This window comes from Erpetoichthys calabaricus, chromosome 6 (genome assembly GCF_900747795.2).
Source record: "Erpetoichthys calabaricus chromosome 6, fErpCal1.3, whole genome shotgun sequence".
NCBI classification, from domain to species: Eukaryota; Metazoa; Chordata; class Cladistia; order Polypteriformes; family Polypteridae; genus Erpetoichthys; species Erpetoichthys calabaricus.
The window spans coordinates 10764595-10836683 of NC_041399.2; the positions used below are offsets into that span (position 1 = coordinate 10764595).

A 72089-nucleotide genomic window follows, 5' to 3' on the forward strand; every position below is an offset into this window, starting at 1 on the left:
TGTATGTTGATCCTGTGTTAACCTATATATGACAAATAAAAGTAAACCTAAACCTAAACCTAACATTTATTTATATAGCACATTTTCATACAAAAAAGTAGCTCAAAGTGCTTTACATAATGAAGAAAAGAAAAATAAAAGACAAAATAAGAAATTAAAATAAGACAACATTAGTTAACATAGAAAAGGAGTAAGGTCCGATTGGCCAGGGTGGACAGAAAAAACAAAAAAAACTCCAGAAGGCTGGAGAAAAAAATAAAATCTGTAGGGGTTCCAGGCCACGAGACCACCCAGTCCCCTCTGGGCATTCTACCTAACATAAATGAAATAGTCCTCTTTGTAGTTCGGGTTTTTCACGGAGTCACTTGATGCCGATGGTCATAACAGACTTCTGGCTTTTAATCTATCCATCATTGTTGGAACATCACGGTGCTTTGAGTAGATGGTGGTGGCGCACGCCACTACCAACAGGACACCGGAAAAGGAAACAGAAGAGAGAGTAGGGGTTAGTACAGATTTTAGAGCCAACATGAATAGTTATTATAATGAATTAGATATACAGAGTATCAGGATTAAATTACAGTGAAGTTATGAGAAGGCCATGTTAAAGTAATGTGTTTTCAGTAGTTTTTTAAGGTGCTCCACTGTATTAGCCTGGCGAATTCCTACTGGCAGGCTATTCCAGATTTTAGGTGCATAACAGCAGAATGCCGCCTCACCACTTCTTATAAGTTTTGCTCTTGGAATTCTAAGGAGACACTCAGTTGAGGATCTGAGGTTGCGATTTGGAATATAAGACGTCAGACATTCCGATATATAAGATGGGGCGAGATTATTTAAGGCTTTATAAACCATAAGCAGAATTTTAAAGTCAATCCTGAATGACACAGGTAACCAGTGTAGTGACATCAAAACTGGAGAGATGTGCTCGGATTTTCTTTTCCGAGCCAGGGCCAGGGTTCCACAGGCATCGGGGTGCCCCCTGGTGGTGACCACGGGCCCCTATAGGGTTGAGCTTCTAAGTTCTGTTCCCGCGGTCACCCTCTCATGGTCTGGAGGAGGTTGTAAGCCTTCCTCCGGTCCTTGTGGGTGTCCCAGCTGGGTACCATCCTCCAGCCACTCGCCACACAGGACATGTAAATGTCTACGTCCTGCAGACAGCCATCCACCCCGGTCTCAACACAGGGTGCCTATTGCCCCTTCATCTACTGGCTTTTTACATTTATTATATTCCAAATTTTTTTTTGCCTAAAAGAGAAAGAAAACCACCCATTGTACAAAAAATGTTTCCCTCTGATACTAGCATCGCATTGACACACTACAGCGGCACAGTCGTAAACCCGCAAATCCCAATCTCTGCTGCGAAAGTGTTTGTGATGAACCGTTGAACAGTTACGTCTTTCCAAACTTTTAATATAATGACTGCCGTTTTGTGTAAACCTTAAGAAGATTTAAATGTCTGGAAGTAAAAAGTGCAAAAGAGAAAAAAGGACAGGAAGAAGAGAAGAAGCTGACCGGGCGGTACACAGTGAAGAATCGTCAATGTTGATTCCACGAAGTATGTCCATGAGTTGGTCTGGAAAATACGCAATTTGGAGGACAGCATTAGCATCCTGAGTGCGATTAGGAAAACCAGAAATAGTACTGACTCGTCAATTTGGCCATTTATGACTCGGATTTAGTCTATCCAAACCCACTGTAGTCAGTATGCGGGCAAAATCAGCAGCCACAGGGTGATTGGGTAACAGTGGGTTGGGGAGCTAAGAAGTCCAAATTCAGTCCGTAGGTCACCAGTCCAGACCCAGAATAGGGACTGCGCACTTCTGTTTACTTCTTATTTATTTCAATTTTGAAAAATTGTTTTATTAAATTATTTCTGTTTTTTTCGATTTTCTCTACAAATGTTTGATTTATTGTGTTGTTTCATTCATATAATCTGTTTTTTTCACAAACTTACAATACAATATAAAATAATTACAATATTTCTTCACCTTGTTGACCTCATCAATGTAGCATTTGCACTAAAATAATCAGAATAATTTATGCTGTGTTGGGACTTAGCGGGGACGGGCAAGTTGTAGGGTCCCATGGAAAATTTTTGTCTAACCCCTACAACCCCATCCTGAGTCCCTAGAATCGCCTTTACTAGCATCCCGTTAGTTTTCTGGATCACTCCTGTTTCATCTGTCTGGATGTAGATAGTGACGAGTCCTCTATGACCCGTAGGTCTTTCTCATGAGGGGAACTTTCACGTTTCAGACCTCCCATTGTGTACTTACAGTAAATCTCACTTGTTTGCTTCCTATGTGTAATACTTTACATTTATTTTAATGAATTTCCTCTGCCTCAGATCTGCCCAAGTCTGTATGCTGTCCAAGTCCCTCTGTAATGGTTTAATGGATTCCAGATTATCTGCTAATCCACTGATCTCGGTATCATCTGCAAAACTTAACCAGCTTATTATTCTTGTCTAGATCATTTATGTGTTGTGAGACTTGCCCGGACACCATCAGACAGAGACCACATCTTTATAAAACTGTCGTTTATTTTCTTCTCCGACACACAACTCAGTCCCACACAGCACACTGTGCTCCTTGCACCAATCACCGTTACTCCGGGCCTTTCTGTCACTGTCTGAGGGCCACCTGTCCTTTCTCCACAGGAGCTTCATCCTACTCCTGCTCCCGACGCCAGCTCACTGATTGGAGAGAGGCAGTCCCTTTTATCCTTACCCGGTTGAGCTCCAGGTGCTCTGCCTGACGACACTTCCTGGTGTGGCGGAAGTGACGGGAGAGCACCCGGAAGCACTCCGGGTGTCCCTGGAAGGATCGACGTCCATGAGTGTGGCAGAAGTAAATGTGTCCCAGGCTCCATGAGGCCTGGCGGTGGGCATGGGCCCCAATGGGCTTGAGCCTCCCTGCTCCCCTTCCGTGGCCCTCTTCCGATCCAGGGCAGTTGCCCCCTCATGGCCCAGAGGACAAATGCGCCACCTCTCGGTCCTTCCAGGCGTCCCGGCCAGGTCTGACCCCCAGCATCCTGCGACAGTGTATTTAAAAATAGTGGCGGCCCCAGCACTGCCCCCTGCTGGACACCACTCTTAACATCACGAGTTCTGATAAGGTTCCTCGCATCATCACCCTCTGCTTCCTTTAAATTTCATCGTCCACAAATCCACCCAAAACCCGTATGCTGGCCAACTCCCTCTATGACAATTCACCTGATTCTCCATTATCTGCCCTTCTACCAAGTTTGGTATCATCTGCAAACTGAACCAGCTTATGGATTCTATTCTTGCCCAGATCGTGTATGTATATTTAAAAAGAGCAGGGGGCTCAGCACTGACCCCTGCTGGACACCACTTTTAATATTACCTAATTCTAAAAAGGGTTTCCCTCACCCTAATTCTTTTTTTGCTGTGTTTGAGCCAATTTTACACCCACCTACAGACTGCACCCTGAATTCCAACTTGTTTTAGTTTCATCATCAGCCTCTCATGTGGTACCTTATCAGAAGCCTTCTGAAAAACAAGATAAATAACATCATATGCCCCTCTCTGGTCATCTCCTATTGTTGCTTTCCAATAGAAGTCCAACATAAGACTGAAACACGACCATCTTCTTCTGAACCCACGTTGACAGCTCACTATAATTCCCATTCTTGGCATGTCCTGCTTAATCTTTACCTTAATAATTCCGTCCATTAATTTACAAGTGATGCACGTTAAGGTTACTGGCCTATTGTTACTTACAAGTACAGCCGTGGCCCAAAGTTTTGAGAATGACACAAATATTAATTTTCAAAAAGTTTGCTTCCTCAGTTTTTATGATGTCAATTTGCATCGACTCCAGAATGTTCTGAAGTGTGATCAGATGAATTGCAATGGATTGTAACGTCCCTCTTTGCCATGAAAATGAACTTAATCCCCAAAAAACCACTGCATGTCATCAAAATGTTCACAAAAGAACCTGCTGACGTCACTTCAGTGATCCTCTAGTGTGTCAACGAGGACAAGGCTGAAGGTCACTCTGTCATGCTGATTGAGTTGCTTGAAATCCTCGCTCTTCCACTGTAAACCATGGTTACCTGCAAGGAAACACGTGCAGTCATCATTGCTTTGCACAAAAAGGGTTTCACAGGCAAGGATATTGCTGCTAGTAAGATTGTAACTAAATCAACCATTTATCGGATCATCAAGAACTTCAAGGAGAGAAGTTCAGTTGTTGTGAAGAAGGTCCAGCAAGCGCCAGGGCGGTCTCCTAAAGCTGATTCAGCTGCGGGCTCCACTAGTGCAGAGCTTGTTCAGGAATGGCAGCAGGCAGGTGTGAGTGAGGCAAAGACTTTTGGAGTATGGCCTGGTGGGTGTCAAGAACGGCTTCAAAGAAGCCAAGAGAAACATCAGGGACAGACTGATATTCTGCAAAAGGTACAGGGGTTGGAATGCTGTGGCCTGCTGGGGGGAAAGTCATTTTCTCTGATGAATTCTCTTTCCGATTGTTTGGGGTATCAGGATAAAAGAAAAGGTGAGCGGCGCTACCATCAGTTCTGTGTCATGCCAACAGTAAAGCATCCTGAGACCATCCATGTCACATGGAGTTGCTTCTCAGCCAAACATCTGACAAAAAGACCTAAAAATACTGAAGCAGCAAACTTTGTGAAAACCAACACTTGGGTCATTCTCAAAACTTTTCGCCACAGTCACCCTTTATTATACAGTGCAACCAGAAAGTATTCACAGCACATCACTTTTTCCACATTTTGTTATGTTACAGCCTTATTCCAAAATGGATTAAATTCATTTTTTTCCTCAGAATTCTACACACAACACCCCATAATGACAACGTGAATAAAGTTTATTTGAGATTTTTGCAAATTTATTAAAAATAAAAAAATTGAGAAAGCACATGTACATAAGTATTCACAGCTTTTGCCATGAAGCTCAAAATTGAGCTCAGGTGCATCCTGTTTCGCCTGATCATCCTTGAGATGTTTCTGCAGCTTCATTGGAGTCCACCTGTGGTAAATTCAGTTGGTTGGACCTGATTTGTAAAGGCACACACTTGTCTATAGAAGGTCCCAGAGTTGACAGTTCATGTCAGAGCACAAACCAAGCATGAAGTCAAAGGAATTGTCTGTAGACCTCCGAGACAGGATTGTCTCGAGGCACAAATCTGGGGAAGGTTACAGAAAAATTTCTGCTGCTTTGAAGGTCCCAATGAGCACAGTGGCCTCCATCATCCGTAAGTGGTAGAAGTTCGAAAACCACCAGGACTCTTCCTAGAGCTGGCTGGCCATCTAAACTGAGCGATCGGGGGAGAAGGGCCTTATTCAGGGAGGTGACCAAGAACCCGATGGTCACTCTGTCAGAGCTCCAGAGGTCCTCTGTGGAGAGAGAAGAACCTTCCAGAAGGACAATCATCTCTGCAGCAATCCACCAATCAGGCCTGTAAGGTAGAGTGGCCAGATGGAAGCCACTCCTTAGTAAAAGGCACATGGCAGCCCTCATGGAGTTTGCCAAAAGGCACCTGAAGGACTCTCAGACCATGAGAAAGAAAATTCTCTGGTCTGATGAGACAAAGATTGAATTCTTTTTGGTGTGAATGCCAGACGTCACGTTTGGAGGAAACCAGGCACCACTCATCACCAGGCCAATACCATCCCTACAGTGAAGCACGGTGGTGGCAGCATCATGCTGTGGGGACTGGGAGACTAGTCAGGATAAAGGGAAAGATGACTGCAGCAATGTACAGAGACATCCTGGATGAAAACCTGCTCCAGAGCGCTCTTGACCTCAGACTGGGGCGACGGTTCATCTTTCAGCAGGACAACGACCGTAAGCACACAGCCAAGATATCAAAGGAGTGGCTTCAGGACAACTCTGTGAATGTCCTTGAGTGGCCCAGCCAGAGCCCAGACTTGAATCTGATTGAACATCTCTGGAGAGATCTTAAAATGGCTGTGCACCGACGCTTCCCATCCAATCTGATGGAGCTTGAGAGGTGCTGCAAAGAGGAATGGGCGAAACTGGCCAAGGATAGGTGTGCCAAGCTTGTGGCATCATATTCAAAATGACTTGAGGCTGGAATTGCTGCCAAAGGTGCATCGACAAAGTATTGAGCAAAGGCTGTGAATACTTATGGACATGGGATTTCTCAGTTTTTTTATTTTTAATAAATTTACAAAAACCTCAAGTAAACTTTATTCACGTTGTCATTATGGGGTGTTGTGTGCAGAATTCTGAGGAAAAAAATGAATTTAATCCATTTTGGAATAAGGCTGTAACATAACAAAATGTGGAAAAAGTGATACGCTGTGAATACTTTCCGGATGCACTGTATTTGCTAGCCACCATTGTAGCGTCAACTGCAAGTCTTTAAAATGTGGGTGACATACAGTAGAGCCACTCCAGCACATGAAGGATGTGCAAGTTCTACAGGTTGGGCTGAGCCTCGTGGAGCCATGATGTGGCCGTGTTCACCATTGCACCGCCATACCGAGGACTTCTGAGCAGCTCGTCTCCTTCCTTTGTCGATACTTTGCATGTATTATAACACGGTTAAAATAAACTCATTTTATGTTTGCTCGTTTGCTTTTTCCAAGTAAATGGTGTTCACGCCTGTGATTGCGTGTTATTTCAGTCAATTACCAGCAGACTGATGTTATCCAAGCGCTCACAATTGTTAACTGCTGTAACCGTATTTCAATTTACGGTAGCTAATGTTCAACTTTGCAGACTTAAAAAAGTTGCCCAAACTGAAGCAGAATGCTGTAGACATTCTAACTTTGCTTAAAATGGAACCAGCAGAGAACTCTAATGCCCGAGTTTCCAAGGATCCGAACGGAGACGCCGTACATTTCAAGAAAAATATCGGATATTATGAAGGATTTAATTTTATCCTGGGAATTATCATCGGCTCGGGCATATTCATCTCTCCCACCGGGGTGATCCTTTACTCTCGTCACAACGTGGCCATGGCTCTCTCTGTCTGGGTGGCTTGTGGCTTGCTCTCCATGATGGCGGCCCTCTGTTACGCCGAACTGGGAGTCACTCTGCCTTCTTCAGGGGGCTCGTACTTTTATATCAAGAGAGCTCTTGGATCTGTTCCTGCGTTCATCCACGTGTGGACACTAACGTTTCTGATTCAGCCGGCATCACTGGCAGCTGGAGCCTTCACCTTCACTGAGTATGCCTTGCAGCCGTTCTACTCTGAATGTTCATCACCAGACGTGATCAAGAAAGCTCTTGCCATCACCGTCATGCTGCTGCTCTCTACTGTCAACTCTCTGAATGCCACATGGGCCGTAAGGCTGCAGAATGTTTTCACCACTCTGAAGCTCTTAGCCTTGACTTCCATTGTCATTGGTGGGGTGGTCCAGCTCGGCAAAGGCAGAACAGACATCCTAGAAAGTGGCTTCTCAGGACAGTTGGCCGGTGCATCTGAAATCGCAGAAGCCGTCTACCAAGGAATGTGGGCCTACTCAGGCTGGTCTGCCCTCAATACCATTGCAGGTAACCTTGTCCAGTAATTTATTAAATGAACTAAAATGATGAAAGCCTTAAATGCTGGTGGTTGTTGAAGATAGCCTATTGAATGAAACATTCATCCATCTACAAATCTTTATTTCTTGGCCCGTTTAAATGATTTGCTAGTGTGTGAGAGAATAGAGAAATTACTAGAAATGACCAGTGTATATGCTACTTTGGCCGGCCATTTCACGAAGTGGTGAGAACTCCCTGGCCAAAATTCGATGTACTGATGTAAGACTGTCCGCGGGTCTTATTCAGAAAGTGGACGCCAATTTGAGACGGCCTTTCCCTCACCCAAACACTAACCTTAAGGTCAATAAAATAGGTCCCTGATGTTAAGTCAGTATTTTAAGGCTAAAATGATAACATAAATGTGAAACCTACTTATATACCTAATGTTAATTATTGTTGAAACAGCCAAGTGGCATTCACTTTCTGAACAAGAGCCGCCTAGGCGACACTTGATGCTATTGCACTACTAAGTGCGCAACAAATTGTTGCTCATGCCTTTTTTCTTCCGACTTTGGCCGATCGCCCCATGCTATTGGCTGGATGGCAAAATCCCGAAATCAAGGAAACGATCGGACATTGGCTGGTCAATTTACAGCGACATTGGCCATTTAAACCATTTGGCCAGACACTTCCCGCTTTGGCTAATTTCGGGGTTTGGCCATAACATATATAATCATTCACTGGTGTCTTTGGGATAGTGATGAATTGTGTGCTCATATATAGTATTGAGTATTTGTCGGCCCTTGTGTGTGTATATATAGATTTATCCACTGTCAATATATCTGCACTTGATTTTACATTTTCTGTCTTGTCATCGTTAGGGGATAAAAGGACTGTTTGTAAGGAGTATGGCTTGTTATTAGCTTGAGAATCCTTAGGTTAGCCAAGGCAATAGTCTTGGTAGTGTAGTTGCCAGTCTGAGTAAAGGGGTCCGCCGTTACAAAATGGCATCATGCACTTTGAGTACTGGTTATATTTCATATCTCGTCATCATGCTTTACACATACATCGGTAAGGTACATATTTGGCTAAGAAAGAACGTTACATTTATGAGAGAGAGCAGAGAGAGCACACTCATTCAATACAAATGAAAGTATAGAGTGGTGTACAAATAAACGGAATTCAATTTTGACCTTAATTGAAATATTTAGTTGTTTTTAAAAGCTTTTAATTCTGATGCTTTAATCAATTTTAATACAGACTGTTCAACCAAAGTATAGCAAGAAAAACAAAAGAATATTTTATTTAAGTTCAAAATTTAGTTTTTAAATATTGGATTTTTTTTTTCTTAGTCTGATCCCATTTTTTTTGTAAAATTGAAAACCGTTTATGGTCTTACCTTTATTTGTAAAGGAAGTCCATGCGCCTATCCCTCCCCCCGAAAATCTCCGTCACTTTCCTGTAAAAGTCCTCCTTATTTTCCTTTAGTTTTAAAAATCTTAATCTTACATTTTGGTAGTCAGTCGGAACAAAAAATATAAATAAACGCACCGCTGCAGCGCACTTGACTTTCTGATGTTGCTAACTTATCGGCACCTCTGTGTAGAAGAACAGCAGCAACGAGCTCACATGCGCCCCCTTCAGGGTGGCACGGTACTGTCTGCCTCACTCATCTTGTGCGTTTTCATTGCGGGTTTATGTCTGATCAGCAAGACTAGATATGTCACACACATTCATTAAAGATATTAGCCAGACTTTGGAAAGTCTATATAATAAAAGTGTCTGCAAACATTATACTGGCGACATACAGAGAGACAGCAACGGGCAGGCGCAATTGCAGGCATCAACCCCGTGTGTGAGGGAGAGCGCAGTCCGAGGGGAGGTGAGGCTCGTCGCTGCCTCACTTCACGTTTCTCCCCTATATATGAACAAGAAATGCGCCAATTCAATGATTTTGACTGTAAAAATGATCAAAATTATTGGAATCATACAGAAAACAAATTTATAGCACAGACCAGCGGACAAATTTATTTTATGTTATCATTATTAATTTTTTTTACTTTTCATCATGACAGGTGAGGCTCTGCCTCCCCTGCCTACCCTGACCATACATCCATGTAAAAACAGTGTCATTTTGTTTGACTTCTCACTACATTCATAATGGCTACCAGGGTACAACACCCTAATACTACACTCATATTGCAATAACAGCACCTTACGTGAATGATGCTGCCTTTAATTACCATAAGCAGTTGCATTCCATTAACGCACAAGTCATCTGCAATTTTAACGGTGTGGCGCAGCACTTTAGAAGTGCCACACAGGTGTTATCGAGTTGTTTCCCTTGTCGATTGTGTGTCATTTTTTAGGGACACCTGATGCTTAATGGAGATCTCGCCACCCCATCGCCCCCCACATTGTCGATTTTGTTTCCCAGCAGCGCTCAATGCCTTGCAGGATCTCCCCCTCCTCATGTCATGTTTCGTTGCTTCACGATACTCTTAGCTACAAGCTGGACTCCTCCAACACCCAAATATCCCACTGAAAGAATAAATCCATTTTGAATCTGCACATATGTTATTCACGCCCACTGTTTGCCATTTCATGCTCAAATCCAAGTAACGTTTTATAGAAGAGACCCGTGGTGTGGAATTTTCCACTTATTGGTGGCATGTTGTGCTGCTCAAAAAGTTTTGGATTTTGGCATTTCACATAAGGGATACTACACCTGTACTGACATTTTCTTTAATATTTAAGTCCTTAACTCTTAATAGGCAAAGCAAAAAAGTGAGATTTTGTAACTCCCACCCTTAACTGCCCCTGACATTGCATTTAGAGATTCTAACAAGGGATTACAGGAAACATTACAACATTAGAAGAATCTGGACGAGCCCAACAAAGCCCACCAGACCTATTCACTTCATTCTCCTAAAATAACATCAAGTTGAGTTTTGCAAGTCCCTAATTTCCTCCTGTCCACCACACAGCTTTGTCACTTACTCCATGAGCCTGTGGTTCTCTGAGTGAAGAAAACCTTCCTAACGTTTGTGTGAAATTTCCTTTTAACAAGTTTCCAACTGTGTCCCCGTGTTCTTGTTAAACTCATGTTAAAGTCACAATCTCGATCCACTGGACTAATTCCCTTCATAATTTCAAACATGTCAGTCAGGTCTCCTCGTAATCTTCTTTGTCATCTGTCTGTGGCTCTCCATGTGAAGGTGTTTTGTGTGGTTGTGTAAATCTTTTAGCCTTCCTCTTACACATCAAAATGCTTCTTTAATGAATTATTTTTATGTAAAAACAGTAACATTGTTGGATAAAGAATAAAAACTTTTTAAATTTACAAATACATACAGTACCACACCATTTGCTAAGCTAACTCAGTCCTGATCTTCAGCTCACTCTGGATCGGTTCGCAGCTGAGTGTGAAGCGGCTGGGATGAGAATCAGCACCTCCAAATCTGAGACCATGGTCCTCAGCCAGAAAAGAGTGGAGTGCCCTCTCGGGGTTGGTAGCGAGATCCTGCCCCAAGTGGAGGAGTTCAAGTATCTCGGGGTCTTGTTCACGAGTGAGGGAAGAATGGAGCGTGAGATCGACAGGCGGATCGGTGCGGCGTCCGCAGTGATGCGGGCTCTGCATCAGTCTGTCGTGGTGAAAAAGGAGCTGAGCCGTAAGGCAAAGCTCTCAATTTACCAGTCGATCTATGTTCCTACCCTCACCTATGGTCATGAGCTATGAGTAGTGACTGAAAGAACGAGATCGCAAATACAAGCGGCTGAAATGAGTTTCCTCCGCAGGGTGTCTGGGCTCTCCCTTAAATTAGGGTGAGAAGCTCAGTCATCCGGGAGGAGCTCAGAGTAGAGCCGCTGCTCCTCCGCATCGAGAGGAGTCAGATGAGGTGGCTCGGGCATCTGATCAGGATGCCTCCTGGACGCCTCCCTGGTGAGGTGTTCCGGGCACATCTAACCGGGAGGAGGCCCCGGGGAAGAACCAGGACACGCTGGAGGGACTATGTCTCTCGGCTGGCCTGGGAACGCCTCGGGATTGTCCCAGAAGAGTTAGAAGTAGTAGCCAGGGAGAGGGAAGTCTGGGTATCTCTGCTCAAGCTGCTGCCCCCGTGACCCGACCTCGGATAAGCGGAAGAGGATGGATGGATGGATGGATGGATGGACTCAGTCCTGAGCAATGTCACGAGGGGATGACCCAGTCTAAACAACCATAGGGCACAAGGCAGGAACAAACCCTGAGCAGGGTGCCAGGCCAACGCAGCAGAGTTTACAAATACACATTTTTCTGGCCACTCCGCATTGTTGAGAGCTTAAACGACTCGGCACATCCACATAAGAACGACAAGGGTGAACTTTCTTGACGGCTTTTACTGGACATATAGCGTTGTAAACTAAAACATATACAAAGGAAACATATAGATATTTACAGGTGTACAACCAAAGACAATAAATACAAAGTAATTCTTTACAAACAGACAGAATATATTAAACAAGAAAGCTTTAAGATATAAGACACTTACAAGGCGAGTGATTTCCAGGGTCGGATCGTGACAAGAGATGCTCGAAGACTGAGATCCAGATTGCTGCGTACCACAACTAACCAGGCCCAGGGGATCCTATACCTTAAAGATACATTTTGGACCTGAGCGAAACAAAAGGTAAAGGGGGGCCTACATCAACAACAACAACATTTATTATTATAGCACATTTTCATGCAAATGATGTAGCTCAAAGTGCTTTACAGAATGAAGAATGAGAAAAAAGACAAAATAAATAAGAAAATAGAATTAGGGAACACTAATTAACAAAGAATAAAAGTAATGTCCGATGGCCAGGGAGGATAGAAAAAAACAGGGGTTCTGAGGCCATGAGACCACCCAGCCCCCTCTAGACATTCTACCTAACATAAATGGCCTCAATCAGTCCTCATGGTATTCATGGAAGAACTTGATGATGACGGTCATGTGGACTTCTGGCCTTTAATCCATCAATGAGACACAAGGGGTGCATTGTATCGAAATCTTCATTATGGGACCTACGTGCTTTACGTGAGCTGCATGGACATTTATAACTCTACTGTGAGTGTGGGACGTGACTATCAGACATGTTACTAAATGATAAGACAAAAGAGGGTCACAGCTCAACAAAAAACAGTAACAGCTAACAGCATGTGGGGCAGAACACATATGAATCTAAATCAAGTAAAAGTAAACCCCTCTAATTCACGGTGTTCGTAATAAATGTAATGATTTAATTCATGAGGTAGAAGAGCATAATAAACAAGATTGTGCTTCAATATAACTGTTTAAAGTCTAAATGTTCTTGATCATAATAGAAATTGGTCATTCCTCTCACACCCTGATAGAAGCGAGCACAGGGCTGTAGCCTTAGCAAAGGATGAAAGATCAAAAATAACATCTGTAACAGACCCACCGTGTTGCCTGTGCTATGTCCCATGAGCTTTAGGGGTGGTGGCCCAAGAGACCTGCCAATCATCACCAGGAACTGCCCTCCACTCTATAAGGACCTCCATAGCGTCCTTGGGCCTCATGCATAATGGCGTGCGTAGCATTCACACTAAAACATGGCGTACGGACAAAAGCGGAAATGTGTGTGCACACAAAAAAAATCCAGATGCATAAATCTGTGTGTACGCCATCTTTCACGTTCTTCCGCTCCATAAATTCCGGTCTGTGTGAAAAGTAATGCTCGTGTACGCACCTTTTGCTCCACTCCGTCTCCACCCAGAATTTCACTTCTTTGAATATGCAAATCGATATAAATATCCCCTTATGTTTTGCATTCTTTGAAAATATAATGGCAAAAGCACGGGGAGTAGAGGCAAGGAAAAAACTTACTATTTGTTGTTTTAAGTAGTGATATAAACAACAAAATGAAGGTGATCGAGTGACAGAGAAACTCGGAAGTTCAAGTTCAGAAAGGCGCACAGTGCCCGAAATAAATAAGAAGTGGTCAAATATCAAAGTTGCCGTGAAAAGGCGAGTCGTAGCCCACCGTCTGAGTGTCATACGGAAGTGTATTAGGGTACAGAGAAAAGAAAAAAATAGGGACACAGTGGAAAACTTCCACTTTAATCACGTAGTTTATATTGCCATTAAAGTGGAACGTCATAAATTTAATCTTAAAATTGTTTAATTTAATAGTAGCTCAAATTTCATTGTAACTAAAGTAGCACATTAAATGCTTCGTATTCTATGTACTCTTGTGTGTAAATCAGTACATGCTTCTTAATCAGGCTTTCTCTTACGCCGATAGGACACAGAATTCATGATGTTACAGCTCTCTGATCAATTTAAATACAAGATGTATACTTGATATAATTTTCATGATGAATAGAAATTAAAAGCATGTTACTAAACATGGGAACACGGTGGCGCAGTGATAGTGACGAGCTGGCGCCCCTTCCAGAGATTGTTCCTGCCTCCTGCAAGATGCTTGCTGCGCCATGTGCGACCCTCAATGAAATAATTTATTGCAGCAGTACTGTCTCTTTTCAAATGTACTAACCTCCAATTCCTGTCCTTCCATTTTCTTTCTCCAAATAACCAATCGCCACAAAATCAGCTCTTTAATAAATGTCAAGCCATCTGTAAGCTTAGAACGCCGATTCTTGAAAACTTTTAAGGAACATTGAAATATCTTCATAGTATGTGTTTAATTATTCTATCCATCTATCCATCTAGCTAGCCCCAGAGAACATACAGCGTGAGGTAGGAACAATCCTTGAGTGGAGCACCAGCTCATCATTACCTCTGCGGGATTGATTCCTTGCATATTTAATCATTAACAATATTTATTTAAAATTAAGTTAAAAATTTATCTGTATAATTAATATATATACTTTAATGCATTTTATCTTAAAAATAATATCAAGAGTCCCAAAAAGACAGCGCCTGGAAATCTAAATCGACTTAGAAGCCAGTCGTCATCATCTGTAAATACGCACTCTCTTCTATTGAATTGAATTGAATTCCTTTATTGTTATTGTATGGTACAATGAGATTCAATATGCAAATCCTCCATAAACTTATCTACTCTCTATATATAAAATCCTAAGCCTAAAAGTGCAACGATTTTATGTGACGTTTTTATGTCATGTTTTTTATCACTCTTTAAATCAAGCTTATTTTAAAACGTACATATATATGTTTGGTATTATTCTTTTCAGAATTTATCGAACTTTAATGTGATGTTGTTAGATTTCCAGATTCTTAATCTGTTTATAAATTATAAACTAGAATATCAAGAAAGTTGTGGTTTATAAGAATGTCAGTTAAAACGAATGGATTGTTTATTTAGTCTCTTATAAATACTCATCAAGCATAGTGGACCTCAGTTTAACGGGAATACTCCAGTCGGTAAGAGAGTAAATATTTTATTCACATTTCATGATTTTTACTCCATTAAATAATAATTTATTTTTCTTTTACATATTTATAGAATTTCGTGATTTTTACTCTAATAAACAATAATTTTTCTTTTGTACAGATTTTACTAATATTCTGGCCGCAACTGGGGGTTGGGCGCCAAAGGGGCCAGGTGAGCTTGTCCCCCAAGTTTTCCTATAAAATGGTAAAATAACAATAACAACAGTAATAATAATAATAGGATTTAAAAAAAAGTGAAAAATATACAATATGAAAGCATAAGTGGCTCAGGTTGTGCGATATTATAACTGTAGTGCAAGTTTACAGTGAGGCAATTGCACTTATAACTACAAACAGTTCTACGAGGAGCACTTGATGGACTGATTGAGTGAGTTTATAGCTCTTGGGATGAAACTGTTTCTGAACCGCGAGATCTGTACAGGAAAGGCTCTGAAGTGTTTGTTGCATAAGAGAAGTTCAAATAGACTGTGCGCATGGCTTAGGCAGTGTGTGCTGGATGCTGTATCCCGATATTTCTCCCCGCTCTTGACACAATCTGCCATAGAGCTTTCTGATCAGCTGCTGTAGAGCTGTGATTCCACATTCAAATGCGTTGGGTTAAAATACTCTGAGTGGTACACTGAGTGTAACAACACTAAAGTGGCAGTGGTATTTGGAATATTTTGGCCATTTTGTGCACCATTATATGGTTACCAGTTGATTACAATCAGATGACTTGAACTAAAAAACGATATGCGGTTAATTTCAGTGCATTTGATAAAGCCGCGTCAGGGATGTGAATCTAAAAAAAAGAAGGGAAATCACAAAGGAACAGTACCACTGCTTTGACTCTGGGTGCCGCCAGTTTGCAAAAACGTGAGTATGCAATGGATTGAGCTGGCGTGAGAATGTGCGTGGCTTTACGCCAAGTTTAGTTTTTATACATCGCGATGTGAGCGTGGAAATGGGCGTAGGCAACATTTTTGTGCATACGCACTGTTTATACATGAGGCCCCTGGTGGTTAATTTGAAATGCGCTAGGGTGTGGAGGCTTCACCTGTGTTCAATCAGTGCTGAATTGGGACTGTGTTTGCTATGGATTTCCTTGCCTTCTCAGACAATTCCTTCTTTGCTCTTGTGATGGAGGGCCGGCAGCTCAACCCGGCCGGGATGCCCAAAGAATAGAAGGGAGAAGGCAGGTACCTTGGGACACTGCTTCCCCCAAGACGCTAGATGGCAGCTTCCCTGGACTGTAGCAATTCCCGCAGGGCATCATGGGACATGGAGTTTGCTATCACAGTCCTGCTGGGTAACGTGGGTGCCACCAGGGGATGCTGTGGGAAGACAAAGATGGGAGACGAGGTTCTCCACCTGACCCGGAAGTGCTGACAGGTCACGTGGACGGAAGAACAGAAGCACTTCCGGGTCGGGTAATATATAAAAGACTGTGGAGAACCCAGCAGGCAAGCCGAAGTTGAGAGGTGGTGGACAGAGCTTACTGGAAGGTGTGGAGGAGCAGAAAAGATTTGAGTGAATTGTGTTTACCAGCTGTGGCTGTGGTGTTTGGTGGGCACTGGACAAGAAGAAAATAATTAAAGAATGCTAGGGGGCCCTGCCCCCTGCTCGCTTCGCTCACCAACTAGCCTCTTTGCAGTTCTGTCGCTCGTGTATGGGGATGCGGATGTACAATTTAAACAGATTTTTATTTTCATGGGAATTGTTACATATGCATAATAGAACTATTTTACATTACAGTGAGTAATTAACCATATTAAAAAACAGTAAAACGTAATAATTTGAAAGTAAATTATGTTTCATGTTGTGTTAGAGTTATTCGTTGTGTAATACAATTTCTTTCTTTTTGGCTTTGAAATTAACATGCAGATACTTTTTAAACTTACACTTTCACTGTAAAACTTCAGTAAAAACAATTTTTTGAATTAAATTTTCATCAATATCGCATTGAATTTTGATTCTGTGTTTGGACTTTCATCGTGTTTTCATTGTATAACTGTCTGTTTCTTTTTCTCTATTATATAAAACAACTTTTTTGAATGTTTGGCTCTGTGATTTGTTAATTGTCTTTGCAAGCGCTATTCTAACCCGAAACTGTTAACATTTTAATCCGAATGGCATATCACGATCTCCTTTGTTGTGTAATGTTATCCCCTGAAGATGTACTACATTACCTTTCTTGGATACATCCTTCTTTCTACAGTAATCTGTGCAGAGGAATACCAGACGGTGTTAACGGTTGTAGATATCCTTCGTGATATTGTAAGTTGGTGTTTTCATCTTCCGCACCATCACCACCAACTGTTTCAGCAGAGTCTATTGATACGTATTTAACCAATCTGCCGTGAAACCGATCAACATTTTTGCCGTTAATTCGTTTGACTTCATCGTTTCTCAGTGCTAGGATTGCCTGTGTACTCATTTTTACTGTTGATAATCCTTTGGGATGAAATTCCCCAATAAGATATGGACATAATACTCCTTTTTTAATTGGGAACTTAAAGTGAGGAAAATGCTAACATTTATAAGAGCTAAGAGAGCAGGAACTGTGACTGTCAAAATCATTTACACGAATGAGAGGTGAGAGCACCATGTGCATGGTTGAAAATGGTTGAAAGGAGGGTGGGACTTGAACAATTTCTCATGGGCAAAGTCTCAACTCACGGGACTTGAACAGATCTTCCAAAAAGTCTCATCTCATCGCAGTATTTTTAAATTATAATGGAGAGAGTTCTTAGTGCTTTTACCGTAATTCTTAATTTAATTCTTTGCATTTATATAATGCTTTTCTCACTACTCAAAGCGCTCAGCAATTGCAGGTTAAGGGCCTTGCTCAAGGGTTCAACAGAGCAGAGTCCCTTTTGGCATTTACAGGATTCGAACCGGCAACCTTCTGATTGCCAGTGCAGATTCCGAGCCTCCGAGCCACCACACCTTGTGTCCTGCATGTCTGTATGTTGGGTTTAAGAAGCAACAGTGACCCCTAGCGTCCACACATCACATTCATAATCACTGACCTTGAAACAGTCTAAAAAGATACGCCACATGCATATGTTGGAAATTTGTCATTTTTATCCCAACTTTTTAGAGGACTAGGAGCATCAGTAAAGAATCAAGCATCAAAAATATGATTATATTTGTGATCAGCAACCTTCAAAAATTTCCATGTGTGTATCTTACTGATGCTGATTTTTTGAAGTTTTTGTTAAAAGAAGAGTAACTTTGACCCTTTGTATCTCATTAGGGGGTGAATCTCTGGGGGTCAGTTGATGAGGCTTACACAACTTCTGATCATTTTTAATGAGGACATTTATTGGTTTACTCTTTATCATAAAGGTGTAATATCCTGCGCAAATGGCCTAAAATGGCCTAAAGAATGAGGACTCTTTGGGTCTAGAGTGTTAATAAAAGCACTTGTGGTCTTGTATAATTAGATATCAAGACGAGTCGAATAGTATATCATGTGTGGGGGGTTTCTCATACTGGTCAGTCAACAAAAAAAAATAATAAAATGTTCAAAATGTTCAATTGTAAAGGTTGAGTATCTTTAAGTTTTATAGGGTCATTATTGTCAATATTTGGTTCCAGTTTTGATATCTTTTAAGCACAGTTCTGCTTCTAACTTTATTTAAAAGTTTTTTTTTAATTTTTAGAGGAAGGATGAATGTTCCCAAACATTGGCTACTCTTTGTTAAACAATAGCTTTGCACTGTTGATTTATATGGTCACGGCACTGACAAGTTCCATCAGCCAGGGATAAGTCACTCATAATATGAGCTGGCATTCCATCATGCAAATGAGGAGCTTCAGAGCCAGCATCAGGGGCATATATAAAAATGACAAGTCGAAAACAAAATTCCATCTAGTGCAGTAAAGGCCAGCAGTCCTTTTTAGGATAGCGAGCCACCTAAATGAGCAGTGTAAAGAACAGAGAGTTCATTTGGCCCTCAACACCAGTGCTACATTGGTGTCAGAGGTGGGATGTGGATAAGACCTACAATCTGATTTGGCAAAAAGCAGAGTGTTGCAGAGACTTGCAATGTAAATACTTGTCTCCTCTGGGGTGTTGGCGAAGAGGCTGAGATCTGTCATGAGTATAGTGGGGAAGAAAACCGAGAGAATGCTTCTTCTTCATTTGCTGAGGTATATTAATCTGGCTGTGTAGTCGCCGGTGGAGCTTTGGGCTCATGGAACTGGGAAAAAGTGTGACAGATGGAGTTGTTGTGACACCTTGTGTTACAAAGCTGTGTTATGAAAGCAAGTGTGGTTTTTAAAAGACAGTTTCGGGAAGCATGGCAATGGGGAGCAGTTGCAGTGAAAGTTGGATAATTAAGCACATGTAGTTATTGAGTTCAACACAGTTACCTCTCATTAATAGCTTCTGGTGGAGGGTATGAAAGCACCTTCATTAACATCCTTTGTCTTAACCACTAGCCTCTCACGACCTGCGGCTGTTTTATGTGTGGAAGAAACTGTAGGAGAGCTCCACATTACAGGACCTCACAAAAACATAGACAGACAGACAGACAGACAGACAGACAGACAGACAGACAGATAGATAGATAGATAGATAGATAGATAGATAGATAGATAGATAGATAGATAGATAGATAGATAGATAGATAGATAGATAGATAGATAGATAGATAGATAGGAAAGGCACTATATAATAATCGCTGACAACACTGCTATCATGGGCTGCATCAGGAGTGGGCAGGAGGAGGAGTATAGGGACCTAATCAAGGACTTTGTTAAATGGTGCGACTCAAACCACCTACACCTGAACACCAGCAAAACCAAGGAGCTTGTGGTGGATTTTAGGAGGACCAGGCCCATCATGGACCCCTGAAGCCACTCCTTTGATATCTTGGCTGTGTGCTTAGGGTCGTTGTCCTGCTGAAAGATGAACCGTCGCCCCAGTCTGAGGTCAAGAGCGCTCTGGAGCAGGTTTTCATCCAGGATGTCTCTGTACATTGCTGCAGTCATCTTTCCCTTTATCCTGACTAGTCTCCCAGTCCCTGCCGCTGAAAAACATCCCCACAGCATGATGCTGCCACCACCATGCTTCACTGTAGGGATGGTGCCTGGTTTCCTCCAAACGGGACGCCTGGCATTCACACCAAAGAGTTCAATCTTTGTCTCATCAGACCAGAGAATTTTCTTTCTCATGGTCTGAGAGTCCTTCAGGTGCCTTTTGGCAAACACCAGGCGGGCTGCCATGTACCTTTTACTAAGGAGTGGCTTCCGTCTGGCCACTCTACCATACAGGCCTGATTGGTGGATTGCTGCAGAGATGGTTGTCCTTCTGGAAGGTTCTCCTCTCTCCACAGAGGACCTCTGGAGCTCTGACAGAGTGACCATCGGGTTCTTGGTCACCTCCCTGACTAAGGCCCTTCTCCCCCGATCGCTCAGTTTAGATGGCCGGCCAGCTCTAGGAAGAGTCCTGGTGGTTTTCGAACTTCTTCCACTTACGGATGATGGAGGCCACTGTGCTCATTGGGACCTTCAAAGCAGCAGAAATTTTTCTGTAACCTTCCACAGATTTGTGCCTCGAGACAATCCTGTCTCGGAGGTCTACAGACAATTCCTTTGACTTCATGCTTGGTTTGTGCTCTGACATGAACTGTCAACTGTGGGACCTTCTATAGACAAGTGTGTGCCTTTCCAAATCATGTCCAGTCAACTGAATTTACCACAGGTGGACTCCAATGAAGCTGCAGAAACATCTCAAGGATGATCAAGGAAACAGGATGCACCTGAGCTCAATTTTGAGCTTCATGGCAAAGGCTGTGAATACTTATGTACATGTGCTTCCTCAATTTTTTTATTTTTAATAAATTTGCAAAAACCTCAAGTAAATTTTTTTCACGTTGTCATTATTGGGTGTTGTGTGTAGAATTCTGAGGAAAAAAATGAATTTAATCCATTTTGGAATAAGGCTGTAACATAACAAAATGTGGAAAAAGTGATGCGCTGTGAATACTTTCCGGATGCACTGTATATAGATAGATAGATAGATAGATAGATAGATAGATAGATAGATAGATAGATAGATAGATAGATAGATAGATAGATAGATAGATAGATAGATAGATAGATAGATAGATAGATCTTTATTCGTCCCCAGGAGGACACTTGGCTTAAATGATCTGAGGAGCACAAAGTGTTCCAACATTTTTGGCAGCCTCTTGTGTTTTTGCTGCACACTGTGAATGTATGTATGTAATTAGACCATGTTAATCATTTGTAGAGATATTTTTTTATATTTTTTAGTATTACATTAAACTAGCAAGATCCCATAAAACTACAATTATGGCTGAAATGTCTAATATTTAACTTTGCCGAGATAAAAGGATTGTCCATGCCTGAAATATTTTAAACCTGATAAGCGTAGGCTGCAGTAATAGTAAAACCAATAAAATATTTTGCCACATCACCCGAAATGAAAATAAATGATGGCAGTATTTATTTCCGGAAGGTCGTTGGATATTGTGAAGGATTTAGTTTCATAGTTGGGAATGTGATTGGCTCAGGCATATTCATCTCACCCACCGGGGTGATCAGATTCTCTCATCTCAATGTCGGCGTGGCTCTCTGTATCTGGGGGGCTTGTGGGCTGCTGTCTCTCATGGCTGCCCTCTGTTATGCAGAACTGGGAGTCAGTATGCCTTCCTCGGGTGGATCATACTATTACAACAAAAGAGCGGTGGGACCCATTCCTGCGTTCATCTTCATGTGCACTCGGACATTTTATAGAAGTCCAGCATCAGCCGCCGTGAAAGCCCTCACTTTGTCTGAGTACGCTTTGCAGCCTTTTTATGGGGAATTTGGGGTGTCTGAAGTCGCGAAGAAATCGCTCGCTGTGTCTGTCCTGCTGTCTCTCACCGTCGTCAACTGCTTTAATACCAAGTGGGCTGTCCTTGTGCAGAAGGTCTTTACCTTCTTAAAGATTTCAGCACTGAATGTCATCATTTTGGGTGGGATAACCCAACTCTGTAAAGGGAAAACTGGCAGCCTGGCCAATGGCTTCTCTGGAGAACTCCCTGATGCAGCTGATATTGCACAAGGAATTTACCAAGGAATGTGGGCTTATTCTGGCTGGAGTACGGTCAACACCATCGCAGGTAATCGTAACATTTTGAATCTCTTTATTAATCCCAAATTGTCTTTTTGCCTGACCGTCAGAGCAGAGGGTCAGTCATTGTACAGCCCTAACCCTAACCATAACCTTGTATTAATTTTCAAGTTAATGGCCTTACCATATCTTTAATTTTACTATTAACAGTGCAGACTTGTATATGTCAACTTAAAGTAAGAATCAATTGCTGCTTGCTTGAATGCCAAGCAGTTTTACTATTTAATGTTGCCGGATAATTCCTATAGATTAGGTTTCTACAATTAGCTTTTGACAGAATTCAGTGTGCAGACACTCAGAACTCCATTTGTGATTGAGAAATCGGAAGCATTGTTTTCCATTGATGTCTATGAACCTTACGGGTAGAGAGATCTGCAATTCTGTTTTCACAAATGAAAATCTAAATCTAAGATTAGTCAAAATGATTGACGTCATTCAGATGTTACAAGTCCATCCATCCATCCATCCTCTTCTGCTTATCCGAGGTCAGGTCGCGGGGGCAGCAGCTTGAGCAGAGATACCCAGACTTCTCTCTCCCCGGCCACTTCTTCTAGCTCTTTCGGGGACAATCCCGAGGCCTTACCAGGCCAGCCGGGAGACATAGTCCCTCCAGCATGTCCTGGGTCTTCCCTGGGGCCTCCTCCCGTTTGGACGTGCCCGGAACACCTCACCAGGGAGGCGTCCAGGAGGCATCCTGATCAGATGCCCAAGCCACCTCATCCGACTCCTCTACTCTGAGCCCCTCCCAGATGACTGAGCTTCTCACCCTATCTTTAAGGGAGAGCCCAGACACCCTGCGGAGGAAACTCATTTCAGCCGCTTGTATTCGCGATCTTGTTCTTTCGGTCACTACCCATAGCTCATGACCATAGGTGAGGGTAGGAACATAGATCGACTGGTAAATTGAGAGCCTTGCCTTACGGCTCAGCTCCTTTTTCACCACGACAGACCGATGCAGAGCCCGCATTACTGCGGATGCCTCACCGATCGGCCTGTCGATCTCACGCTCCATTCTTCCCTCACTCGTGAACAAGACCCCGAGATACTTGAACTCCTCCACTTGGGGCAGGATCTCGCTCCCAACCCTGAAAGGGCACTCCACGCTTTTCCGGCTGAGGACCATGGTCTCGGATTTGGAGGTGCTGATTCCCATCCCAGCCGCTTCACACTCAGCTGCGAACCGATCCTGAGAGAGCTGAAGATCACGGCCTGATGAAGCAAACAGGACAACATCATCTGCAAAAAGCAGTGACCCAATCCTGAGTCCACCAAACCGAACCCCCTCAACACCCTGGCTGTGCCTAGAAATTCTGTCCATGAAAGTTATGAACAGAATCGGTGACAAAGGGCAGCCCTGGCGGAGTCCAACTGTCACTGGAAACGGGTTCGACTTACTGCCGACAATGCGGACCAAGCTCTGACACCGGTTGTACAGGGACCGAACAGCCCTTATCAGGGGATCCGGTACCCCATACTCCCAGAGCACCCCCCACAGGATACCCCAAGGGACACGGTCGAACGCCTTTTCCAAGTCCACAAAACACATAAGCAAACTCCCATGCACCCTCCAGGACCCTGCTAAGGGTGTAGAGCTGGTCCACTGTTCCGCGACCAGGACGAAAACCACACTGCTCCTCTTGAATCCGAGGCTCGACTATCTGATGGACCCTCCTCTCCAGAACCCCCGAATAGACTTTTCCAGGGAGGCTGAGGAGTGTTATCCCTCTGTAGTTGGAACACACCCTCCGATCCCCCTTCTTAAAGAGGGGGACCACCACCCAGGTCTGCCAATCCAGAGGCACTGTCCCTGATGTCCATGCGATGTTGCAGAGATGTGTCAACCAAGACAGCCCTACAACATCCAGAGCCTTGAGGAACTCCGGGCGTATCTCATCCACCCCCGGGACCCTGACACCAAGGAGTTTTTTGACCACCTCGGTGACCTCAGTCCCAGAGATGGGGGAGCCCACCTCCAAGTCCCCAGGCTCTGCTTCCTCATTGGAAGGCATGTTATTGGGATTGAGGAGGTCTTTGATGTACTCCCCCCACCGACCCACAACGTCCCGAGTCGAGGTCAGCAGTGCACCATCCCCACCATATACAGTGTTGACACTGCACTGCTTCCCCTTCCTAAGACGCCGGATGGTGGACCAGAATCTCCTCGAAGCCGTCCGAAAGTCGTTCTCCATGGCCTCCCCAAACTCCTCCCACGCCCGAGTTTTTGCCTCAGCAACCACCAAAGCCGCATTCCGCTTGGCCTGCCGGTACCTATCAGCTGCCTCCAGGGTTCCACAGGACCCTTACGGCCACAGCTCCGGTCAGCTGCCTCAACAATAGAGGCACGGAACATGGCCCATTCGGACTCAATGTCCCCCACCTCCCTCGGGATGTGGTCAAAGTTCTGCCAGAGGTGGGAGTTGAAGCTACTTCTGACAGGGGGCTCTGCCAGACGTTCCCAGCAGACCCTCACAACACTTTTGCAACTACCAGGCCTGACCGGCATCCTCCCCCACCATCAAAGTCCACTCTCCACCAGGTAGTGATCAGTTGACAGCTCCGCCCCTCTCTTCACCCGAGTGTCCAAGACATGTGGCCGCAAGTCCGACGACACGACCACAAAGTCGATCATCGAACTGAGGCCTAGGGTGTCCTGGTGCCAAGTGCCCATATGAACACCCCTATGCTTGAACATGGTGTTCGTTATGGACAATCCGTGACAAGCACAGAAGTCCAATAACAAAACACCGCTCGGGTTCAGATCGGGGGGGCCATTCCTCCCAATCACACCCTTCCAGGTCTCACTGTCATTGCCCACGTGAGCATTGAAGTCTCCCAGCAGTACGAGGGAGTCTCCAGAAGGTATGCCCTCTAGCACCCCCTCCAGGGACTCCAAAAAGGGTGGGTACTCCGAACTGCTGTTCGGTGCATACGCACAAACAACAGTTAGGACCCGTCCTCCCACCCGAAGGCAAAGGGAGGCTACCCTCTCGTCTACTGGGGTAAACCCCAATGTACAGGCTCCAAGTCGGGGGGCAATAAGTATGCCAACACCCGCTCGGCGCCTCTCACCGGGGGCAACTCCAGAGTGGTACAGTGTCCAGCCCCTCTGAAGGAGATTGGTTCCAGAGTCCAAGCTGTGCGTTGAGGTGAGCCCGACTATATCTAGCCGGAACCTCTCAACCTCACGCACAAGCTCAGGCTCCTTTCCCTTCAGAGAGGTGACATTCCACGTCCCAAGAGCCAGCTTCTGTAGCCGAGGATCGGACCGCCAAGGTCCCCACCTTCAGCCACCACCCAACTCACACTGCACCCGACCTCCTTGGCCACTCCTATAGATGGTGAGCTCATGGGAAGGGGGACCCACGTTGCCTCTTTGGGCTGTGCCCGGCCGAGGCCCATGGGTGCAAGCCAGACCACCAGGCGCTCGCCATTGAGCCACACCTCCAGGCCTGGCTCCAGAGGGGGGTCCCGGTGACCCGTGTCCGGGCGAGGGAAAACGGCATCCAAATTTTTTATTCATCAAGTCGCACAGTGCCCGAAATAGAAAAGAAGTCACATATCAAAGTCGGCGTGAAAAGGCGTGAGTCATAGCCCACCGTCTGAGTGTTATATGAAAGCTTATTAGGGTACAGACAAAAAAAATAGGCACACAGTGGGAAAAAAGCACGAAATGTCAACTTTAATCTCAAAATTTCCACTTTAATCACGTAGTTTATTTTGCCATTAAAGTAGAACATCATAAACTTCATCTTAAAATCGTTTATTTTACTAGTTTCTCAAGTAGCACGTTAAATGCTTTGTTCTGTATTTGATCTTCTATGTGCTCTATGTGTGTGAATCACTACGTGCTTCCGTTCTTTCTCTTTCTCCGACAGGACACAGAATCCATTACATTCGTGATATTACAGCTCTCTGAATAATTAAAATACTGAGATGTATACATGATATCTTTTTCATGATGATAGGAATGAAAGCATGTTATTAAACATGGGAACACGGTGGCGCAGTGATTGTTCATATCTCACGCAAGAGGCTTGCTGCGCCATGCGCGACCTTCAATGAAATAATTTATCGCAGCAGTACTGTCTCTTTCAAACGTACTAACCTCCAAATCTTGTCCTTACTTTTCTTTCTCCAAATACCCAATCGCCACACAATCAGCTCTGTAATAGACATGAAGCCCAGTGCAGGATTTACGTATAAGCTACACAAGCTATAGCTTAGGGCCCCCGCCTTCTTGGGGGCCCCCAAAACAAATTGCCCGAGTGAGCAATTGTCATATATGCTTAAATATACTACAGCCCTATTTGTCCCAATCAGGCCCAGCCTTAGGCATAGGCAAAGTAGGCTACCGCCTAGGGCCCCAGATCGACTCCTTGGTCTAATTTTCACGCATTTCACAGAGCTTCCAGGGGGCCCCTGGACCCCCCTTTCGCCTAGGGCCCCATAATACCTAAGACCGGGCCTGATGAAGCCATTTGTAAGTTTAGAACGACGATTCTTCAAAACGTTTAAGGAACATTGAAATATCTTCGTAGTACGTGTTTAATTATTCTATCTATCTATCCTACCAGTGTCGCGCCAGCCCAGCAAGAATAAAGCACGAGGTATAGAATAATCCGTGAACTAGCCAGCGCTGCGGCACCGTGTCCGCACATGTTTGATTATTAACAATATAGATTATTTAAATGAAGTTAAAGTTTTATCTGTATAATATAATCAACATTTTTCCTGCATTTCATCTTAAAAATTATACTGTCATCATATGTAAATACACACTTTATAAAGTGGCTCAGGTTGTGCAGTATTATAACTGTTGTGCAAGTTTACAGTGAGGTGATTGTACTTATAAGTACAAACAGTTCTACAAGGAGCACTTGATGGACTGATTGAGTGCGTTTAAAGTTCTTGGGATGAAACTGTTTCTGAACAACGAGGTCCGTACAGGAAAGGCTCTGAAGCGTTTTGCCGTGGCTGACAGGGTGTGCTTGATGCTGTATCCCAATATTTCTCTTTCTGATCAGCTGCTGCTGTGATTCCCCACTCAGATACAGTGATATAAATACTCCGAGTGGTGCAGTGAGAGTAATATCGAAAAAGATGATCCACGGTGGCAACACTTAACAGGAGCAGCTGAAAGAAGAAAAAGAAGGTGCAGCGAGAGTTACAACGCTAAAGCAGTTATGGTATCTGGAATACTATGGCTATTCCCTGGACCATTATATTGCTGCAGGTTAATTACAATCAGATGCATTACACTAATAAACAATATGCAGTTAGTTTCAGTGTATTTATAAAGCTGCGTCAGGAATGTGGAGCTAAGAAAGAAAGGGTGACCACACAAGAACAGTAGCACCGCTTTGACGCTGGGTGCCGCCAGTCTGCAGAACCGAGCGGAGAACTTGCATACGCCAGGGCATGAGTTACTGTAGAAATGTGCATGGCTTTACGCCAAGTTTAGGTTTTATACATCGCGATTTGAGCGTGGAAACGTTCGTACGCAACATTTCTGTGCGTACGCACCATTTATACATGAGGCCCCAGGGACATGACTTCCTGTGAGACAGCAGTGCTACCACTCCGCTAAAACATGTGTATTTATTAACAGTATTCATTATTTAAATGAAGTTATCTGTAAAATGCAACATATATACTTTAATGCATTTCATCATGAAAGTGATATCAAGTATAAATCTAAGGGTTCTAAATGTGCGGAGAGCTGGAATGTCAGAAATGTAATGAGTTCTGTGTGGCGATTGCTGCTTGCCGCTGCTGTCAGGTCAGGAGGAAGCCCCAAATGCGCGTAGCAATTAACAACTGGGTCGGTTTTAAGATGACGTTTACGACGGTCTGCTTTAATGATAAAGTAATCTACGAGTTTAAAGTGGACATTTCGAGGTTAAAGCCGAAAGATACCCTTTATTCACAAAATAGACCTTTTCACTGTGTCCATAACTTTCTTTTCTCTGTGGCTCAAATACACAGCCATACATTCTGATGACGGCACAGAAGATTGCATGTAAGATCTTTAAAATGTATTGTGTCATTACGATAGGGAATATGCGATGCTTGAATATAAAAGCACCATGAATGCATTTGTATGTCGGCATTTTGCTTCACCACATCTAACCGTTCATCAAACATCGATCCCAGAGGATCCTGAAAACGGCGTTCTGTCACATGTCGATAGTAAACAGAGACTCTGACGTCGCATTCCGACTTTTATCACACTGCGCCCCCCCGACTTTTTCCTGGTACTGCAGCTAGTGCATGCATCACGATAATTTCTGAGGACGTGTTCAGAGGACCCATCAAATGAATGAATGTCAGCCTTGATGCATGCATGTACGCATTCTGAGCGTTAAGTATAAAACGACCCTTAAAGTACATGCACAAGTATCGACAGTACACTGCTTGCGTCGCAGCAGCATCCTCAAGCTCATGCATCACTTAGCGTTAAGTATATCCCCGGCCTTACATGTAGCATTGTGACGTGACTGTGGGGCGTAATGGAGTCAGCGCAGGCTACATCTTCATGCTAGACACTTCCAACTTTTTTTAGTTCATATTCTATCAGACTCAGAATGTTTGCTCGGTCTGCAAATGAGCAGACAACTTGCCGTTAGTAAGGCCCGTGGAACAAAGGGGTCACTCTGTGCAGTTTTGTCAATGGAGGACGGCCATTTGAACATTGAGCTTCAAGGTGTGTTAAACATTACCCTCGCTGCGCCTGCAAACCTGTGATCACTTCTAACCTCGCATCTATTGTTGCTGGCAAAAATGAAGAAATGAATACCTTCTTGATGTTGTTTTTGGAGTGTCGACAACAATAACATTCTTTAGCCCCAGATGAAAATACAAACGTCAACGAGCAGATAAAATATTTAACTTTACAGAGATAATGTGTCAAGTATGTGAACAATGTGTTAAGGTTAAAGCTATACCGCCTGGCCTCTTTAGCTGACCCTTAAACCGCCACAACCGGCTAGAGTCAGTTCCCAGTGCAATTTGCCAGCACGCTGGAGCTGATCAGTCATTGAGCAGCCAGCTCATGACCACTGGCGCCCCCTGCAGCATTGCAGCATCACTGTCCCTGGGATTCAGCCACTGCACTAGACTAGCCTGCAGGATCAGCGTTGGCCATTTCAAGCACAGCTGGCGCAGTCGGTGATTTACTGAATTTCATCAACGGCGTCAGTTGCACCTTGTACATATAATAATAGATTGTTGCAGTAGTTTTTTGTAGTGTTTACAGTTCATTGGCAGTGTGCAAAATGATAAGTGTTGCAGAAAGTATCTATCTATCTATCTATCTATCTATCTATCTATCTATCTATCTATCTATCTATCTATCTATCTATCTATCTATCTATCATATAGTGCCTTTCATATCTATCTATCTATCTATCTATCTATCTATCTATCTATCTATCTATCTATCTATCTATCTATCTCATTGTGATGCTCTTTGCATGAAAATAACATGTGTTCCATTAAAATTTCACTTTTTCTTGGCGAATTGTGAATTTTCCTTAAAAATGCGCAGCAAAAAAGAATTTGGTGCCCGGGGGGTACATTAACCCCCTCCCAAGTATGTGGCGGTTTAAGGGTTAATTAGGTGAATAGAAGAAACAGGCAATTTTGTATTGTATTGATATTTTGCAGAGGCCTATTCAATCTTTTCGTTACTTTCTTTACCGAAGCATAATCATTCCCAGAGTGTTATTTTTAATTTATAAGGTTTTGGCTGCTGCCCCGCTTATTGACTTCTGGTCCCAATCGTCAGTTCATACATTTCTTTTAAATGATCATTATTAGAACTTATTTAGCAGACAACTTTCTCCAAGGTGACTTACAAGGCAACTTATAATACACTGTGGACAAGTAAAGGACTGCAAAATCTAAGAAGAAATGTTGGGGTGTTGATCCAGTCGTTCCCATTCAATCCACCTAACTCAGGACTAGCAAAAATGTCCGCTGTGGATGCACATGTAACTGAAAGGTTCAAAACGCATAGAGAAGCCATCAGGCTTGGCAATTTTTTTTTGGAACGTTTTCTACAGCATGGAACGCGGCGGTGGGATTTCTAGGTTTGCGAACCTGAAAGGGCAGAGTCAGTTACCCTCACTGGCCGTCTTTGCAGTAATGCGGAGGAAATAGAAGTGGAGCAGGGTAACGCCAGCACCCCCTAATGCCCTGGGGTGGTAGTACATACCACAGATGAGCGCCTAGAGTGATCCACTGACTGGCATGTGTGATAACATACAAGAATGATTAGAAGATGGAAGAATCAAAAGCAACTGACAACAAGAGTAGGAGTCATACAAGTTCTGCTATGAGGGGTATTCAGAAAGTCCTGGGCCTTTCAAGGAAACAATAATCTGAGAACCACCAGATTACCAGAAAGTTCAGGAACTCACGACTTTTCAGTGCAGACAACATCGAGATCAACATATTGTTTTCAAGTGATTAATCCACCAGAAGCTACATCCTCTTCAGTCACTTCCTCTAACTCCCCATTCACAGCTTCAATGATCTCATTGCATTCTTTGATTTTCGAACACAACCAAAAATCTCAGGGTGCCAAGTCAGGGGAATTACAAGGTAGCTCCACCAACTTGGCGGCCATGGCCAGCCAAATAATGGTGTTGGAAATTAGTGGAAATGGGTAATCCACAGAAAACTTCAAGAAAACCCCAGGGTTGTCAGACGTGCAGTTTTCAAGGCAAATTGGGCGATTTTTGAAAGCGTTGTGTGGGGAAAAATTTTGATTTGGTGTTGTGTGTGTTTTTTTGGGGTATTTTTAAAGGATACATGCAGCCGCCAAAACGCACAAAGCTTCTATGAAGACACCATAACTGCCATTCTCTCTGAGGTCAGGTCTCCTGGACAAGGTGTCCATGATCACAGTTAATAAGACCTGCTCAACACTTTAGTTAATGACTCCGTTAAATCAGAAAATACACCTGCCTGGAAGAGTCAAAGCACTAGATAGATAGATAGATAGATAGATAGATAGATAGATAGATAGATAGATAGATAGATAGATAGATAGATAGATAGATAGATAGATAGATAGATAGATAGATAGATAGATAGATAGATAGATAGATAGATAGATAGATAGAACTTTATTTGTCCCCAGGAGGACACTTGGCTTAAATGATCTGAGGAGCACAAAGTGTTACAACATTTTTGGCAGCCTCTTGTGCTTTTGCTGCACACTGTTAACGTATGTATGTAATTAGGCCATGTTAAACATTCGTACAGATATTTTTTTATATTTCTTAGCATTACATTAAACTAGTGTGAAAAGAATCCACAAAACAGAATAAGGGTTGGGGTGTTTAGCCCCGTATACTACAAAGTAAAGATCATCCATCCATCCATCCATCCATTTTCCAACCCGCTGAATCCGAACACAGGGTCACGGGGGTCTGCTGGAGCCAATCCCAGCCAACACAGGGCACAAGGCAGGGAACCAATCCTGGGCAGGGTGCCAACCCACCGCAGGACAAAGTAAAGATCAGTTCAGGTTTTTTACAAACTCAAAAACAAGACAATCAATATAGGGATTTTATAAGGGCGGACAGGAGATAACGTGGAGGGATGCTGGGAAGTGTCAAGAGGGATTCTGGGAGTCTGACGTCATCAGGTATCGTCAGAGGTTAAAAATGAACCCGGAAGTGTCTGTTTCCTTGAGTCGTCCGGGCACTCTTTACGGCTCCGCCGCTTCGGCCTTTCTAAGGAAGTAAGGAGACAAGGATTAGTACACTGCCTTAGCACCCTCGCGGTACATTTTACACGACAAACCGGGTCGATCAACTGCTTCCCAAGCGCTCGTGTGTGACACTAGCAAGATCTTATATAAATACAATTATAGCTGAAATGTCTAATATTTAACTTTGCCGAGATAAAAGGATTGTCCATGCCTGAAATGTTTTAAACCTGACAAGTGTAGGCTGCAGTAATAATGAAACCAATAAAATATTTTGCCACATCACCTGAAATGAAAATAAATGATGGCAGTATTTATTTCCAGAAGGTCGTTGGATATTGTGAAGGATTTAGTTTCATAGTTGGGATTGTGATTGGCTCAGGCATATTCATCTCACCCACCGGGGTGATCAGATTCTCTCATCTCAATGTCGGCGTGGCTCTCTGTATCTGGGGGGCTTGTGGCCTGCTGTCTCTCATGGCTGCCCTCTGTTATGCAGAACTGGGAGTCAGTATGCCTTCCTCGGGTGGATCATACTATTATAACAAAAGAGCGGTAGGACCCATTCCTGCGTTCATCTTCATGTGCACTCAGACTTTTTATAGAAGTCCAGCATCAGCCGCCGTGAAAGCCCTCACTTTGTCTGAGTACGCCTTGCAGCCTTTTTATGGGGAATTTGAGGTGCCTGAAGTAACGAAGAAATCGCTCGCTGTGTCCGTCCTGCTGTTTCTCACCGTCGTCAACTGCTTTAATACCAAGTGGGCTGTCCTAGTGCAGAAGGCCTTTACCTTCTTAAAGATTTCAGCACTGAATGTCATCATTTTGGGTGGGATAACCCAACTCTGTAACGGGAAAACTGGCAGCCTGGCCAACGGCTTCTCTGGAGAACTCCCTGATGCGGCTGATATTGCACAAGGAATTTACCAAGGAATGTGGGCTTATTCTGGCTGGAGTGCGGTCAACACCATCGCAGGTAATCGTAACATTTTGAATCTCTTTATTAATCCCAAATTGTCTTTTTGCATGACCATCAGAGCAGAGGGTCAGCCATTGTACAGCCCTAACCCTGCCACTAACCTTGGGTTAATTTTCAAGTTAATGGCCTTACCATATCTTTAATTTTACTATTAACAGTGCAGACTTGTATATGTCAACTTAAAGTAAGAATCAATTCGTGCTTGCTTGAATGCCAAGCAGTTTTACTATTTAATGTTGCCGGATAATTCCTATAGATTAGGTTTCTACAATTAGCTTTTGACCTATCAGAATTCAGTTTGCCGACACTCAAAACTCCATTTGTGATTGAGAAATCTGAAGGATTTTTTCTACTGATGTCTATGAACATCAATAGATGCAATTCTGTTTTCACAAATGAAAATCTGAATCTGACATTAGACTAAATGATTGACGTCATTCAGGTGTTAGAAGTAATAAATAAAATGGTGTATGTCAAGTCCTGTCATTTTCTAACCTGCTCAATCCAGAACAGGGTCGCTGGTGTGGGGGTACTTGATCCTAACCCAGGGGGCAAATCTTAGAGAGGGCGCCATTAGAAATATTTACAATAAGAAAATGTAGTTGAAGAAACCTGTCACTCTAATTTTACCTTAGGACAGCGAGAGCTAGTCACATCCGTCATATTCTATGCCCACATCTTCTTCTTCTTCCTCTTCATCTTTTCCCACCTGGTCACTCTTTTCCAGACCACTCGGTCCAGCACCTCATCTCCAGTCCTTTTCCTTCACATCTTCTTTTACTTCATCCATCCACTTCCACTTTGGTCTCCCTCATTTTCACTTCTCATAGGGCCTCATGTATAATGCTGTGCGTAGAATTCACACTAAAACATGGCGTATGGACAAAAGTGGAAATCTGCATACACCAGAAAAAATCCAAACACATAAATCTGTGTGAACACCAACTTCCACATTCTTCCGCTCCATAAATCCCGGTCAAAGTGAAAAGTAACGCCCGTGCACACGCCTGCCGCCACTCCCCAACTCCTCCCAGAATTATGCCTCTTTGAATATGCAGATCAATAGAAATTGCCCTTAAGCTCAGCGATCTGTGAAAAGGCAATGGCAAAAGCACGGGGGGAAATAGAAGAATTTCAGCGAATACCAAGTGGAGGCAAGGAAAAAACATTTTATTTGTTGGTTTTAACAGTTGGGCGGCACGGTGGCGCAGTGGTAGCGCTGCTGCCTCGCAGTTAGGAGACCCGGGTTCGCTTCCCGGGTCCGCCCTGCGTGGAGTTTGCATGTTCTCCCCGTGTCTGCGTGGGTTTCCTCCGGGCACTCCGGTTTCCTCCCACAGTCCAAAGACATGCAGGTTAGGTGGATTGGTGATTCTAAATTGGCCCTAGTGTGTGCTTGTTGTGTGGGTGTGTTTGTGTGTGTCCTGCGGTGGGTTGGCACCCTGCCCGGGATTGGTTCCCTGCCTTGTGCCCTGTGTTGGCTGGGATTGGCTCCAGCAGACCCCCGTGACCCTGTGTTCGGATTCAGCGGGTTGGAAAATGGATGGATGGATGGATGGTTTTAACAGTGATATAAACAACAAAAGGAAGTTGATTGAGTGACACAGAGTGTCGGAGAAACTCGAAAGCTAAAGTTCACAAAGTTGCACAGTGCCCGAAATAAAAAAGAACTGGTCAGATATCAAAGTCGCCGTGGAGAGGTGAGTCGTAGCCCACCATCTGAGTGTCACATGGAAGCTTATCAGGGTACAGAGAAAAAAAAAAATAGGGACACAGTGGGAAAAAGCTCGAAATTTCCACTTTAATCACGTAGTTTATTTTGTCATTAAAGTAAAAAGTCATAAATTTCATCTTAAAATCCTTTAATTTACTAGTTTCTCAAATCCCTCGTAACTAAAGTAGCACGTTAAATGCTTTGTTTTGTATGTGTTCTTCTATGTACTCTGTGTGTGTGAATCACTATGTGCTTCTTAAACGGGCTTTCTCTTCCTTCCGACTGGACACAGAATCGATTACATTCATGATTTTACAGCTGTCTGAATAATTTAAATCCTGAGATGTATACGTGATATCATTTTCATGAATGTTATTAAACATGGGAACACGGCGGCGCAGTGATAGTAATGAGCTGGCGCCTCGTCCAGAGATTGCATCTGCCACCTGCAAGATGCTTGCAGCGTCATGTGCGACCTTCGATGAAATACTTTATTGCAGCAGTACTGTCTCTTTCAAACGTACTAACCTCCAATTCCTGTCCTTACTTTTCTTTCTCCAAATACCCAATCGCCGCACATTCAGCTCTGTAATAGACATTAAGTCATCTGTGAGCTTAGATGCAAACTTTTAAGGAACAATGAAATATCTTTGTAGTACATGTTTAATTATTCTACCCATCTATCCTTCCAGTGCTGCGCCAGCCCCAGCAAGAATACAGCGCGAGGCAGGAACAATCCCTAAATGAGACGCCAGCTCCTTGCTAGCACTGTGACACCGTGTCCTCACATGTTTAATTATTAACAATATAGATTGTTTAGGTGGGTTGGCACCCTGCTCGGGATTGGTTCCCTGCCTTGTGCCTTGTGTTGGCTGGGATTGGCTCCAGCAGACCCCCGTGACCCTGTGTTCGGATTCAGCAGGTTGGAAAATGGATGGATGGATGGATGGATAGATTGTTTAAATGATGTTAACATTTTTTCTGTATAATGTAATAAACATATTTTGCTGCATTTCATCTTAAAAATGATATCGTCATCATATGTAAATACGCGCTTTATAAAGTGGCTCAGGTTGTGCAATATTATAACTGTATCGCAAGTTTATATTGAGGTAATGGTAGTTATAAGTACAAACAGTTCTACAAGGAGCACTTGATGGACTGATTGAGTGCCTTTACAGTTCTTAGGATGAAACTGTTTCTGAACCACAATGTCAGTACAGGAAAGGCTCTGAAGCATTTGTCGTATGGAAGCAGTTCAAATAGACAGCATGGCTAAGGCAGCGTGTGTTAGACACTGTATACCGATAATCCTCTTTCCGATCAGCTGCTGTAGAACTGTGATTCCATACTCAGATACAGTGATATAAATACTCTAAGTGGTGCAGTGAGAGTAATATGGAAAAAGATGATCTGCTGTGGCAAACCCTAACGGAAGCAGCTGAAAGAAGAAGAAGAAGGTGCATTGAGATTAACAATGCTAAAGCAGCTATGGTATTTGGAATAGTTTGGCCATTCCGTGAACCATTATATTGTTACAGGGTAATTACAATCAAATGCATTAAACTAATAAACAATATGCAGTTAATTTCAGTGTATATAATAAAGCTGCATCAGGGATGTGGATCTAAAAAAGAAACGGAAACCACACTGGAACAAAAGCACTGCTTCGACGCTGGGTGCTACCAGTTTGCAAAACCGAGCGAAGAACTTGAGTATGCCAGGGATTGAGCTAGTGTGAAAATATCCATGGCTTTACGCCAAGTTTAGTTTTTATACATCACGATGTGAGCATGGAAATGGGAGTACGCAACATTTTGTGCATACACACCAAATAAATACTTGAGGCCCCTGGACTTCCATTCCCATCATTCTTTTGCCCTACACATTCATTGTCTCTCCTCTTCACATTCCATACCATTTGAATTTACGTTCCTGCACTTTCTTAGATATCCCCCACTTTTATTGTTCTCATTCTCTTCCTTTTTGGTAACTCCACACATTCATCTCAACCTTCTCCTTTCTAACTTTTTCTGAAAAGAACAAAGAATGGAAAGACAGCAAGACCGGATGAAATACCAACAGAACTGTGGAAGAGTTTAGGAAGCGAGGGAGTAAATGTGATGTGGGATCCAATGAAGAAGATCTATGAACAGGAGAGAGTATCAGGGGAGTTAAGGGAACCGTGGGATTCTACCGATCTGTAAGGAGAAGGGCAATATTCGGGATTGAGGAAACTTTAGAAAGATAAAGCTGATGTCACACACAATGAAAATTTGGAAAACGTTATGGAGAGCAGGCTTAGGGCTGCAAACCTTGTCACATTAAGTAGCTACAAAATGTCAGCCTGCCAGCAGGAAAGAGAGACTTCCTTAAATACTCAAATCCGTTAAGAAGAAAAAAGAAAAAATGCGGCAGTTCATTTTGGGGTCATACATAGATCGTTAAAGCTTGCGGCACACCCTGGATTGCAACATGCAGAAGTACACAGTGCTTTTTACAGATAAAAAGTGGTCAGTATTTTCACAATTTAAAGAAATACACTTCTGCTAAGTTACACGTACATAAGATCAGTTATAGCAAGTTTGTTTTAGGGTGTATGCAACTCAGCGATTTTAGACAATGCTCGCTTCCTTATACTTTTGCACACACATTGCTCCTAAAATATTAAGGGTTACATTAAGTTATTTCAGTACATTACATTAGCTATAAGAAATTATATTCTTATAGCTTTAGTTTCTGCATTAGATTACATTTGTTCAGTTAGCTTTAGCACATTCTTATTTAATACATAAGTGTCACGCTTCTTATAGTTGTACTAGTTGATTACCCAGTGGCTTCGCTCACTGAGTGCAAGGGAAAAAAATAAAATGTAGTCTGTAAGTTATTAAACAGTAAAACATTAACATTTAAGAAGTAAAGATACATTGAGCACTACTGGAGTGGTTTCGGGTAAAGTACATTTTAAAGGCGCTATAACACAACAGGTATTTAGTAGATCCCTTGTGAAAGGCGCTACACGACTGCTGTGGTATAGAAATTACATTTTCTATGTGATCGTCCAAATTTCTGCCTGACAACCTTGCACTACATGCCTGTGATTTACTTCTGAAAATAATTGATCACAAAAGGAACCTTGAATGTTGTGGGGTTTTAGTGACCCGAACTTACCTTAAGGGACAGTAAGTAGTTGTGCAGGGCAATTTACAAACAGAGTCCTGCTTTGATGGCGCTCATCCACAAAGATTTCCACTGTCCCAGGAGCCGACAGAGGACTTGAAGTGTCACAAACAGTGCGAGAAGAGAGGACGCTGCCCTAAACTGCGAAGCTCTCGACTCGGCGGAGCTGCCCGACATTCCGCACCTCGCAGCGTCCACTTTGTTCTCACGACCCCTCGCAGCTGAAGGCGGTCTCGTCTTCACATTGTTTACAGCTCGGCGCAGTTAAAATGTAGAAAGACGTAAAGCTGTTTTCCTCATCTCTTCTAATATCAAGTACTGCCAACTAAAAACAAATTACAATGTGGCAGTTTCAGGGACAGTAACGTGGACGAATAAATAAAACTTCTCTGTCAGAACGCGCCTGACGGTGGACGGCTCAGGGCTGTAGTCTAGGCAGGAGGGGTGGGAGAGGGCGACGCGTGGCGCACACAAATAATAACAATTCGTAAAGACGATATAAAAATGGCATCCACAAACAAAGTGGTTAGTTCCTGTATTATAATATGTTCTGTGGTCATAGGTAATTTCCATATCGCGTGGTCATATGTAATTTCATTTTCATACGTAATTTCCATATCACATGGTCATACGTAATTTCCGTTTCAAACGCAAAAAGAATTTTATATATATACAGTAGATTAGCATCATACTTTTATTATTTGAAAAGACTGACGCACCTTAATTCTAAATATTCTTTCTCATACCCCAATAAACAATAAATCAATAATTACAATAAAGATCCTCCTCTCCTCCCAGCAGCTCCGTCACACTACCACCCAACTCCGGCTCGCTAGATGGGTCTCTCATAGTCCTTTATATTCTCATTAACGCAGAAATCCCGAGGCTTTCCTAAAATTGTAGAAGACGTTGTTGATGGCGCTGATTCTGCTTTAAAGACAGTTGTGATTACTTATGCAGCACACGCTTTTACTCACATTGCTTTTTGGAAATCAATAATACAAATCAGCTACAGATCTAGGAATCACTGAATAGTAAAAACGTTTAATGAGGAGTGTCTTGCGCATATACTGGTGGAATGACCACGTCGGCTTTAGTGAAGCGTTTCTTAGCCTCTCTGATATGATCGACATGGGGTAGAATAGATTCTGGATTGTTATAATACGTGCTACCTTACGCAAAATATGCTCATTAATTTGTTACAGATTCTAGGTGGTGGTCCACACCAAGGAAAAAGGTGCCCCATGTAAATCGTTAATAATGTCTCCAAATTATATTTGTTAACTTACAGACAAGTACTGCTTAACTGTTTTATACAAAATCTTATTTCAACATAGGCAAACCCCAATTAGGATTTGAACTCTGGTTAGCGCACCTTATCACTGCAGCACAGACAACTGCTTTTACGCTTTGAGCCAAAGCACTTTAACAGACTAGTGAGTGACCAAATCGACTGCTGACTGCGCAGATATCAATGACGTCATTACACTAGCGTGCCTCAAAATCACGTGACGGGCGCATTTGAAGCAAGCCTCGAAGCGGCGCTTCGAGCTCCAGTGCTTCGAAAGCTCGACACAGTGTCGAAACCTCAGTATCGAGTGGCCCATCACTACTCAAGTGTTCGTAGGAAATGAAAGACATACCATTGATTGTTGAAAGTAAAGTGAATTATTATGCAGGCTGAGAGGGGTTCCTAAACTTTTTCATATGACTGTAGATAGAATAGAAAAAGAGGGGAGAGAATCAAATTCCTCAATTTAAATGCTTATTTTAAAATGTTATTGATCAGGTCCTGCCAGGTTTTCTCTAAATGAGAATTTGATTTTTTTTCCATTTTAGATAATATATAACATCAGTTACCTACTGACTTAACAGTAGGATTCTTCCAATTGAGCAAAACAAGTCTACGTGCCGATAGTGTAGTAAAGGCAATTCCAGTTTGTTTGTCCTTCTTCACTTTAAGCACATCTGGAAGCCCACCAAACACAGTTGTTAGCGGATTAGGCGGGATTGTGACACCAAGGCTGTCGGAAAGACACTTAAAGATTTTGGTCCAGAATGATGTGAATTTAGTGCACACCAAGAACATGTGGCCCAGTGAGGCTGGAGCTTGATTGCAACATTCACAGGTTGGATTTTGCCCTGGAAACATTTTGGACAATTTTAAATGTGAGAGATGTGCTCGATATATAATTTTAAGTTGAATAATTCAATGCTTTGCTCATATGAAGCTCAAGTGAATTCTTTGCATGGCTACCTTCCACTCCTCTTCTGAGATGTTGAATGAGAGATCCCTTTCTCACTGTGCTCTGGGATATTTGAAAGGAAGGGACTGTAAAACGGTTTTATATATTATGGAGGTGCTGTCTGAGTCCTCAAGACTGATCAGAACTTCTTCTGGTATAGAGGTCAGTGGGAGGTGATAAAAATCGGGCAGGTTCTGTTTAACAAAGTTTCTAATTTGAAGATAGTAAAAGAAATGTGTTGCTGGAAAGTTATATTTGGAGTGTAATTGTTCGTACGATGCAAAGACGTTGTTTATGTACAGATTTCTAAGTGATTTAATCCCTGATGTTTTCCAGACATTAAAACCTGCATACATTTGAGAGGGCGGAAAAAGATTTTTCTAAGCAAAATAAAGATAGGAATCTGCAGTAATGCGCCCTGACCACTAGATGGCACTGTATGGGATTGCCTTGACCACTTATGCCCAGAAACGGCCCTGTCCTTAACCGTATCCCAGTTAAGGGTTTACACGGCCACATGTTCTGCTTATTTGCGTGGAACTCTACCTCTGTTAGCCCGGTTTCTCAGAGACCAATAATCTGATTTCTCTAATCGGAATAAGGGTTTACATGGCATTTTAGAAATCAGGTTTCAGTGAATAACTGGGTTTAACCACAAGGGGGTGTCAGTGAGCCCCAGACCACAGACACAACAATACCCAACACAGCTCCAGCTTCAAATAAAGAATTTTTATTTGTCAAAACTCCTTCTTCGTACACATATCAGTGCAAATAAAGGATTCCCAATCCTCCATCCTCCTCCGAGAGAGCGTTACCCACTGCCTCCCGACTCTGACTCGATTTAAGTGAGGCAGCGGGATCTCCTTTGAAGTCAACCCAAGAACTTCTTCCTATCTTCTGTCCAAATCCTGTAAATCACTTCCAGGTTGTGCAGGAACCAGAGCATTCCTCCCCTGGCAGCACCCACTGGAGGTCCCCAAAGACCCTGACAGGGCCGCATCTCCAGACACCAACTCCAATGCCACTTTGTGAGTGTCCTGATTAGGTTTAGCACAGAGGTATACTGCCATCTGACACATGAGGGAATAAACGCTCCCGGTATGTCTCTTCCATTATGGCCTCCTGGTTGGGTATGAATCCTTCCTTTATACCAGCCAGGATGCCTGTTCCCCTCCTTCCTGGCACCTACATGGGTTATTGATATGCATGTACAGTAAGTGCAATAACTGATAATAATTCACTACTCTTTCTTAAATCTTTAAATAATAAATACGAGTTAACGTGTTGTGAGTGTAATGTCTTTCCAGACGTGATTCTCCAATCAGAATGGAGAAAGATGGTGGTGGTTCTGGTTATGAAGGTGACAAGGTGAAAGGAGCCAGGAAGAACCACAAGTGATGTCATATGCCCATCGATTTGTTGGTTTCCAGATTTGCAGAGGGAAGGAGAGGAGAAGCGTTCTAGGGCAGTGTCATCTAGTGGCTTGGGGTGGAATTACAAGTCCACCTCCTCTGAAGTTGTCGACGCGATTTGTTGGTTTCCAAATCTGCAGAGGGAAGGAGGGGTGAGGGTGTTATAGGGCAGGCTAATGAAGTTGTCTCCTACATGTGACAATAGATAATTAGAGATTTGTGAACTACACCCCCTTTTCAATTCCTTTTGATTTAAGGACCAGAGGTAATATTTCATTTGAAACTAAAACGCATTGGGTCAGTTGAAGTAAACCAGCTAGCTAGACAGACAGACAGACTGGTACAGGGGTGGCATAAGGCTTCTGTCCACGTCGACCTTTACAGATCTACTGTGGTGTGTGTGTGTTTCTGTGGGTTCATTATATTCACTGAAATCTGAACCACAGCAGGTACAGGCAGGACAGATTGTGCTCATCTCCTTAGTTAGAAGGCAATATTGGATTCCACAAAGTCAAATTTGCATTCTAGGTGAATGACAAGAGGACAAGAGGAAGAGGTAATATTTAACTCATCGCAGATAAAACTGTCCCCTACCTCTAAATTGTTTTCCCTCGAGGAGCTCTCGACTGCAAGTGAGAATGATGCAAGCTGAAAAGAACAACATTTCAAAGGAAAAGGGAGCAGGCGGAATTTATTTCCGGAAGGCTGTTGGATACTGGGAAGGATTTAGTTTTATAGTTGGGATTGTGATCGGCTCGGGGATTTTCATCGCACCCACCGGGGTGATCAGATTCTCTCATCTCAATGTCGGCGTGGCTCTCTGTATCTGGGGGGCTTGTGGCCTGCTGTCTCTCATGGCTGCCTTCTGTTATGCAGAACTGGGTGTCTCCCTGCCTTCTTCCGGAGGATCATACTACTACAGCAAAAGAGCTTTGGGGTCCATCCCTGCCTTCATATATATGTGTGTTATGGTTTTTTTCCTAAGACCGGCTTCCTGCGCAGCCAAAGCCCTCACTTTGTCCGAGTACGCCTTGCAGCCCTTTTATGGGGAATGTGAGGCGCCTGAGGTGACTAAGAAATCGCTCGCGGTGGCCGTCCTGTTGTTCCTCACCATCATCAACTGCTTTAACACCAAGTGGGCTGTCTTGGTGCAGAAGGTCTTTACTTTCCTAAAGATTTTAGCACTGACTGTCATCATCTTCGGTGGGATTAGCCAACTGTACAATGGGAAAACCGGCAGCCTGGCCAACGGCTTCTCTGGAGAAATTGCCAGCGTGTCTGACTTGGCGCAAGCCATCTATCAAGGGATGTGGGCTTACTCCGGCTGGAGTGCGGTCAACACCATCGCAGGTAATCTAAAGGTGCAAATCAGTGATTTATTACGGAATGTTAATGAGCACACTGCAGCATTCATTAACATGTTGTTAATGAGTTTCCTAATGCTGGGATTTGCATTTATGTATTTGGCTGACACCTTTATACAGGGCGACTAACAACAGTTGAGATGGAGGGACAAGGACACATCATTCCTTGATTTCCCTTTCTGCTCCACAGTTTAAAATTACAAATCAAACAATTCAGAAATTGTGATTAAAGTGCACACTGCAGACTTTCATTTAAGGGGATTTGCACACATTTCACTCACACACAGCACTTTTCTACATGGTTCTCCCATTTCAGGACACCGTAATGTTTGTGACGATTGACATCTCAGGTGTTTGTGATTCCTCAGGTGTGTTTCACAGCTTCATAAGATACCTTGGCTTGCTTCCATCATTTGGGGTCTGTAGTTGCCGTTGTTCACCGTGAGGACAAGAGCTGTGCCAATGAAAGTGAAAGAGGCCATCATGAGGCTTAAAACCGTTGGAGACATCGGTAAAACCTTAAGATGACCAAAATCAATTGTCAGGAATATCATGAAGAAGAAAGAACACACTGGTGAGCTCAGTAATCACAAAGGGACTGGTAGGCCAACAAAGACCTCCACTGCTGATAACAGAAAAATCCTCACTACGGTCAAGAAAAAGCCCCCAACGGCTGTCCGACAGATAGAAACAGTCTTCGGGGGGCCAATGTGTGTGTGTCAGAGACGACTATCAGCAGAAGACTTCATGAACAGAAACACAGAGGAGGACACACTGCAAAATGTAAACCAAAAAAAACAAGATGGCCAGATTACAGTTTGTGAAAAAGGACTTCAAAAAGCCTGCAGAATTCTGGAAAAAGGACTTGTGGACAGACGAGACAAAGATGAACCTGATCAGAGAGATGGGAAGAGCAAAGTGTGGAGATGAGAAGGAACTGCCCGAGAGCCAAAGCAGAGCACCTCATCTGTTAAACATGCCGGTGCTGGGTGTGTTATGGCTTGGGCATGTATGGCTGGCACAGGTCCTGGCACACTTCTCATCATTGATGATGGAACTGCTGACAGCAGTGGCACAATGAGTTCTGAGGTGTGTAGAAATATCTGATTTTCTCAAGGTCCAGTAAATGTCTCCAAACCGATTGGACGGTGATTTATCCTACAACAAGATAATGAGCCAAATACACTGTCTCAAGTCTCAAGTGGCCAAGACAGTCACTCGATTTAAATCCAATTTAGCAGGCCTTCCATGTGCTGAAGAGAAAATTCAAGGGGACAAGCCCCCGAAACAAGCAGGAGTTGAAGATAGTGGCATTAGAGGCTTGGCAGAGCTTCACCAGAGAAGTGAGATGTCTGTGAATCACTGACTTCATACAGTCATTACATGGAAAGGAAATGCACCAAAGTCCTAAATATGATGACTTTAATAGACCTGCCATTGCTGTGTCCAAATATTATGGTGCCCTGAAATAGGGGGACAATGTAGGAAAAGTGTTGCGTGGCCGAAATGACTGAAAATCCCCTTAAATGAAATTCTGCAATGCACACTTTAATCACAAGATCCGTCCATCCATTATCCAACCCGCTGAATCTGAACACAGGGTCATGGGGGTCTGCTGGAGCCAATCCCAGCCAATACAGGGCACAAGGCAGGAAACAATCCCAGGCAGGGTGCCAACCCACCGCAGGACATCACAAGATTGAATTGTTTGTAATTTTAAACTGTAGAACAGAGGGAGAAATGAAGGAAAAAACATGTCTTTGTCCCAAACATTACGGGGGGCACTGTATAAATTAGTCACATTTCTTGTTTTGTTTTTCTAATTGGAGTACAGGCAGATGAAGTGACTTACATTTACTTATTTCGCCGACTCCTTTATCTAAGACAGGTTATAATATTTATGATACAATTGGTGACATTTCTTTTTTCGTTTTCCAATTGGAGCACAGGCAGGACAAGTGACTTGTCCGTGGTCATACAGGGTCACACTGGTGTCAGTAGTGGGATTTGAATCAACAACCTCAGGGTTTGAAATCCAAAGCCTTAACCACTGCATCGCGCCGCCTGCCTGCCTGCCTGACTTGCTAAAGGTCAGACATGGTGGTAGTAGTGGGATTTGAGCCCACACCTTCAGGGGTCTGAAGATAACCTAACCAGATAACGAGTGCAGATATAAACCCTTGGCACATATTTTTCAAAAATCTCTGTACATTGGAAAAATTTCTAAAGACTGTAGGCTAGCAGATATTATCTTATTGTGTAAAATGGGTGAGCAGGCTGATCCCAGTAACTACAGACCAATAAGCTTAATGCGCATCGCAGGTAGATTAATGGAAGGACGTACTGAGAAAAAGACTGAGCAGCCAATGTCTAGAGCAGGAGTGCTAGCAAATACTCAATGTGAGTTCAGATGCGGATGGTCGTGTTTCACTGATATGCTGGCCGTCCTTTTAAGGATAGCGAGCCACCTAAGAGAGCCATGTAAAGAATGGAAAAGATCCATTCTAGCACTCAATACTGGTAATATAATATTTTTGATTGGTCCTAATAATAATAATAATATGTTTTATTTATATAGTGCCTTTCCCATAGCCCTCTATGAGTCATTTGCAGAAGTTTAAAATTAACAAATTTCAAACATAAGCAAGTGGGATATCATTTTCAACTATTTCAACATCAGTGATTATGAATTTTATGTTATTTAAAATTTTTGATCCTTTAATAAGGACCGCTATCAGTGGGTGATACCAATTTCTACTATCATCAAGAATATTTACACTTAAAGCATTTACATTGAAGCATACATTTTAAATAGAATATTTGCAGCGGCTATTCTTGTTTATTATGTACTTCTACCACTTGACATTTCTTATAAACGCCCTGAATTAGGACGGCTTACACTAATTTGAATCCACAGCCTCAGGGTTTGAAGTCTAAAGCCTTAACCACTGCACTTCATCACCTGCCTGCCTGACTTGTTCACGGTCACATGGTGGCAGAAGTGGGATTTGAGCCCATTTTTTGATTGGTCCTAATGATAATAATAAGTTTTATTTATATAGTGCCTTTACCATAGCCCTCTATGAGTTATTCGCAGAAGTTTAAAATTAACAGATTTCAAACATAAGCAGGTAGGATATCGTTTTTGACTATTTCAAGTTCAGTGATTATGAATATTATGTTATTTTCAATTTTTGAACCTTTAATAGAGACTGCTATCAGTGGGTGATACCAATTTCTACTATCATCAAGAATATTTACACTTAAAGCATTTAAATTGAAGCATATATTTTAATATTTTGAATAAAATATTTGTCGTGGCTATTCTTGTTTATTATGTACTTCTACCACTTGACATTTCTTATAAACGCCCTGAATTAGGACGGCTTACGCTAATTTGAATCCACAACCTCAGGGTTTGAAGTCTAAAGCCTTAACCACTGCACTTCATCACCTGCCTGCCTGACTTGTTCACGGTCACATGGTGGTAGAAGTGGGATTTGAGCCCATTTTTGATTGGCCCTAATAATAATAATAAGAATACTATGTTTAATTTACATAGAGCCTTTCCCATAGCCCTCTATGAGTCATTCGCAGAAGTTTAAAATAAACAAATTTTAAACATAAGCAAGTGGGATATCGTTTTCAACTATTTCAACATCAGTGATTATGAATATTATGTTATTTTAAATTTTTGATCCTTTAATAGGGACCGCTATCAGTGGGTGATACACATTTCTGCTATCATCAAGTAGTACTAGGGTGCTGTACCGTGTTAGCCATTATGAATGTAGAGAAAAGCCAAGCAAAATGACACCTTTTATTGGCTAACTAGAAAGATTACAATATGCAAGCTTTCGAGGCAACTCGGGCCCCTTCTTCATCTTGCCTGAAGAAGGGGCCCGAGTTGCCTCGAAAGCTTGCATATTGTAATCTTTCTAGTTAGCCAATAAAAGGTGTCATTTTGCTTGGCTTTTCTCTACTATCATCAAGAATATTTACACTTAAAGCATTTACCTTGAAGCATACATTTTAAATAGAATATTTGCCGCAGCTATTCTTGTTTATTTTGTACTTCTACCGCTTGACATTTCTTATAAACGCCCTGAATTAGGACGGCTTACACTAATTTGAATCCACAGCCTCAGGGTTTGAAGTCTAAAGCCTTAACCACTGCACTTCATCACCTGCCTGCCTGACTTGTTCACGGTCACATGGTGGTAGAAGTGGGATTTGAGCCCATTTTTTGATTGGTCCTAATAATAATAATAAGTTTTATTTATATAGTGCCTTTCCCATAGCCCTCTATGAGTTATTCGCAGAAGTTTAAAATTAACAGATTTCAAACATAAGCAAGGTAGGATATCGTTTTCAACTATTTCAACATCAGCAATTATGAATATTATGTTATTTTCAATTTTTGATCCTTTCATAGGGACTGCTATCAGTGGGTGATACAAATTTCTACTATAATTAAGAATATTTACACTTAAAGCATTTAAATTGAAGCATACATTGTAATATTTTGAATAGAATAGCTATTCTTTTTTATCATGTAGTTCTACCGTTTGACATTTCTTATAAATGCCCTGAATTAGGACGGCTTACGCTATTGTAGACTTTTGATTGCTGTAAATGACAAAACAGCAGACTATTCACCAGTGCAAAGCAAGACAAAGACAATGTCAAAGTACCGGGGCACCTTGAGTCTAACCCTGTATAGCTGAACAATCGAGAATGTAAAAAAATAAAAATGAGATATTCACGCAAAATAGACTTACGTCCTCTCAGGGTGACTGGCCAGCCCAAGATGGTGGCTGTTCTGGTTATGAAGAATCCTAGCAGGAAGAGGCGAGTCCAGGTGAGTGGACCCTGGAAGTGACATCAGAGGTGGAGAGCCACCAGTCTTCCTTTCTGCAGAGGGAGGGAGAGAGAGAGAGAGAGTGCTATCACACAGCACCAACCCCTGGTTTGGCAGAGAATTGCAATCACCCAAGCCTTTAAACTATCTCCCATGCCACATGCGTGACACCAGCTTTATGGGCCTTTTAAACCATGTAGGCAATGTGGCTACAACCTCACCTTCACAAAAGAATTTGTATACAACTCCATAAAAAACATCAATGTGCTCATGGTTACAATTGTTTGCATCTTGAATTTCTGTAATCCAGAGAATCACAATGCTTCCATTGTTTTGATTGATGTTTAGGACTTTGTCATAGTGATGTTTCCAAGTTTCATCCCCAGTAATGGAAAGCTTCATTAATTTGTTCAAGTCCAAATTCATTACCTTAAAATTATCTATGGAACACCAGACACAGTGGTGCCTCATTTCATAAGATACCTCGGCTTGCTTCTATACTTTGGGATCTGTAGTTGCCATTGTTCAATACGAGGACAAGAAAGGACAATGAAAGTCAAGGAAGCCATGATGAGGCTTCTGGTCACCTGAGCTGTGCAGACCACACTCATGTATAATTTTCCATGAGGAATGGATTCAAATGACCCAAAACGAATCACTGTGGTGTCTGCTATCAGCACACTGTTGATTCTCAATGACGTTTAACCGAACGTTGGCAGCATTACCTTCTGTCATTGATGACGAGGGCAGGGTTATCTTGAAGAGACGTCCGTCCACAACCAGTTCTACATCCCATTTCTTAATGGTGTCTTATGGCAAGAATGAATCTATGAAGGCGTATTGTTCTCACGTGATTGCAAATTTCTTGATTTTGAGGTTTTCAGGATCCTAGATGACTTGGTTCTGAAAAAATCGGGAGTGGTCTCCCCTAGACTTTCTCGTATACTCAGATATGGAGAAGGATATTTAAGGAGTAAACCGCAAGTCAATGATTATTTTCTATATTATGTACATTAAAGAACCATCAACAAAAAATCAAATCAAATTAATAATATATTGAACAATTATTATTAAAGTAAAGTTGAATATATTGGACTCTGCAGCTGCCTGAATAAAAAGTAAAGTACCGCTTCCGGTTAACGGAAATAGCTCAAAAGTTGATAGAAATCTACATTTTGTACCTAATACTTGTATGCAAAATTTGGTTGACCGAAGTGAAAGCATACTGAAGTTATCGTGTTTACATTGTGATATTTGCCCGGACACCACCAGTCGGAGACCACATCTTTATCAAATGTACTTTTATTTTCGTCTGTGCCACACAACAACACGACTCAGTCCCGCACAACAACACAGTGTCTTCAGCCCCAGTCACCTTTTTTCTGGGCCTTCTCTCTCCTTGTCCCTGGTCCACCTGTACACTATCTCCAGGAGCTTCGTCCTGCTCCTGCTCCCGACTCCAGCTCCTTGATTGGAGGGAGGCGGCCCCTCTTATCCTCACCCGGATGAGCTCCAGCTGCTCTCCATGACGTCACGTCCTGGTGTGGCGGAAGCATCAGGAGAGCACCCGGAAGCACTCCAGGTGACCCTAGAAGGATCGTCCTCCATTGGTGTGGCGGAAGTAAATAAGTCCCAGGCTCCATGAGGCTCAGGGAGCCCCCTGGCGGTGACCAGAGGCCCCAACGGTCTTGAGGCTCCCTGCTCTCCTTCCGTGGGCCTCTTCTGCTCCAGGGCAGTTGCCCCCTCGTGGCCTGGAGGACAAATATGCCACCACCTAGTCCTTCCAGGCGTCCTGGCCAGGTCTGACCCCCAGCCATGTACGACAACATACACACACACACCCACACAGACACACAGACATTATTTCAAAAATGGTATTTTTGGACTCAGGGAGGTCTAAAATGTCAAGATTCATCAAAATCTCGAAATTGAATTTTTGGACGATTACAATACTTTCCCTACGAGAAAGAAAATTAGACTCAGGGAGGTCAAAAACATTGAGATTCATCAAAATCTCGAAATCAAATTTTTGGACAATTACAATACGTTCCCTATGAGAAAGAAAATCGGACTCAGGGAGGTCTAAAACGTCAAAATCTCAAATCAAATCTTTGGATGATTACAATACGTTGCGTATAATTCATATATGAGAAAGTAAAAAGAATGATGTTATAAACCACAAGAAGCTTGTAATTGACATTATTTAGTGTAACGATTTCTTTCAAAAACATGAACAATTCTGGGTGATTCCAAACCGTTAAACCCTAGTGTATGTCAGTAGATAAATCTATAGATGTGGCCAGATTTATTGGTCCTCTTACAACTTATTGAAAAAGTGCTGTATGTCCCCTGAAAAGTGATGAAATAAAAAGCAATTGTCCCCAGTGTATCTGCATGCCTTTGACATGTCATCAAGTAAAGCAAAGTAAGTATGATAAGAGATCAAGTGTTGTTTATTCTACAAAGATCTCCTAAAATGGCCGGATCACATCTGTTGAGACCCCTAGAAAAGATCCTAAAGAACTGGACTCGCTGTTTTTCTTGAATTTGTGTCACACACGTCTCTAATTGTGCAATCAGTCATTCAGACCATTTAAATGAAGAAAAGTCGTCACTCTGCCGTTTGGTGTCATTGTGTGTCCCACACTGACCATGGACCAGGGAAAGCAAAGAAGAACGTTGTCTGAGGAGGTCACAAAGAAAATGATGGACAAGCATGTTAAAGGCAAACGCTAGAAGACCACCATCTCCAAGCATATTGAAGTTCCTGTTGACAACAGTTGCAAAAATTATTAAGAAGTTTTAAGTCCACGGGACTATAACCAACCACAAGAATGACCAAAAGGAGAGTAAAAATGGTAGATAAATAGCCAAGGAAGACTTCCAAAGAGATTCAAGCTGAACTTTAAGGTCAAGGTCCATCAGTGTCTGACCGCACCATCTATTGCTTTTTGTGTGACAGTGGGCTCAATGGAAGAAGACCCAGGAGGACTCCACTGTTGAAAGTCAAACATAAAAAAGCCAGAGTGGAATTTGCTGAAATGCATATTGACAAGCCACAATGCTTCTGGGAGAATGTCCTTTGGACAGAACAGATAAAACTGGAGGTTTTTGGCAAGTCACATCAGCTCTATGACCGCAGATGAAAGAATGAAACTTTTAAAGAAAAGAACACCATAGCTACAGTGAAACATGGAGGAGATTCGGTTTTGTTTTGGATCTGCTTTGTTACGTCTGGCATGGGGTGACTTGAGTCTGTGCAGGGAAGAATGAAATCTCAAGACTATCTGGAGCGAAACGTCCTGCCCGATGTCAGACAGCTCTGTCTCAGTTGTAGGTCATGGACCCTCCAACATGATAAGGAGCCAAAACACAGCGAAAAGCACCCAAGAATAGCGAAGAACCAAACATTGGACTATTCTGAAGTGGCCTTCTGTGATCTCTGATTTCAATCAAACATCTAAGGAAAGAACTGAAACACGCAGTCTGGAGAAGACCCCCTTCAAAGCTGACCCAGCTGGAGCAGTTTGCTCAGGCCAAGTGGACCGAACAACCTGTGGACAGGTGCAGACGTCTCATGGAGAGCTCCAGGAATTGCTTGAGTGCAGGGATTGTAAACTCTAAAGGTTTTTTGCAACAACATTTTAGATTAAGGGTCCCACCGTTGTTGTCCATGCCATTTTCATGTGTGTTCTTATTTGAAGTATTATCTTGAATCAAAACTCTAAAGCAAAGTCTGATTTTTGTTAAATATGAAATAAGCAATGAAGGGTGCCACTTACTTTGGTCAGTTCCATGTAAATTTCGAAGACAATTATGGCATCTTTCTTTTTTCCTGGATGGGGTACTAAGACATTTGTCTACACCTTGTCACAAAAATGAGCATAAGACATGGAAAAGGTTTGGGGCAGCCAGCCGTATAATTTTTCCCGGCTGCAAAACTGCGTCAAAATAATAGACATGTTCACACAACTGAGTCCAAAACAGAACTGATTAACTGGAAGCAAGATGGCGGCTTTAAAGGCCAGTGGAGAAAGTGATGTCATCAGGACTGGAACCGGAAGTGACGTCGTTGGCTGCCCCAGAGCCGGACGGGATTTCCCTGGAATGGTCTGCAAAAGATCGAGAGGGAGAATTAGTGCACTTCGCCACCCCCTGGTCCGGCGTGGAATTACATTTACTCAAGCCCTTTAGTTGTCTCCTAAACACGCGTGTGTGACAGCCTGTACTACACAGATATGCGCTATCCAGGCAAACCCATACATGCATACATTGACATATAGACAAACACATACTGTATTCATGGATAAATGGCTGGATTAACAAGTGAATTAAAACTTTAAAAGCTGCTAACAGTGTATGTGTATGTACCGGTGTCTTTGATGATTTTTGTTTGTTTTGTTTTTACAGAGGAATTAAAAAATCCAAGAAAAAACATCCCAAGATGCATTTCTACTGCTCTGCCTGTTGTCACTTTGCTGTATGTGCTGGTGAATGTCTCCTATCTTACAGTGATGACTCCTAAAGAGATGACCATGTCAGGTATTCAATGTTCGGAATATTACAGACTAGCCGCATAATTATGTATTGATGGGTGAACACTTCCTGAAAGACACAGTTGTCCAAATGGGGTGGGTTTGAGGATACAACTGTAAGTGAATGCAAAGATGGAACTTTGGAGAGAGAGCGGGGAAGCGGGCCCGAATCTCTTAGTCATCGTTCAGTACGCACTGCCTGCTCATGTGTCCGCCCCCAACTCCTCACCTGAATTGCTTTCGTCTGTGTACAGTCCACATACACCTGTGAGTCACGTTGATTGTTCATTTTCCACACACCGCCTCAGTCGCATGCACCTGTGAGCCACGTTCGGTCCGGGTGAGGTTTCCCGTGTTGAGTCCAATTAAGCCACAGGCTCCACACCTGGTGGTGCCCTTCCGTCAATTCCTTTAAGCTTCAGTTTTGCAACCATACGCTACAGTTCACATGCACCTGTGAGCCACGTTCGGGCTAGGTGAGGTTTCCCGTGTTGAGTCAATTAAATTAAGCCACAGGCTCCACACCTGGTGGTGCCCTTCAGTCAATTCCTTTCAATTTCAGCTTTGCAACCATTCTCCCTCTGGAACACAAAGACTTTGGTTACCCGGTTGGCTGCCCGGCGGGTCATGGGAATAACGCCGCTGGATCGCCAGTCGGCATCGTGTATGGTCGGAACTACGACGGTATGTGATCTTCTTCGAATCTCCGACTTTTGTTCTTGATTAATGAACACATTCTTGGCAAATGGTTTCGCTCTCGCGCCATTGTTGGTGGGCGGGGCTCTGTGAGTTGTCGGGCATGGCTATCTTGCATACGTTTTGCTTGCCATGGACTTAGTGAATTATATATGTAGATGTCTGCAAATATCCATTAACCTACAATGTACTACACTAAACATCTATTTGATACCGGGGCGTCTAAAGCACTTTCCCACCTAATCTGTAAATCTACGCTCCCAGCTGCTCACCCTATCCCTTCTCTTGAATCTCATCCTCCTGTTAGTTGAACTCTTATCTATACAGTATATATAAAAGTCAATGTGTGTGTGTATGTATGTATGTATGTTCCAGCATCACTTCCGAACGGCTGGAGCGATTTTCATGACACTTGGTACACTTGTTTCTCATTGGTCGACTAAAAATACCGTAGGGTGAAATCAACCCTAACCCACCCCTTTGAGTAAGGTGGGGGGGGGGGGGGTGATCTTGTGGTCTTGTATGCATGTTATCATCCAGTTGACACTGAGAATGACCACCAGAGGTCGAACTGGAGGTGACTGCCAGCTTTCTTTATGTTTGAGTACCACCGCACCCCCTGTTGCTTTTCACATTAAATAGAGTTGGCCGGTTCTGAGTGTCAACTGGATGATAACATACATACAAGACCACAAGACAAGTCTTCATTGTTTGTTAATTTATTTTTATTATTAAAGTTTTGGGTTTTTTTAATTATATTTTTCTCAAAAAACACAAAACACTTTATTTTCCTCCCGGGCAATGCCAGGTATTTCAGCTATGCTAGTCATTAATAATCATCTTTTATTGCTGAAAAGGCAAAGATGACCCAAAGAGATTCTTTCAGTATTTTAGTAAAAGAACAGTCAAGGAGGAGATGAAGAGTATTAGGAACAGTAAAGGTGAGCTGGAATATACAGATAAATGCTATGAATTTCCACTTGGAAATTTTTGGAATATATACAGTATGTGTTGTGGAATTTGACCCCCGGACACAGACACACACACTGTTTATGTTACTTTTCCTGCAACACGCAATGTAACCACAGTTACTCTCAATATCTCAGTCCTTATCTTTTATCTTTCTTTTCTATTCTTTTCTTCACCGCCTCTACTCCTCTCCTGCAAGCTCCATCCTCTTCCACCCGACTCCGGCTCCCTGAGTGGAGTGAAGCAGCTCCTTTTATACCACACCCGGAAGTACTCCAGGTGTTCCTCAATTAAGTCCCGGCAGCACTCCTGGGGATGGCGGAAGTGCTGCATTTTAAATCCGGCTCCTCTTCTGGCAGCACTTCTGGTTGAGGCGGAAGTGCTGCAGACCACGTCTCCGGAATTATCCCAGTGGCCCCTGGTGGTGGCCACGCAACCCAACAGGCTTGAGCGTTACAGCTCCATGCTCATGGTCCCGATGTAACCCAGGGTGGCTGTCCTTTCCTGTCCGGGGGAATGGCTTGCCTTTTTCTTGGTCCCCTGTTGTCCCAGGCTTCTCGACAGGACACGATCCCCGGCCGTCCATCACAGTGTGAAGAACTCAATAACGTTCCAAAAGTAACAGGGACTACTAAGGAGGTACTGAGTGATTTGGAGATTGTAGAGGGAGAAGAGCTGCTCAGATTAAATAGGCTGAAATCAAACAAATCACTAGAGTGCTTAAGGAGGTTGGTGAGTACAGATATAAGCCAATCGAATCTTGCATCGAAATCAAGAGTGAAAACTGCCAATTGGCATTAAACATCCATGTGATGCACTGTTAAAAGAATCCTCAATTCTGTGTTAAAGAAGGTAAGTCACCCAAGGGGCCTGTGGAGGTCCAGCATTGGTGGCAGATGAAATTTAACGTAAGTAAATGTAGGCCGTTAGATAGATAGATAGATAGATAGATAGATAGATAGATAGATAGATAGATAGATAGATAGATAGATAGATAGATAGATAGACAGATAGATAGATAGATAGATAGATAGATAGATAGATAGATAGACAGACAGACAGACAGACAGACAGACAGACAGACAGATAGATAGATAAAAAATGTTTTAGGCTGTTGCTACAAGCCCCGAATGCACCCTGTCTTCACCTCTTCATCAGACGTGAATCTTCATCCTCGTAGGTCTTCTTTCAAATTTCAAGTCTGGTTGATTTGCAAAGGATTTGCCACATCATCTACTGCCACTCGTCTATTCAACAGAATCATTTCATGTATACGCTCAAGATTGTCATCAGTCGTGAACATGGACGGGCATCCAGCTCCTTCTTTGTAGCTGACACTTGTGCAACCTTCCTTGAACTTCTCTATCCATTCATACACACTTCGTTGCAACAAAACACTTTCTCCATACTGTGCACAAAGTCTTCGATAAATATCGGCACCAAGCACACCCTCAGACCACAAAAACCAAATCACTGCACGTTGCTCTTCTTTCGTGTAAATAACAAGTGGGGCAGCCATTGTTTCTCGCACCACAATTACAAATGATCTGACATAACGCGTTCATACCTGCACAGCAGTGACAGACAGGGACCTCGTAAGGAAAGCACTGACAAGACAGTGCTGCCAACAGAAGTTTTAATATAACCGGAGTGCGGATCATTTTTAATTCACCCTTTGAGGTTTTTAAATACCTGGTTTAGGTCTCCACGCAGTCTCCTCTGCTCAAGAGTAAGTAGGTTTAATTCTCTGAGTCTGTCCTAGTAGGTCATGTCCTTAAGTCCCATGATGCACTTGGATGTTCTCCTCTGCACAGCTTTAAGTGCTGCTATGTCTTTGTTGTACTGTGGTGACCAGAACTGCACACAGTACTCAAGATGTGGTCTTACTAGTGCATTATATAGTTTGAGTATAACATCCTCTGACTTAAATTCAACAGTTTTTATTTTTTAAGCTAACATTTTACTTGTGTTTTTTTAATTGCTTATGCACAATGCCAAGTAAATGAAAATGTTGTATCAATATAATCCCCTAAATCCTTTTCAAGGGTTGCTTCCTGTAGATCAGTGTCTCCGTCTTTTATTTGAAACTGATGTTCCTTTTGCCCACACTTTGCACTTTTCTACATTCATTATATACTGAGGCACTGTGTCCCACTCCCGGCGGTCCCGGTACATCAGAACCTCATCCCCGTCCCGTATTACATCTTTCCTCTAGTTGCAATCCTAATCGGGACTCATCTTTTTTGGTGATAAATTTGCACTTGACCTAAGTTGCTGTAAAATGTTAAATGGACTTGTCCATTCTGGTGTCTTTCACCAAAAGCAGGATCGACTTTACCAATACCATCATGTGACGATTAATTTTATTTTTTCAGTTCTACAGTTATAAAGCTCCAAACTCAAATTCTTGTTCTGTATGTAATGCTGTTAAATCCTTTGTTTTCCTTAGCTGCTGTGGGAAACACCTGGGCCAGCAGGGTACTTGGCTCCTTTTTCTGGATAATTCCCATGTCGGTGGCAATTTCTACCTTTGGTTCCATTAATGGCTCCACTTTCCTCCAAGGACGCCTGAAGTATGCCGCTAGCAGAGAAGGACACCTGCCGAGTTTTTTTTCAATGCTAAACATCCATCACCTAACTCCGGCACCGGGCATTATCCTGTCTGGCCTCTTGTCCATTCTGTTTGTGATCTCTTCCAGCCTCCTCACACTGACCAGCTATTTTGGATTTTTCTCATGGGTTGTTATAACGATGACTTGTATTTCTCTGCTGGTTCTTCGGTACCGGGAACCTGATCTTCCCAGACCATATAAGGTAAAATTGGCATCTTTTCCTTCTTCTAATAATAAGCCACTCTTGTTTTAGTGTTTCGACAAATGAAGAAGAATGAAAAGAGTGTGTAGCATTACAATACAATACAATACAGTTTATTTTTGTATAGCCCAAAATCACACAGGAAGTACCGCAATGGGCTTTAACAGGCCCTGCCTCTTGACAGCCCCCCAGCCTTGACTCTCTAAGAAGACAAGGAAAAACTCCCAAAAAAACCTTGTAGGGAAAAATAGAAGAAACCTTGGGAAAGGCAGTTCAAAGAGAGACCCCTTTCCAGGTAGGCTGGGCATGCAGTGGGTATCAAAAGAATGGGGTCAATACAATACAATGCAGTACACAGAACAGAACAATTTCTCAATATAGTAAGAAATAAAAAATATAAATTTTAGAAGTACAGAGCAGAATTTAACAGTAGATGATATATCCCATAATAAGATTTGGATTTGTGTAGAGTCCTGGAGACCTCATCCTTCAAGCTGCCTCCCCCATTTGGCCATTCCATGGCTGAAACAGTGCTGGGCCAGCCAATCCGATGAAAGGTCCCCTCTTTCCCACGATTCCTGCGATCCTCCATCTGGGGTGACTTTTCCTTAGGCAGGCAAAACAACTTGGCAGGTGGGCCATGGCACCAAGTGCCACATTTGAGTACCGAGAAGAAAAAACAGAATAAGTGAGGGTTAGTATACAATTATAACTGTTATGTTACTTATGTTTTAGTGCTAATGACTAACAACAGAGATGCAGTCTGTACAGTTAATCAGAAGCGCTAGTCAGGATATGCTAAACTGAAGTAGTGAGTCTTCAGCCGGGATTTAAAAGCTGAGACCGAAGGGGCATCTCTTATAGTAGCAGGCAGACCATTCCACAGTTTAGGGGCCCTGTAACTAAAAGCTCGACCTCCCACTGTTATTTTATTAATCCTTGGAATCATAAGCAGACCAGCATCTTGAGATCTTAATGTGCGCTCAGGTTTGTAAGTCATGATAAGTTCAGACAAGTAAGCCGGACCTCGACCATTTAATGCTTTATGTTAAAAGAAGGATTTTGAAATCTGCCCTAAACTTAACCGGGAGCCAGTGTAAGGATTTAAGAACTGGAGTTATGTGTTCATTAGTGATTTTAGAAAAGATACAATTAGTTAGTTGTCTAAAGTGTCCCATTTTTTGTTGAATCGAAGTTTGCTCTGTCCAGTTCTACAAACTGGTACCTTGCTGTAGGAACCCACAGCTGTGTGTAAGGAAATTGTGTTATTGTGATATTTCCCTCTACTTACCCTTTACATAGAGGCAAGTGTACTCATCAGGTTCGTTACCAGGATGGTCTACTGTCACACCTTAAGATTATCACACGCATACATAGATATATGCATACACACAGAACCTCAACAGTGCCCTATGAATGACAAACACACAGCTGGTTAATTTCTAGCACTTGTGATAGAAACCAGGGCATCAATGGCCTAAACCCCAACACGGACACACAAGCACAGTCCCGGCTTCTAATAAAGGTTGGTTTATTAACCAAACCCCCTCAAATATGTCACAACAAGCACAAAACACAGGTTTGTTCTTTTCACTATAATTCTCTCACCAGCGCACTGCCCTCCTCCAGTCAAGTGTTGCCTCTCTACCTCCCAGCGCCGACTCCCCTGGATAAGGGAGTGCGTTCCCTTTTATTACAGACTCAGGAGTATTTCAGGTGTCAGGGCGATTGCCCGATAGAAGCACTTCCGGGTCACACGGAAGTCCATTATAACAGGGAGCTTGTCTCCATGCAGCGCCCTCTTGCGGCACCCAGTGACTCCAGCAGGGCTGCCCTGCCAGACTACATTTCCCAGCATGTCCCACTGGCTTCCCACTGGGCACGGATATCTGATACTGCTGCCATCTAGCGTGCTGGTGGAATAAAAACTCCTCAGAGTTATCTTTTCTTTTCCATGGGCTGTCCGTCCATCTTTTCAGATCCTTCCTTCCGGGTTTGCTTCTTGTTTCCTCCCCAACTGGGATGCCCATCCAGCCCATGTGGCATCTACACACTTTAAGCCACACAAGTGCCTTATGAATAATACAACTTGTCACTCAGTTAGCACTTCAAGAGACTTACATACACACAGACCCTAACCACAACAGTGCCCCACGAATGACACACACACAGCTGGTTAACCTCTAGCCCTTCAAACCACCCAAGTGCCTTAGGAATAACACAGCCTGTCACTCTCTCAGCACTTCAAGAGACTTACTTATTGTTGGCACAAACAACATACGATGTTTTAGATATATCTCAGATGTAAATATTACTTTAGTCTCTAGGAATATATTTAAACTTACAAGGGCTCAACATCCTTGGCTATAGGCCATTTCTCAACCCAGAATGCCTTACTTTACATCCTGTTCCCTACTATTGGGTGGAGCTCACACCCTCAGCCTTAATAAACCTTGCAGCACGGAGCGTATGGCAAACTTCCGGTTGCACCAGGTGCTCAAAGAAATCTACCTTATTACTTCAATCACTCTCTAGACATGAAGACAAAGCATGGAAAGTTAAAAGCAGCGTGGTGTTTATTACATGAATAATAACACCAAATAGAACAAAGAACAACAGAAAATGAGACGATAATAAAGTCAGGATATATATAAGCCTTTAGAAAAAGCTTATGAAAAAGTAAAGAGGTCAAGGATGAATGTCGCAGGGTGGCATGGATCTAACACTCGAAGCTGTTCATGAGATGCTTTGCTGACGTGGCTGCCGTTCTCTTCTGACATCACTCTGCTCTCTTCTGATCTCGCTCTGGGTTTCGCAAGATGTGATTGCTACATGCACCTGATAGGCTGGCTGTCGATATGATGAGTGAGTTTGCTCAAACTGTTTCATCCGTTTGAGTCCGTCCGTTTTTCCAAGCAATAAAGTTTCTAATGTTTTAACAATCTCTTGTGTCAAGCTGTAATTTCCAGTCCCATGGCATCTCCTTCTGGTCACAGATTGTAAAGTAATCGAGTACAGCTTGAACCATAGCATGTCTTCCTTTCCCAAGCTGTAAACCAATTAAGTCCCGCTGCCTTTTCCTGCACAGGTCATAAAATCATCAATACAGCTTGAGGCGTCTCCTGAATTCAGATGGTACTGATATTGGTGCAATTCAGGAAAACATTTTGCCTTTGATGTTAACTGTCCATGCTATTGATCTGTATTTAAGTTCATTTCTTTCGTCTTCAACAAAATATAATGAAAATAGTGACCAAAATTTACAGATGTTGTACCCCACAACAGAAATGATTCTTGACCTTTGAACCAACTTCCATCTCTGCCTCGTGTACTAAGTTATATCCTTTTGTTTTTTTTTATTTGCAGGTCCCCCTGCCTATTGTTCTGCTGACCATTGGGGCCGGAATCTTCTTCATTTTAGCTCCTATCATCCGCTCTCCCAAAAAACAGTACATCTACGGCTTGCTGGCTATGTTTGGGAGCCTCATCTTCTACGTGCCTTTTGTTCACTTCAAACTTCGTTTCAAGTTCTTTGATAAAGTCACTTATATTATGCAGCTGTTGTGCGAAGTCAGCTTCATAGACGAGTCCAAAGCATTCAAGGGAAAATGATGTCTCTCTTTTCTTAGATTTAAGTCAAGTACACTGCATTTTCACACATCCAGACAGAAATAAATCAATTAATACATATTTATGTTGTAAATCATTCAACAGTCACAGTTTCTCTGTAAAGAAATTAATTTGTCTTTCTATTGTCAATGTCAGGCCTTCTACACATGGCTAGTGTATTTTTTCCAGTTTGCTATAGTACTATCATCTTAACTTGCTCTGTGGTGCAATTTATGAAATAAATATTAACAAATGAATTGTTCTTTACTGATTTCCTTTGATATTAATGCTTTCTATTCACCAGGTAACTGGGAAAAACACACTTAAGAGTATGCCGGGGACATCTTTAACTTGTCTCTGGCACAGGCCAAGGTACCCACCTGTCTGAAATCGACTGCTATCACACCGGTGCCCAAACAGTCTAACACCAGCAATCTGAATGATTACAGACCCATTTTAACAAAGTATCTATCTATCTATCTATCTATCTATCTATCTATCTATCTATCTATCTATCTATCTATCTATCTATCTATCTATCTATCTATCTATCTATCTATCTATCTAACAAAGTGCTTTGAGAGATTGGACTTAAAACACATTAAATCTACAGGTGCTGGTCATAAAATTAGAATATCATGACAAAGTTGATTTATTTCAGTAATTCCATTCAAAAAGTGAAACTTGTATATTAGATTCATTCATTACACACAGACTGATGTATTTCAAATGTTTATTTCTTTTAATGCTGATGATTATAACTGACAACTAATGAAAGTCCCAAATTCAGTATCTCGGAAAATTAGAATATTGTGAAACGGTTCAATATTGAAGACACCTGGTGCCACACTCTAATCAGCTAATTAACTCAAAAGCCTTTAAATGGTCTCTCAGTCGAGTTCTGTAGGCTACACAATCATGGAGAAGACTGCTGACGTGACAGTTGTCCAAAAGACGACCATTGACACCTTGCACAAGGAGGGCAAGACACAAAAGGTCATTGCTAAAGAGGCTGGCTGTTCACAGAGCTCTGTGTCCAAGCACATTAACAGAGAGGCGAAGGGAAGGACAAGATGTGGCAGAAAAAAGTGTACAAGCAATAGGGATAACAGCACCCTGGAGAGGATTGTGAAACAAAACCCATTCAAAAATGTGGGGGAGATTCACAAAGAGTGGACTGCAGCTGGAGTCAGTGCTTCAAGAACCACCACACACAGACGTATGCAAGACATGGGTTTCAGCTGTCGCATTCCTTATGTCAAGCCACTCCTGAACAAGAGACAGAGTCAGAAGCGTCTCGCCTTTGGACTGCTGCTGAGTGGTCCAAAGTTATGTTCTCTGATGAAAGTAAATTTTGCATTTCCTTTGGAAATCAAGGTCCCAGAGTCTGGAGGAAGAGAGGAGAGGCACAGAATCCACGTTGAGTGAGGTCCAGTGTAAAGTTTCCACAGTCAGTGATGGTTTGGGGTGCCGTGTAATCTGCTGGTGTTGGTCCATTGTGTTTTCTGAGGTCCAAGGTCAACGCAGCCGTCTACCAGGAAGTTTTAGAGCACTTCATGCTTCCTGCTGCTGACGAACTTTATGGAGATGCAGATTTCATTTTCCAACAGGACCTGGCACCTGCACACAGTGCCAAAGCTACCAGTACCTGGTTTAAGGACCATGGTATCCCTGTTCTTGATTGGCCAGCAAACTCGCCTGACCTTAACCCCATAGAAAATCTATGGGGTATTGTGAAGAGGAAGATACAATACGCCAGACCCAACAATTCAGAAGAGCTGAAGTCCACTATCAGAGCAACATGGGCCCTCATAACACCTGAGCAGTGCCACAGACTGATTGACTCCATGCCACGCCGCATTGCTGCAGTAATCCAGGCCAAAGGAGCCCCAACTAAATATTGAGTGCTGTACATGCTCATACTTTTCATGTTCATACCTTTCAGTTGGCCAACATTTCTAAAAATTCTTTTTTTGCATTGGTCTTAGTTGATATTCTAATTTTCCGAGATACTGAATTTGGGACTTTCATTAGTTGTCAGTTATAATCATCAACATTAAAAGAAATAAACATTTGAAATACATCAGTCTGTGTGTAATGAATGAATCTAATATACAAGTTTCATTTTTGAATGGAATTACTGAAATAAATCAACTTTGTCATGATATTCTAATTTTATGACCAGCGCCTGTATTATCTTGTATCTATTATCCATCCCACCCTAGATCAGCATCAGCATGCCTTTAGGGCAAGCCGTTCCACAGAGGATCCTATTGCCATTAATCTCCATGTATTACTTACCCATTTAGAACAATGGGGGACATACGGTATGTGAAAATGCTGTGTGTGGTCTACAGCTCTGTATTCAACACTGTTGACCCCAACAGGGTAGTCATTAAACTCCTGAAGCTGGGCCTCAGTAATCCTCTGTGTTTCTGGATCAAGGACTTTTCATCAAACAGGCCACAGTTAGTTAGACTCGGTTATCATTTTTGTTCAAGTCTGACTCTCAGCACCGTCTCTTCTCTGGAATATATTCAAACATATAAAGGCTCAACATCGTTGGCTATAGGCCATTTATCAACCAAGAATGCCTCACTTTACGTCCTGTTCCTTACTATTGGGTGGAGCTCACACCCTCAGCTTTCATAAACCTCGCAGCACGGAGCGTATGATAAACTTCCTGCTGCACCAGGTGCTCAAAGAAATCTACCTTATTACTTCAATCACTCTATAGATATGAAGACAAAGCATGGAAAGTTAAAAGTAGAGTGGTAGTTATTACATGAATAATAATACCAAATAGAACAAAGAATAATAGAAAATGAGAGTGATAGTAAAGTTGGGATATATATAGCCTTTAGAAAAAGCTTACGAAAAAGTAAAGATGTCAAGGATGAATGTCGCAGGGCAGCATTGAACTAGCACTCGAAGCTGTTCATGATATGCTTTGCTGATGATCAGATGGAAACGGATCCATAATGCAGGTGCCCTCTTCTGACATCACTCTGTTCTCTTCTGATGTCTCTCATCAGACAAGGAATATTTATTATAAAATTCAACTGGGGGGGGGTTCACAAGATGTGATTGCTACATGCACCTGATTGGCTGGCTATCAATATGATGAATGAATTTGTTCAAACTCTTTCATCCATTTGAGTAGATCCATTTTTTACAAGCAATAAAGTTTCTAATGTTCTCCATGTATTACTAACCCATTTAGAACAGTGGGGGACATACAGCATGTGAGAATGCTCTGTGTGGTCTACAGCTCTGTTTTCAACACTGCTGACCCCAACAGGTTAGTCATTAAACTCCTGAAGCTGGGCCTCAGTAATCCTCTGTGTATGTGGATCAAGGACTTTTTATCCAACAGGCCACAGATAGTTAGACTCGGCCATCATTTTTGTTCAAGTCTGACCCTCAGCACCGGCTCTGTGCGGAGTCCCCTTCTGTATACCCTGAACACAATCAAGCTTGGGTTACAAAGTTGCACAGGAGAGTTCAGCAGGTTTTTCAGGGAGTAGAAACATTATTCTGTCAGTTACAAACACAAGTCTCTAACAGAGGCGATCCAACCTCACAAGGAACGACTGTCAAATGTGACGCATCAGCTAAAAAGAACACAGTCTTCTTCATCAAGGGGATCCAGCAGGCCATTAGCAGTGGCCAGAGCTGAGGGAGTCTGGGGGAAGAGAGACAGGAGACTGAGAGAGTTCAGGATGGACACGGCTCGATTTTTTAAATGTTCATAGCCCAAGCCAGCAAGTCAGCAGCTGATCCCACAAAGAGGTACTGAAAGACTTTGTTTCTTTTCCATTGAAAAACTGTTTAAAGGGGGGTTTCTGAAGGGCCGCCACGTCCCCCTGCAGCAGTGGTCAAAAAACATGCAACTGTGTCACCGAACATCCTACAGATGCACTCATCAAACTTGCAGATGATACTACAGTGGTGGTGGTGGGGGGGGGGGGGTACTGATCTCTGGCTAGGATGAGATGGCATGCAGAGATGAAGTCGCTATGAATGGTAGAGTGGTAGTCAGTAAATAATTTATCGCCAAAGAAACCATTCTGGATTTTCGGAGACAATGCGAGGATCACTCATCTTTAAACATCACAGGAGAGAAACAGAAAAGGTTCTCAGCTTCAGGTTTCTGGGGACCCACATCACTGATGACCTCACATGGACAATTAACTCCACTGCCTTAGTTAGAAAGGCTTAGTTGTGGCCCTGTTGTTTAAGGACACTTAAGAAGACCAACTTGGCTGTGGAGCTGCTTGTGTGCTTTTATTGCTTTTCTGTTTAGAGTGCTTTAACATACTGCATTATAGTGTAGTATGGCAACTGCACAGCAGCAGACAGGAGGACGACACAGAGAGTCAGAAGTGCCTTGAGCATGGGAAAGGCGCTATATAAATAAAATGTATTATTATTATTATTATTATTAATACAACTCAAAAGATCATTAGACTTCTCTGCCCTCGCTGGAGGATTACCTTCAAGACTCAATGCCTTCCTCAGAGCTAGCAATATCTGGAGGGATAAAACTCACCCCCTGCCATCACCTTCTTCCCTGCTATGATCAGGTAGGTGCTCTAGGACCATAAAGACTCGCACTAATAGGCTCAAAAAGAGTTTTTCTCCTATAGAGCAATCACTGAACTGAACTCCAGTTCAGCTCACAACCGTATGGCTTGTATGTCTTAGTTCAAATTTTTAATATAAAACCTTGTGTAAATTTATTTTGGTGTAAATTGTGATGAGTTTTGGATGACTAAATATATGTACTACACTGCAAGAGAAATGTGCAATGACAATAAAGGTATTCATAATATGAACTCATGAACACATATGACTAATAGATAGATAGATAGATAGATAGATAGATAGATAGATAGATAGATAGATAGATAGATAGATAGATAGATAGATAGATAGATAGATAGATAGATAGAGTGCATCCGGAAAGTATTCACAGCGCATCACTTTCTCCACATTTTGTTATGTTACAGCCTTATTCCAAAATGGATTAAATTCATTTTTTTCCTCAGAATTCTACACACAACACCGCATAATGACAACGTGAAAAAAATTTACTTGAGGTTTTTGCAAATTTATTAAAAATAAAACAATTTAGAAAGCACATGTACATAAGTATTCACAGCCTTTGCCGTGAAGCTCGAAATTGAGCTCAGGTGCATCCTGTTTCCCCTGATCATAGTGATATGCTATGAATACTTTCCGGATGCACTGTAGATAGATAGATAGATAGATAGATAGATAGATAGATAGATAGATAGATAGATAGATAGATAGATAGATAGATAGATAGATAGATAGATAGATAGATAGATAGATAGATAGATGTGAAAGGCACTATACAATAGCTAATTTTACAATATAGCCATCCACTGAGGGTCTCCATCCAACCTGATAGAGCTTGAGATGATCTGCAGAGAAGAATGGTAGAAAATTCCCAAATTCGGGTGCGTGAGGCTTGTCGCGACAGACCCAAGAAAATTCCAAACTGTAATCACTGTCAAAGGGGCTTCAACGAAGTATTACATTAAAGGGTCCTGATACTTGTGTTAATGCGGTTTAGCAATTTTATGTTTTAAATAAATGTGTTGTTTTCGCATTGTCATTTTGTGGTATTAATTGTGGGATAATGTAAGAAAAAAATGAATTTAAATGACTGTGTGACCTGTAGAGGGCACTACTGGGTCCCCAGTCCTTCAAACACACCAACAGCAACACAATGTGACTCGAATTGGCCCCAGCAGGGCTGACTCTCACCACTATAATTCCCATCATGCTCCACTGAGGTCCTGGGATTCTGCCTTCTAGTAGATGACCCCGATTTCAGAAGCTTTCCCACACTGCTCCCATATCTTGTCTTCCTGTCCAGGTAAGGGTCTCATACTCATCCCAGCTAGAATGCCAGCTAATCCTGGTTGGCACTTACACATGATTAAGGTGTAACTGTCTTTTGTAATTTAAATACACGTCAAAATAAGAGATGGAGTTGGTAGAAATGTAATCCAACCTGAGGCCACTTAGGCTTCCTGAACAAGGACTGGATGTCCTGCTCCAGTTGCTATTCCTCAACACCAATTTGGCAATGAATCTGAGCACAAATGGCTCTGTGCTTTAAAAGTTTACAAACTGAAGTCAAATGACTTTCTTCGGGTTTGTAAAATGTTGCAAACATTAAATGAAAATCATTAGCAGAACCCACCGGGATCAAAGATCACTTGACATCTCTATGCTATTGAGGTTGCGTTAATCAATAGGTTTGTTTCAGACTAACAAAGGCAGAAGGCACGTTTTATCAAACTCAACAAGCCGTGTTGGTGTTTTTGTTTTTTTGGTCAGGTTAGTTTAGTTTTGTGTTAACCAACAACCGCAGTGAGAAGAGGACAATTAATGTCGAGAAGACATGCAGGTTTTTGAACCACATTATGCCACAGCATGGCCAACACGCCGGCACACATTTGCAATCTGGAATTGCTGACTTATAAAAATGGGAAAAACTGTTGACATAATGTTAAAGAGTCTGAGAATTGGCGTGCACTGCTTGTGTGAAATGCAAAATGTGGGGTCTGCAACAAGGGTATCATCGTTATTTTGTATTGTGCCCTTCTGTTGTGAAAACTATTCCAATGTGCCTTGGAAATACACAACGTTAGTGCATAGCATAATATAACATAAGTGTAGCTGTTCAAATTAACATTTTCAGACTCACCCACTGAATTCAGCTCAGGGTCTCAGGGGCCGGAGCCCATCCAAGTAGCAGGAAACGGTCCAGGAAATAAGGTTCAGTCCATCGCAGGGGACGCTCACACATGCAGGGTGTGAAAAAAGTCGTCTCAACTCACGAAAAAAGGTTTGGGGCAGCCACCTGTATATTGCCCCTGGCTGCAAAAGGGTAAAGAAAACAAAGTTGCTGTGTTCAGGTTGAGTTCCAGGACTGAAGTGGTGAGGTTTTGAAAGATGGTGGGTTTATAAGTCATGAACTGGAAGTAATGTCATCTGGCCATAACCGAAAGTGATGTCAGTCTGGGCACTGTGACCAGAGGTGACATCAGTCTGGGCGCTGGAGCCGGAAGTGATGCTAAATCAGGCAGGTTTTCCCATATTTGGCCTGCAGATATAACAGAGGCAGGTTTAGTGCACTCCACCACCCCCTGGCCTGGAGGGTAATTACCTCCATTTGGTCCACTCAGCTCCTTCCTAGTCACACATGTGTGGCAAGGGCTACTTCAGAGACTTAACCTGCCATGCCTGTTTTATTTCAGTTTTTGGACCCACAAAACATGGACAAATGTGTTGGTACCCCTCCACCAAAAAGAGAAGAACCCACAACTGTCTCTGAAATAACAAAGTCATCGGCACCCATCCTTGTTTTTAATGTATTCAACAAAAATCAGACTTTGCTTTAGTGTTTGGATTTAACAGAATATTTCAGATAATAACACAAATGAAAATGGTATGGACAAAAATGGTGGGACCCTTCATTTAATATTTGGTTGCACAACCATTAGAGTTTCCAGGCACTGCACACAAGCGATTCCTGAAGCTCTCCATGAGACTTCTGAACCTGTCCGCAGGTTGTTTGGCCCACTTGTGATGAACAAACTGCACCAGCTGGGTCAGGCATGAAGGGGGTCTTCTCCAGACTGCATGTTTCAGTTCTTTCCATAGATGTTTGATTGATTCAAATCAGGGCTCCTAGAAGGCCACTTTAGAATAGTCTAATGTTTTGTTCTCAGTTATTCATGAGTGCTTTTAGTGGTGTATTTTGGCTCCTTATCCTGTTGGAGGATCACTGACCTGCGACTGAGACAGAACTTTCTGACACTGGATAGGGTGATTAGCTCCACAATGTCTCAATAGTCTTGAGATTTCATGGTTCCCTGTATAGACTCAAGTCACCCCATGCCAGACACAGCAAAGCAGCTCCAAGACATCACTGAGCCTGCTCCATGTTTCACAGTAGCTTTGGTGTTCTTTTCCATGAAAGCTTCATTTCTTCTTCTGTGGACAAACAGCTGATGCAACTTGCTAAAAAGCTCCAGTCTTGTCTCATCTGCCCAAATGACATTCTCCCACAAGCATTGTGGCTTGTCAATATTATGCATTTTACCAAATTCCAGTCTGGCCTGTTTTTTGCCTGCACTTTCCTAAAATATCTCTCCCACTTTTGTTGTTCTTATGCTTTCCTTTTTGGTAACTCCACACAGCCATGTCAACCTTCTCATTTCTAACGTCTCCTGTCTTCTGAAAAGAACAAAAAATGGAAAGACAACAGGACTGGATGAAATACCAATACCAATATCCTGTACTTTCTTAGATATCTAGAGATAGTACACCACCCAAAAAAAATATTTTGCATAACGTTACTAACCTTTTGTGCTTTATAGTGATGGCTGAGAATTTTTTATCTCATGTTTTCATGCAAATAAAAAGGCAAGAATGTTTATGATTCGGTAGTCACGATAGGGGACCGATGTAGTACAACAGCAAACAAAATCAAAACGGCCATGTAAAAAATTCTCACGTTACTTGTGTCACATAATCCACATATGTTCGATACCCATTTGTATAGTCAAAATGTGCAAATGTGTGTATTTTTTGCTAAATTATTATTATTGTTATTATCCATCCATCCATTTTCCAACCCGCTGAATCCGAACACAGGGTCACGGGGGTCTGCTGGAGCCAATCCCAGCCAACACAGGGCACAAGGCAGGAACCAATCCCGGGCAGGGTGCCAGCCCACCGCAGGACACACACAAACACACCCACACACCAAGCACACACTAGGGCCAATTTAGAATCGCCAATCCACCTAACCTGCATGTCTTTGGACTGTGGGAGGAAACCGGAGCGCCCGGAGGAAACCCATGCAGACACGGGGATACATGTAAACTCCACGCAGCGAGGACCCGGGAAGCGAACCCAGGTCCCCAGGTCTCCCAACTGCGAGGCAGCAGCGTTACCCACTGCGCCACCGTGCCGCCCATTGTTATTATTATTATCTATACTAATAAAAGGCAAAGCCCTCACTGACTCACTGACTGACTGACTGACTGACTGACTGACTGACTCACTCATCACTAATTGTCCAACTTCCCGTGTAGGTGGAAGGCTGAAATTTGGCAGGTTCATTCCTTACAGCTTACTTACAAAAGTTAGGAAGGTTTCATTTTGAAATTCTATGCGTAACGGTTATAACTGGAACCTCTTTTTTGTCCATATACAGTAATGGACTGCAGCTCGCTAGCCGTGGGAGGCGGGGTTGCGTATCGCGTCATCACGCCTCCCACGTAATCACGTGAACTGACTGTGAAGGAGAAAGGACGGCCTTAAATGGTGTTCGTTTATAAAACAGCGGACAGGCTGTGTAAAGGAAGCTTCACAAAAAAACATCCTTAACAAATTGTTATTGGTATATTTTCCCTCAATTTAAAAAGGTTTTCTTTTCTTCTTAATTAAAATTTAAAAGCAATACTTCACCGCTGCGAAGCCCCTCTAGCGCTGACGTCCGAGGTTCGATTCCCGTAAGGGAGTGCAGTGACTGTGTGAACGCCTGATGAGCCAAGAATAAGGGGGAAACACGTGTCGCGTACTCTTTGCATTATTTGACAGTAAACTATTTTCAACCATTCTATGATCTGCTTCTCACAACTGAAGGCACCGTGGCGGATGTTAGCTGACTTGCTGGCCAACCATAAGCGTTACCTGGTAGGTAACCACCCACTCACTTCACTCCCTTACGGGAATCGAACCTCGGACGTCAGCGCTAGAGGCGAAGCCCCAAAAATTGCGCCACGGCGTGTGGTTCGTTTATTTGACAGCATGTAGATCGGGGTAATGACATTCATGGCATTCGTAGTCTGATTCACAATCTGATTGTATGGGTGGTTACCTATCAGGTAACGCTTATGGTTTTCCAGCAAGTCAGCTCGAAGTGATCACTCGTGTGAAGGCAGCTTCACAAAAAGACAGATCCTTAACAAATTGTTATTGGTATATTTTCCCTCAATTTAAAAAGGTTTTCTTTTCTTCTTAATAAAAATTTAAAAGCAGAACTTCGCCGGTGCGAAGCGCGGGGATTTGAGCGACTGACGCATACAGACATATTCATGAGTGCAGGTACTTCAGAAAGAAAGCACCATGTAAACCTAAAGTTTAAATTAAGTTCATAGACCTACAAAAGGTTGCCATTGATTTGAGGCAAGATTGCTTTTCTCCTGTACAACTATACGTTGCATTCTTAACAGTAAGCTTGCACGGCTTGGTCATATTACAACTGGAGTGCTGAACTGACAACGTGGTATACAAACAGCGAAGAACCCTTGGATTTAATAAAAAGGCTCCTTCCTTGGCGAAGCAACGAAAAAGGAAGACCTTATATGGCATTCGTTTATAAAACAGCGGAAAAGCTGTGTTAAGGCTGCTTCACAAAAAAACAGATCCTTAACAAATTGTTATTGGTATATTTTCCCTCAATTTAAAAAGGTTTTCTTCTTAATAAAAATTTAAAAGCAGTACTTCGCGGGGATTTAGATATAGATAGATATAGATATAGATATAGATATAGATATAGATAGATAGATAGATAGATAGATAGATAGATAGATAGATAGATAGATAGATGTATATATATGTTGATATGTGTATATATATATGTGGATGTGTATATGTATATATATATATATATATATATATATATGTATATATGTATATACTAGCAAAATACCCGCGCTTCGCAGCGGAGAAGTAGTGTGTTAAAGAGGTTATGTAAACATATATATATATACACATAAACATATATACATATATATATACATATCTACATATACACATATCTACATATACATATATATATACATATATACATATATATATATATACATATACACATCCACATATATATATATACACATATCAACATATATATACACATACATATACACACATACATACACACACACATATACATATATACATATACACATACATACAAACACATACAAATACTGTATATATACACACATACAAACACACATACATACATTTATCTATATATATATAAAGGAGAGTTGAGATCCGAAAAATTGTGTTTGTGTGTTTGTGGAGGGATGGAGAGTTAAGGCGGGTGTTGGAGTCATGTGATCATCTCCCCTCCCATTCACCTCATTTCATTCACTTCATTTCGCTCTGAGCTGAGCTCCGCAGCTGCCGCGGTCTTGCCGTTCTTGATTTGCTTTTCACATGGCCAACTATACGTTGCATGCTCAAGAGTAAGTTCAGCGCACAACTTGGTCATATTACAACCGGAGGGGCGAACTGACAACATGGTATACAAAGAGATCCTTAACAAATAATTATTGGTATAATTTCCCTCAGTTTATTATTTAAAATTTTAAAGCAGTACTTCGCCGCTGCGAAGCGCGGGTATTTTGCTAGTTATTAATAATAATAAGGGTTCGCTTCCCGGGTCCTCCCTGCGTGGAGTTTGCATGTTCTCCCCGTGTCTGCGTGGGTTTCCTCCGGGCGCTCCGGTTTCCTCCCACAGTCCAAAGACATGCAGGTTAGGTGGATTGGCGATTCTAAATTGGCCCTAGTGTGTGCTTGGTGTGTGGGTGTGTTTGTGTATGTCCTGCGGTGGGTTGGCACCCTGCCCGGGATTGGTTCCTGCCTTGTGCCCTGTGTTGGCTGGGATTGGCTCCAGCAGACCCCCGTGACCCTGTGTTCGGATTCAGCGGGTTGGAAAATGGATGGATGGATAATAATATTATAACGTGCAGGCAGTGCTTTCTAATCTTGGCTACAATATCAATAATAATAATACATTTTTATTGTGAGGGATGGCCGGCCAAATATTCCGGTCCACACCTCCAAGCCGCTAGATGGAGCCCTCCTTGCAACGTGGAGATGCCCCAAATTCCAGCAGGGCATCATGGAC

At 42.6% G+C, this 72089-nt stretch overlaps 1 protein-coding gene across 3 annotated transcripts; it reads left to right on the top strand.

Moving 5' to 3' along the window:
- The first annotated feature begins 21276 nt into the window (after nucleotides 1-21276).
- On the top strand, nucleotides 21277-60372 carry LOC114653859 (b(0,+)-type amino acid transporter 1-like). Of its 3 annotated transcripts, none has more exons than XM_051929278.1 (5): nucleotides 21277-21367; nucleotides 32070-32715; nucleotides 51903-52034; nucleotides 56142-56506; nucleotides 59873-60372. In XM_051929278.1, exons 1-5 carry the CDS (start codon nucleotides 21332-21334, stop codon nucleotides 60116-60118), a joined length of 1425 nt encoding a protein of 474 aa, XP_051785238.1. In that variant the 5' UTR covers nucleotides 21277-21331; the 3' UTR covers nucleotides 60119-60372. The 3 variants fall into 3 exon arrangements, with proteins under 3 accessions (XP_051785238.1, XP_051785237.1, XP_028660258.2); XM_051929277.1 differs by having other exon boundaries at nucleotides 21283-21721; nucleotides 32424-32715; XM_028804425.2 differs by lacking the exons at nucleotides 21277-21367; nucleotides 32070-32715 and adding an exon at nucleotides 41893-42617.
- Nucleotides 60373-72089: the final 11717 nt, after the last annotated feature.

What these genes read in the sequence shown, in the direction of transcription:
- LOC114653859 (XM_028804425.2), top strand. Translation starts at nt 41,906, where the DNA reads ATGATGCAAGCTGAAAAGAACAACATTTCAAAGGAAAAGGGAGCAGGC. An exon ending in TGCGGTCAACACCATCGCAG is followed by an intron (nt 42,618 to 51,902) that starts GTAATCTAAAGG and finishes TTGTTTTTACAG; the next exon opens with AGGAATTAAAAAATCCAAGA. An exon ending in TAAAGAGATGACCATGTCAG is followed by an intron (nt 52,035 to 56,141) that starts GTATTCAATGTT and finishes TGTTTTCCTTAG; the next exon opens with CTGCTGTGGGAAACACCTGG.